Source organism: Callithrix jacchus, chromosome 8 (genome assembly GCF_049354715.1).
Source record: "Callithrix jacchus isolate 240 chromosome 8, calJac240_pri, whole genome shotgun sequence".
Taxonomy (NCBI): domain Eukaryota; kingdom Metazoa; phylum Chordata; class Mammalia; order Primates; family Cebidae; genus Callithrix; species Callithrix jacchus.
In genome coordinates, this window is record NC_133509.1 from 86,706,256 (window position 1) to 86,778,344 (window position 72,089).

At 39.6% G+C, this 72,089-nt stretch overlaps 1 long non-coding RNA gene and 1 pseudogene across 2 annotated transcripts; one reads left to right on the top strand and one right to left on the bottom strand.

The window, feature by feature from the left end:
- Window positions 1–21,571: 21,571 nt before the first annotated feature.
- Window positions 21,572–23,902, bottom strand: LOC144577563 (regulator of nonsense transcripts 3A pseudogene; annotated as a pseudogene). The gene has a single exon (XR_013521720.1). The product of XR_013521720.1 is annotated as a regulator of nonsense transcripts 3A pseudogene (transcript).
- A 1,152-nt stretch (window positions 23,903–25,054) lies between these two features.
- Window positions 25,055–36,288, top strand: LOC144577513 (uncharacterized). Its single transcript, XR_013521651.1, has 3 exons — window positions 25,055–25,194; window positions 27,404–27,503; window positions 36,092–36,288. It is a non-coding gene; the product is annotated as an uncharacterized LOC144577513 (long non-coding RNA).
- The last annotated feature ends 35,801 nt before the right edge of the window (window positions 36,289–72,089 follow it).

The following is a 72,089-nucleotide window of genomic DNA, read 5'->3' on the forward strand; positions in this document are numbered from 1 at the left end:
TTGCAGCTTTCTTAATAAGTCACATCATCTCTAGTCCCCAGGATGGGCATCCACTGACATCAAGACTTCTAATGACATGTGCCCCCATTCTTCCTAGCTCATTCCCACTCAACAATCAGATCCCATCTTCAGTGTCTTTGGCTGCCTGAGACAGGGCCAACAAACCCCGTACTTTACACTCATCCCTCTATATTGCAAACCCTTGTTGGTCTGTATCCCCCAAACTGTAAGTGCTGTGAGGGGAAGAACTTTGTGGCTTTCCTCTTGTATCCTGAGCATCTAGCCCAGTGTCTGCACATTCAGGTCAACATAGAAACCTTACAGTGTTCTAGGATTCAGCATTGACTGTGAACTCTTAGATCACTTACATACACATTCTCCTCTGAGAAATTCTTATGCTTCAAGTCATAGCTCAATGCTTCTCCCTCCTTGAAGCCTTCTTTCTCTGCTCTACCCATTCCCACTAATTCCCGGTCCTTCCTCCGTGGCCATTGCCCATCTTTTGAACTGATGGTATCACATATCTAACTCTGGCTTGCAAAATATTTGCTTCATTTTATGTGCATCTTCTTCACTGGAGTTCAAGCAATTTGAAGGCAAACGCCACCCTCAAGCCTAATCTTTCTTTGTTTATGTTGCATTGAAGTCACTATAAAATATGCATTTATTTTACAGGGGCCTGGGGTAGGCAGGTTAGATATGTAAGGTGTAATATAAGTTACCACTTCTCACCTTGAAAACCAGCAGAAGGAAAGGATGCCCTCTCTCACCACTCCTATTCAACATACTATTGGAAGTACTGGTCAGGGCAATCAGGCAAGAGAAAGAAATAAATGGCATTAAAATAGGAAGACAGGAAGTCACAATCAGGCAAGAGAAAGAAATAAATGGCATTCAAATAGGAAGACAGGAAGTCAAACTATCCCTGTTTGCAGATTACATGATCCTGTATCTAGAAAACCCCATAGTCTCAGCCCAAAGCTCCTTAAGCTAATAAACAACTTTAGCAAAGTCTCAGGATACAAAATCAGTATGCAAAAATCACTAACATTTCTATACATCAACAAGAGCCAAAGCAAGAATGCAATCCATTCACAATTGCCACAAAAAAACATAAAATACCTAGAAATACAGCTAACCAGAGAGGTGAAAGATCTTTACAACAAGAACTACAAAACACTGCTCAAAAAAATCAGAGATGACACAAACTAATGGACAAATATTTCATACTTATGGATAGGAAGAATCAGTATCATTAAAATGGCCATATTGTCCAAGAAATTTATAGATTTAATGCTATTCCTATTAAACTACCATTGACATTCTTCACAGAATTAGAAAAAAACTATCTAAAAATTCATATAGAACCCAAAAGGAGTCTGAATAGCCAAGGCATTCCTAAGCAAAAAGAACAAAGCTGGAAGCCTCATGTTACCTGACCTCAAACTATACTATGAGGCTACAGTAACCAAAACAGCATGGTACTACTACAAAAACAGACACACAGACCATGGAACAGAATAGAGAACGAAATAATCTGTACAACAAACCCCCATGACACAAGCTTACCTATATAACAAATCTGCACATGTACCTGCAAACTTAAAATAAAAGTTAAATTTTATAAGCTGGGCGTGGTGACATGTGCCTGTAATCCCAGCTACTCGGGATTACTAGCATGATACTAGTACAAAAACAGACATATAGACCATGGAACAGAATAGAGAACCCAGAAATAAGTTCATACATTTACAACTATCTAATCTTCCACAAACCTGAGAAAAACAAGCATTGGGGAAAGGATTCCCTATTTAATAAATGGTGCTGGGATATAATAATAAACTGGCTGGCCATTTGCAGAAAATTGAAACTGGACCCCTTCCTTACCCCATACACAAAAACTAACTCAAGATGGATTCAAGACTTAAATGTAAAACCCCAAACTATAAAAACCCTGGAAGACAACCTAGGCAATACCATCCTGGACATAGGAACAGGCAAAGATTTCATGATGAAAACACCAAAAGCAATTGCAACAAGAGCAACAATTGACAAATGGAATCTAATCAAACAAAAAAGCTTCTGCACAGCAAAGGAAGCCATCAACAAAGTAAACAAACAACCTACAGAATGGGAGAAAATATTTGAAAACTATGCATATGACAAAGGTCTAATATCCAGTATCTACAAGGAACTTAAACGAATTTACACACACACACACACACACACAAAACCCCATTAAAAATGGGCAAATGACATGAACAGACACTTTTCAAAAGGAGACATATGTGCAGCCAACAAGCATATTTTAAAAGCTCAACATCACTGATCTTTAGAGAAATCCAAGTCAAAACCATTAATAGCTATATCAGTCAGGATAGCTATTAATTAAAAGTCAAAAAATAACAGATGCTGGCAAGGTCACGGAGAAAAAGGAATGCTTATACACTGTTGATGGGAGTGTAAATTAGTTCAACCATTGTACAAGACAGTGTGGTGATTCTTCAAGTACCTAAAAACAGAAATATCATTTGACCCAGCAATCCCATTACTAGGTTTATACTCAAAGAAATATAAATTGTTCTATTATAAAGACAAATGCATGCATATGTTTATTGCAGCATTAATCACAAAAGTAAAGACATAGAATCAACCCAAATGCCCATCAGTGATAGAATGGATAAAGAAAATGTGATATATATACACACCATGGAATACTATGCAGCCCTAAAAAAGAATGAGTCAATGTCATTTACAGTAATATGGATAGAACTGGAGGCCACTATCATTAGCAAACTACCTCAGGAGCAGAAAACCAAATACTACATGTCTTACTTTGTACGTGGGAACTAACTAATAACACATGGACACACAGAAGGAAACAAAACACACTGGAGCCTATCAGAGGGTGGAGAGTGGGAGGACAGAGAGGATCAGGAAAAATAACTAATGGGTGAGGCTTAATACCTGGGCAATGAAATAATCTGTACAACAAACCCCCATGACACAAGCTTACTTATATAACAAATCTGCACATGTACCACAAACTTAAAATAAAAGTTAAATCTTATAAGCTGGGCATGGTGACAAGTGCCTGTAATCCAAGCTACTTGGGAGACTGAGGCAGAATTGCTCAAACCTGGGAAATGGAGGTTGCAGTGAGCCAAGAGCACCCCATTGCACTCCAGCTTGGGCAACAGAGTGAGACTCTGTCTCAAAAAAAAGTTAAATTTTAAAAAAGATACAAAATGAGATGATGGAAATAAATTTAAGTAGATGAATAATTAATAAATAAAAATAAATAAATAAAATAAAGTCGGGTTCTCACTCTGTTGCCCAGGCTGGAGTGCACTGGTGCAGTCGTGGCTTACTGGACCTCAAACTCGAGGAATTAAGCTATCCTTCCACCTCAGCCTCCTGAGTCATTGGGAATACATGCATAAGCCTCTGGGCCCCACCAAAACATCACTTCTAATAGTGATTCTCAGAAAGAATTTGATCCACGAAAGACGTTTAAAGTGAATTTTGCTAAATTAATCTATTCACTGACTTTCATCATAATGTCAAAGACAAATTCACGTGGAAAACATTTTTACCTCATGTTGGAGAGGAAGGTTGGTATAGTAGAAAACTCATCATTTTATAATCAGACAAATGAGCTTGAATTCCACTTTTGTTCCTGTTACCTTGAACAAATGATTTAACTTAATAATTGTTACCAAGCTGGCAGAGAGATTAGGGATAGGAGGAATATTTTTTCTTTGTAAGCAATGAGCAGACAAAAATATCCTGTGAGTAATAAAATATGAAAATGAGATATACCCAGAAGCTAGGGATAGAGTCAAATAACAGTTACAACTAAGTCAGGAGGATTTTTTCAATTATGAAGATGGGAACTGAACTCAAATAGGTTAAGCAAAAAAAAAAAACCCAAAACAAAAAAAGAACAATTACATCACATGTTAAAGACCTCCAGGACTGTTGGATGTGGGTTCCTGACATGTCAAACCCAAGGAGTAGGAAGTCAGCACCTGCTTGAGGAAACAGATAAGACATGTTGTTTTTCCTTACCCCTTCCCAGAGCTGGCAATGCAGTAAACTGGAGGTAAGATTTAGGGGAAAACTCCCATCACTGGGGCCACTCGTATCTCTAGTATCTTCTTCACCCCACTTGAAATGCTATCCTCCAGTGGCTTATTTGGGTTAGCAAGGAGAATAGAGAAGCAGGAGTAAGCTGCATGTTGGAGTGTGTGTTGAGTCGAACACTCCTTCTTTACAAAGATCCTCAAGCTTTTTGTGCCCTGGGCCCCACTGAAAACCTGGTCAAGCCTACGGATCCCTTCCCTGCATCATATTTTTAAATGCATTTTTAAAAACAGAGACTACAATGCAAACAGATGATATTCAAATTGCTATCAAAATAATTTAAAAATTGTCATACAATATAGGTGCTTCTTTATAACTTATAGCTACCATCATTTTAAAGTAACAATGAGGGTTTATGATCATTCAAGATGTCCGTAATGACTATAATGTGCTATGACTATAATGTGCTATGAGAATATCTGTATTTCCTGTGGTGACAGCATCTCAGGGGTTGCTATAATTCCTGGAGTGTGTTATCTGTGCTCATACTGGGATGTTTAATTTCAATTTGAGGTTAGTGAAAAGAAGCAATTTTTTTCTTTCCAAATTCAAGGACCTTTTGAATTCTTCTCTCCAAAGAGTCCACCAACCTACATAAGACAAAATTAGTAACAAAAATAAACAACAACAATCCCTCGTTTTAAAACCTCAAATTCAGATTTTATGACAAAAATCTAATGTTAAGAAAATGGAACCTGGTGTGTTTGGCACATCCATGGAAAGGGATGGAGAAAGAACTCTCAGACAGTGGTTCTCACATTTTAGAATGCCTATGAAACATTCTACAGAAAGTTTGTTAAGAAGGAATGGTGTTCTTACAAACATTTTAATTCAGCTGATTTGGTGATCAGGTCTGGAATTCCACTCAAGGGCCTGTGGCTAGTTAATGGCTCTGCTAGCGTCTGAACTCAAATCAATCTGACTCCAGAACCTGGGATCTTAACCATGACACTCTCCTTCCATGTGGAGGTGGAAGCAGGGCCAGGAAGGATACTACAAAGGAAATCAGAGTTATGGGATGTTGAAAAAATTGTGCAAGATACAGCTAATGTCAGAGCCAGACTTTGAGTCTGGAATGCTGGGCTCTAAGCCCAATGCTGTACCACCAGACAGGTAGATAAAGGAAGACTAAAAACTGACAACTTAACAGCCTAGTGTGTAGCTTACCTGGCCCTCTCTTCTATCACCACCCCTCAAAAGGTCAAACAGTTGTCTTTTGACTATCAGGCAAGTGGCCCTGCCATTCCTGGCCCCATTTGCTTTGCCTGATTAGAAAACAGCCAGTCATATGGAATCACAAGAGAGCCAGCATAGCCAAGACCATCCTAAGCAAAAAAAAAAAAAAACCAAAGCCAGAGGCATCACACTGCTGGAATTCAAACTATACTACAAGGCTACAGTAATCAAAACAGCATGGTACTGTTACCAAAACAGAGACATAGACCAATGGAATAGAACAGAGGCCCCAGAAGCAACACCGCACATCTACAACCATCTGATCTTTGACAAACCTGACAAAAACAAGCAATGGGGAAAGGACTCCCTGTTTAATAAATGGTGTTGGGAAAACTGGCTAGCCATGTGCAGAAAGCAGAAACTGGACCCCTTCCTGACACCTTACACTAAAATTAACTCCAGATGGATTAAATATTTAAACACAAAACCTAACACCATAAAAACACTAGAAGAATACGTAGGCAAAACCATCCAGGACATAGGCATCGGAAAGGACTTCATGACTAAAACACCAAAAGCAATGGTAATAAAAGCCAAGATAGACAAATGGGATCTAACTAAAATTCAGAGCTTCTGTATAGCAAAAGAAACCATCACTAAAGTGAACCAATCACCAACAGAATGGGAAAAAATTTTTGCAGTTTACCCATCTGACAAAGGGCTAATATCCAGAATCTACAAAGAACTAAAACAGATTTACAAGAAAAAAACAAACAACCCCATTCAAAAGTGGGCGAAGGATATGAACAGACACTTTTCAAAAGAAGACCTCTATGAGGCCAACAAACATATGAAAAAATGCTCATCATCACTGGTCATTAGAGAAATGCAAATCAAAACCACATTGAGATCCCATCTCACGCCAGTTAGAATGGTGATCATTAAAAAGTCTGGAGACAACAGATGCTTGAGAGGATGTGGAGAAATAGGAATACTCCTACACTGTTGGTGGGAGTGTAAATTAGTTCAACCATTGTGGAAGACAGTGTGGCAATTTCTCAAGGATCTAGAAATAGAAATTCCATTTGACCCAGCAATCTCATTACTAGGTATATACCCAAAGAACTATAAATCGTTCTACTATAAAGACACATGCACATGTATGTTCATTGCACCCCTGTGTACAATAGCAAAGACCTGGAACCAACCCAAATGCCCATTGATGATAGACTGGACAAAGAAAATGTGGTACATATACACCATGGAATACTATGCAGCCATAAAAAATTCGTGTCCTTTGTAGGGACTTGTATGAATCTGGAAGCCATCATTCTCAGCAAACTGACATAAGAGCAGAAAACCAAACACCACATGTTTTCACTCATAGGTGGGTGTTGAACAATGAGAACATTTGGACTCAGGGAGAGGAGCATCACACACTGGGGGAAGTTGGGGGAGTAGTGGAGGGACAGCAGGGGGTGGGGCGGGCGGGGAGGGATAACATGGGGAGAAATGATGGATATACTATACACCTAAAGTAAAATTTTTTTAAAAATCACATCATGGAAAATGGGGTATCAGTTTCTCAAGTATTTATAACTTGTATTATAAACAATCCAATTATACTCTAGTTGTTTTTAAATGTACAATTAAATCAGTATTTACTATAAAAAAGAAAAGAAAAGAAAAAACAGCCATTGAGTCACTATGCCAAATACTATGGATCTGTTTGTACTCATTACTGGCCCCATCAGGAAATACAGCACATGTCACACATCTAGAAACATCTAGGTTTTGCAGAGCCTTATACATTCCATCTGCTGATCCTATCCTTTGATGTGAAAGCTCAAATCTCAGTAGAGTGGTTTTTCTTAGAGAGCATTCCTATTGCTTTGCAGGGCACACTGTAAGACACAATTATTAGGCTGCAACAGAAACTGAACCATATTCTTCCTGAAATTTCCAAGGCAAGGAACTCAGAGGCTACCACATTGGGAAGTTTGACAGGTGCCATCAGTCAACTCCAGTCTCATTTCATTTCTAAGACCGTATAAGAGCTGAGAGACCAATGCTTAACTTTCCCCTCATCTCTCCACTCCATATCTTGGGAATTCAGCTGCTGGCCATCCCTTACATGACTTATATCAGGAGTTGATGATAATCTTTCAGAAATGTCATTCTAAATTTTAATTTATTTATACCCTTGTGGAAATAAAAAGGAAGGTGCCAATTTTCTGCTAAAGGGTAGATGAGCTCAAATTAATAATAGGATACAAAAAGATTTTCCACTCTCTCCAAGGTCCTGTGAAGCCTGTGAGGAGAGGAAGCAGTCTAGGAAATGTGCCTCCTAAACTTCTCAGTTATAAAAGTAAGGATCTATCAATGGCCTGAGGAATGGAAGGAGAACTGAGCTCCCAGCATCCAAGATGAATGATGAAATTGTCCTCTGATATATTGGTCCTTTGACCAAGTGTAAGACATGGCTATTGCTAGAAGATCTCCACTTAAAAGAATGCATCTTCTGTCCCCCCTTGTATAATTATGCCAGCATTGACTTGACTTGTTGTTTCCATTGTTGTTTCGGCCTTACATTTTTTTTAACTTTTATTTTAGGTTCAGGGGTACATGTGCATATTTGTTATATAGGTAAACTGCATATCACAGGGGTTTGATGTATAGTTTATTTCACCACCCCAGTAATAAGGTAATAAGCATAGTATCTGATAAATACTTTTTCAATCCTCTCCCCCCTCCCCTAACACCTTCAAGTAGGCCCCACTGTCCATCGTTCCCTTCTTTGTGTCCATGTGTACCCAATGTTTAGCTCCCATTTACAAGAGAGAACATGTGGTATTTGAGTTTCTGTTCGTGAAATAGTTTGCTTTGAATTATGGCTTCCAGCTCCATTCATGTTGCTCCAAAGGACATGATCTCATTCATTTTTATGGCTGCATTGTTTTCCCTGGTGTCTATGTACCATATTTTCTTTATCCAGTCTACTATTGGTGGACATTAAGGTTGATTCCATGTCTTTGCTATTGCGAATAGTGCTGCGATGAATGTACACATGCATGTGTCTTTATGGCAGAATAATTTATATTCCTCTGGGGATATACTCAAAATGGGATTGGTGAGTCTAATAACACTTCTATTTTAAGTTCTTTAAGAAATTGCCATACTGCTTTCCACAATGGCTGAGATAATTTACATTCCCACCAGCAACGTATAAGCATTACCTTTTCTCTGCAACCTTGCCAGCATGTTAGTTTTTGACTTTTTAATAGTAGTCATTCTGACTGGTGTGAGATGGTATCTCCTTGTGATTTTGATTTGCATATCTCTAATGATTACTTATGTTGAGCATTTTTCATATGCTTGTTGGACACATTTGTCTTCTTTTGAAAAGTGTTCATGTCCTTTGCCCACTTTTTAGTGAGGTTTTTTTTTTCTTGTACATTTGTTTAAGTTCCTTATAGGTGCTGGATATTAGATCTTCGCCATATGCACAGTTTGCAAATATTTCCCCATTCTGTAGGTTGTCTGTTTACTCTGTTGAGAGTTTCCTTTCATAGAAAGAAGATATTTAATTAGGTAATTAGGTTCCTTTTGGCAATTTTTGCTTTTGGCATCTTCATCATGACATCTTTGCCCATTCATATGTCCAGAATGGTATTTTCTAGGTTATCTTCCAGAGTTTTTATAGTTTATAGTTGTAGGTTTTACATTTAAGTCTTTAATCCATCTTTAGTTGCTTTTCATATGTGGGGTAAGGAAGAGGTCCAGTTTCAATTCTGCATATAGCTAGCCAATTTTCCCAGCATCATTTATGGAATAGAGGGTCTATTTTCTATTGCTTGTTTTTGTTGACTTTGTTGAAGATTAGTTGGTTGTAGGTGTGTGGCTTTATTTCAAGACTCTGATTTCTTTGAACACTGTTTTGTAATTCTTGTTGTAGAGATCTTTTATGTCCTGGTATTTTATTCTTTTTGTGGTTAGTGTGAATAGGATTGTGTTCCTGATTTGGCTCTCATTTGGATGTTGTTCGTGTATAGAAATGCTTTTCTTCTAAATTGGTTTAAGTTCCTTGTAGACTCTGGGTATCAGACATTTGTCAAATGGATAGACTGCAAACATTTTCTCCCGTTCTGTAGGTTATCTGTTCACTCTTATGATGGTTTCTTTTGCTGCATAGAAGCTCTTTAGTTAGATGCTATTTGTCCATTTTTGCTTTTGTTGTGATTGCTTTTGGCATTTTCATCATGAAATCTTTGGCCATGTCTATGTACTGAATGGGTAGTTTTTATAGTTTTGGGTTTTATATTTGAGACTTGAATCCATCTTGAGTTAATTTTTGCATAGGTATAATGAAGGGGTTCAGTTTCAGTTTTCTGCATATGGCTAGCTAGTTCTCCCAGCATCATTTATAAATAGGGAATCTTTTGTCCGTTACTTGTTTTTGTCAGGATTGTCAAAGATCAGATGGTTGTAGGTGGGCAATCTTTTTTCTGAGTTATCTATTCTGTCTCATTGATCTATATGCATATTTTATACCAGTACCATGCTGTTTTGGTTACTGTAGCATAATCTGAAGTCAGGTAGCATGATGGCTCCAGCTGTGTTATTTTTGCTTAGGATTGTCTTGGCTATTCAGGTTCTCTTTGGTTTCATATGTGTTTTAAAATAGATTTTTGTAATTCTGTGAAAAATGTCAATGGTAATTTAATGGAAATAGCATTGAATAGATAAATTACTTTGGGCAGTAAGGCCATTTTAATAATACTAATTCTTGCTGTCCACGAGCATGGAATTTCCATTTGTATAAAGTGTCAGGAAGGGGTCCAGTTTCAATTTTCTGCATATGGCTAGCCAGTTCTCTCTGATTTACATCCTCTTTAATTTCTTTCAGCAGTGGCTTATAGTTCTCCTTGAAGAAGTCCTTCACTTCCCTTGTTAGCTGTATAACTAGGTACCTTATCCTTTTTATTTTAGCAATTGTAAATGGAAATTCATTTGTGATTTGGCTCTCTGCTTGCCTGTTGTTGGTGTATAGAAACACTAGCAATTTTTGCACATTGGTTTTGTATCCTGAGGCTTTGCAGCTTAAGAAGCTTTTGGGCTGAGATGATGGGGTTTTCTAGATATAGGATCATGTTATCTGCAAACAGGGACAGTTTGACTTTCCCTCTTCCTATTTAAATACACTTTATTTTTTCTCCTGCCTGAATGTCTTGGCCAGAACTCCCAATACTATGTTGAATAGGAGTGGTAAGAGAGGGCATCCTTTTCTTGAGCCAGTTTTCAAGGGGAATACTTCTAGCTTTTGCCCATTCAGTATGATATTGGCTGTGGTTTTGTCAAAAATGACTGGTATTATTTTGAGGTATATTCCTTTGATACCTAGTTTACTGAGAATTTTTAACATGAAGGGATGTTGAATTTTATTGGAGGCCTTTTCTGCATCTATTGAGATAATCATGTTTTTGTCTTTAGCACTGTTTAGGTGATGAATCACATTTATCGATTTGCATATATTGAACCAACCTTGCATCCTGGGGATGAAGCCAACTTGACTGTGGTAGATAAGCTTTTTGATGTGCTGCTGGATTTGGTTTGCCAGTATTTTACTGAGGATTTTGGCACTGATATTCATCAGGGATTTTGACCTGAAGTTTTATTTTGTTGTTGTTGTTGTATCTCTTCCAGGACATGAAAAGTTACCTCTCAAAAGAAGATATATATGTGAACAAACATATGAAAAAAAAGCTCAACATCTCTGATCATTAAAGAAATGCAAAACAAAACCACAATGAGATAGCATCTCGCACCAGTCAGAATGGTGATTATTAAAAAGTCAAGAAACAACAGATGCTGGCAAGGTTGTAGAGAAAAAGGAACACTTGCACACTGTTGATGAGAGTGTAAATTAGTTCAGCCGTTGTGGAAGACTGTGTGGTGATTCCTCAAAGACCTAGAGGCAGAAGTACCATTTAACCCAATAATACCAATACTGGGTATATACCCAAAGGGATACAAATCATTCTATTATAAAGATTCATGCATGCATATGCTCATTGCAGCATTAGTCACAATAACAAAGACATGGAATCAATACAAATGCCCATCAATGATAGACTGGATAAAGAAAATATGATACATATACACCATGGAATACTATACAGCCATAAAAAGGAATGAGATCATGTCTTTTGCAGGGACATGGATGAAACTGGAAGCCATTATGCTCAGCAAACTAACACAGGAACAAAAAACCAAGCAACATAATGTTTTCACTTATAAGTGGGAGCTGAATGATGAGAACACATGGACACATGGCGGGGAAACAACACACACTGGAGCCTGTCAGGGGGTATTGGGCGAAGGACAGCATCAGAAAGAGAAGCTAATAGATACTGGGCTTCATACCTACATGATAAGATGATCTGTGCAGCAAACCACCAGGCACACATTTACTTATGTAACAAACCTGTACATCCTGCACACATACCCCTGAACTTAAAATAAAAGTTGAATTAAAAAAAATGAATGCTATTGATTTTTGTATCCTGAAACTTCGCTGAAGCTGTTTATCAGACCAAGGAGTGTCTGGGCACAGACTATGGGGTTTTCTAGGTAGAAAATTATACTGTTGTCTGCAAACAGAGACAGTTTAGGTCAGGACTAAACTATCTCTGGCCAGGACTTCCAGGACTATGTTGAATAGGGATGGTGAGAATGAGCATCCTTGTCTTGTTACAGTTCTCAAGGGGAATGCTTCCAGGTTTTGCCCATTCAGTATGTTGTTGGCTATGGGTTTGTTCTAATGACTCTTGTCATTTTGAGGTATGTTCCTTCAATGCCTATTTTGTTGAGGGTTTTAGAACTGAAGGTTTTTTTTTTTTTTTGACAGAGTCTTGGCACTGTCACCCAGATTGGAGTGCAGTGGTGTAATTCTCAGCTCACTGTGAAGTCCACCTCCTGGCTTTTATGAAAAGCCCTTTCTGCATCTATTGAGATGATCACATGGTTTTTGTTTTTAGTTCTGTTTATGTGGTCAATAAATAACACTTATTGATTTGTTTATGTGTAATCAACCTTGCATCCCAGGGATAAAGCACATTTGATTATAGCGAATTTGTATTTTGATGTGTTACCTGATTCAGTTTGCTAGTATTTTGTTGAGAATTTTTGCAAGTCTGCTCATCAATAATATTGGCCTGAAAGTTTTCTTTTCATTATTTTGTTTGTCAGGTTTTGGTATCAGGATGATGTTGGCCTCATAGAATGAGTTAGGGAGAATTCCCTCCTCCTCAACTTTTGGGAATAGTTTCCATAGTAATAGTACAAGCTCTTCTTTATACATTGGGTAGAATTCAGCTGTGATTCTGTTTGGTCCTGTGCTTTTTCTGGTTGGTAGGCTTTTTATTGATGATTCAATTTTGGGAACTTGTTATTGGTCTGCTAAGGGATTCAATTTCTTCTGGTTCAGTCTTAGGAGGTTGTATCCTTCCAGGAATTTATCCATTTCTTTTAGGCTTTCTAGTTTATGTGCCTAGAGGTGTTGTCCATAGTAGTTTCTGAGGGAAACAACTATGCATTTCTGTGGGACTAATAGTATGGTCCCATATACAATAGAAATACATTGTATTTCTGTGGGACCAATAGTAATGTCCCTTTTGTCATCATTTCTGATTGTGCTTATTTGGATCTTCTCTCTTTCTTTGTTACTTTAGCTAGCAGTCTCTCAATCTTACTTACTCTTTTTTTTTGAGACAGAGTCTTGCTCTGTCACCAGGCTGGAGTGCAGTGGCACAATCTCGGCTCACCGCAACCTCCGCCTCTTGGGTTCAAGCAATACTCCTGCCTTAGCCTCCTGAGTAGCTGGGACTGCATGAGTGCACCACCGTGCCCAGCTAATTTTTGTATTTTTAGTAGAGACAGGGTTCCACCATGTTGGCCAGGATTGTCTCGATCTCTCGACCTTGTGATCAGCCTGCCTCGGCCTCCCAAAGTGCTGGGATTACAGGCACGAGCCACCGCACCCGGCCCTACTTATTCTTTTAAAGCACCAACCCCTGGATTCATTGGTCTTTTGTATAGCTTTTCATATCTCAGTTTTCTTCAGTTCGGTTCTGATTTTGGTTATGTCTTATCTTCTGCTAGCTTTGAGGTTGGTGTGCTCTTGTTTCCGTAGTTGTTCTAGCTGTGATTTTTAGGTTAACTTGAGATCTTTCTAATCTTTTGGTGTGGGTGTTTAGTGCTACTAACTTCCCCCTTAACACTGTTTTAGCTGTGTCTCAGAGATTCTGGTATGTTGCATGGTTTTCTCATTAGTTTGAAATAATTTCTTGATTTCTGTCTTAATTTCATTGTTTACTCAAAAGTCATTCAGGAGTAGGTTGTTATTCATGTAATTGTATTTCTTAGATTTCTTGGATTGGGTTCCAACTTTCTCCTGAATGTCAATGATCTTCATTCCTATCCATATTCTGATATCTATTTCTGACATTGCAGCCATTTCAGGCTGGTTAAGAAACATTGCTGGGGAACTAGTGCAGTCATTTGGAGGTAAGAAGATACTCTGGCTTTTTGAGTTGCCAGATTTCTTGTGCTAGTTTTTCTCATCCATGTGGGTTGATGTTCCCAGTCTTTGAAGTTTCTGTCCTTTGATAGTTTTTTTTTTTATTGCTTTTATTTTCTTTGATGGCTTTGGGGGTTTGATTGTGGTTTAAGTTGGGTTCAGTCTACTGGCTTCAATTCTAGTGTGCTCATGGGTCTTGAAGGAGCCCAGAGGCCTCCTCTGGTTACTGTCTCCATACCTAGTTTTTGTTCGTGTTGTTGTTGGGTATTCTGTTCCATGGGGCTCCCTTAGGCAGGGGTCGCAGTTGTCACACAGGCCATATGATTGCTGAGTTGGCCCTAATTCGCTTCCCAGAGGAACACTGGGTTACACCTGCTGGCAGAGTTCCAAGTGCTTCCCAGAGGAATACTGGGTTACACCTGCTGGCAGAGTTCAGGCAGAAGTGGGACCACTGAGCTGGAAGCACTAGCAGGTATGGGCTATCTGGCTATGAGAGGTCAGGGTGGGTGGAATTGTCCAGTCTGTCCTCTGGGTGTCTCCCGGATCAATAGGAGGCTGCATCTGCTGGCTGAGTTTAGACAGAAGCAGAGCCACCAGTCCAGAAGCTCTAGCAGTCATTGCCCATCTGGCTACCAGTGGCAGGGGTGAGAGGGGTCACCTGTCCTGCCATCCGGGTGCTTTCTGGGACAAGTGGCTGTGGCTCCTGGCCAATTTCAGGCAGAAGCAGGACCACTATGCTGGAAGCTGGTAATGAGCCCCATCTAGTGAGAGGAAGTGGAACAATCTTACTGCTCCTAGGTACCAGGACTATGGCCTCTATTGGAGCTACAGCACCAGTGCTGGTCTGCTCAGGGGCCCAAGGCAGGCAGAGGTTCCCTTAGATTCAAGAGTTGCCCCTGCAAAATGTCCAAGTGGCTCTCTGCCTCCATCTAGAAGTGCAATGGAAAGGGGGGGGCGGGGCCAGAAGAATTCTCCCTTTTCCAGTCTTACAGTGGTCTCTGTGGAGTGTAAATCCCCTAGGGGGCTTTCACTCACTCACCCTTTCCCGTGTTGGAGCAGTTTTCCTGGCTCTGCACTGAGCCCAGATAGGCTGGTGCCTGGCTTTGCTTTTCTCTGTTATCTGTGTTCCCCTGCTGCCTTAATGTATCCCAATGTGGTTTTTCAGAGGATCAGTCTGCAGGGTCAGTGTTCACAAGCTCTTCAGTGTCTACTAGCTCTTTTGTTTACTTTTGAAACGAACAGTGCACATGAGCAGCTTCTAGTCCACCAACTGTGCCCCTTCACCAGAGACTTTTTTTTTTTTTAATACTAAAGGTTTTTCTCCAAGCTCCTTCCTTCAAGGGCTAAGCTCTCCTAGCTCTTGTATCATATAAATTTCAAATATCATATATTGAACTGTTATTAGTAACACCAAGATTATCTCTTCACCCTTCTCAGCTGTCCCTCTACTTCCTTTCAACATCAGACTCTGAAAGAATTAGTCCATACTTGCTGCCTCTCACCACTTCCTCACTTATTTCCTCAAAATCTGGCTCTACAACCATCACACACACAAAATTTCTCCCTGAAGGAACAACCTTTTCCAGTCTTCCACAACCCATGCCTCTGATTTCTGCCATGTCTGTCATGTCTGACTCTTTCTTAAGGTTCTTAGGTTCCCACACTCAGCCCTACCGGTTTAAATCCTACTCTCTAACTGCCGCTTACCTCCTCTGGTGGCTCCTCCTCCCTCTGTTGCCTGAGGGAGAAAATGTAGCATTTCTTCCTGCCTCCTTTGTTTCTCTTTTGATGATCTCTGTCTCTGAGGCCACAGCTTCTGGTTTTGAGGGCTTGGCAAGAACAGTATCAATTAGGCAGTTTCCTTTAAAATTTAAACATGCAACAATCATACCCCAACAGTTACATTCCTGGCCATTTTTCACAGAGAAATGAAGACTTAGTTCACACAATAACCTGTATATAAATGTTTATAGAAGCTCTATTGCCAAGAAAAATTGGCAACAACCTAAATAAGGTGGGATTTGGGGATCGAAGAGAATGGAAAGACTGGGGAGTCTCTATGAGTGGAGAGGGATGTTGGTGAAGAGCTTGTCCAAGAATGGGGAGAGGAGTTGTATGAGGTGTGTGGTCCCTCCTTCTCCACTCCCTCTTCCCTGTATGCATTTATCCCTGATGTGGGAGGGAATGAGGATGTGCTAAGGCTAGGAAGAGTCTGAAGAAGAAACGGAAGAAAGAAGAAAAGATAGGCAGGCAACTTCCAGTTCCATCAAGGGGGCAACCATGGAGGAGGACAGCTGCTCCTAAACTCGGAGGGAAAGCACGAAAATTCTTGCATTTTGCTTTTAATATTGTAATATTTGGATTATTTAATTTTTTAAAAGCCAAAGAAGTTTTAAAATACTAATGAAATACTAACAAGCTAATTTTCAAAAGTATTCCTTTGCCACAATAAATTTACTATTATGAGATAAAGACTAATATATTCACTTAGACATTTTTTAGGAGTCTGGATGAAAAGTACACATTGCATAATTACAGACATGGCTGTAAAGAGGGCAATATTTACTATTCACCCAACTTTATTTTATATTGAACCAACACATTTTTTTTTCTGAAAAGCTCAACTAACCAACGTATGTTATCTCTTTTATGCGGATGATGTGTAAACATAGACAATGTCAAGTTTTATATATCAGTAAACCAAAAAGTATTTGAGACAGGTCGCAATCAATTAAGAAGTTTACTTTGCCAAGGTTAAGGACATCCCCAGAAGAAAAGAACATCAAATCACAGAAACAACCTGTGGTCTGCACCTTTCTCCAAAGATGGTTTTGAGGGCTTCAGTATTTGAAGGGGAAAAGCAGGCTGAAGGTGAAAGATGGAGTGTATGGTCATCCACATGTTGCAAGATAAAAGGAGCAGGCAGGAGAAGAGTCACCTATGTATTCATCTCACACTCAGTAAATCAGCACTTTGCATAAGATAAGGTGAGTATAGAGTACCTACCTGTGGATATATTTAATCTTTTATCTGTAGCTATCTGCTTAGGAACAAAACAAAAGGCAGCTGCTTGCATGGCTCAGCTTTCAGTTTAATCTTTTCCCTTTTGCACAGTAAATTGGAATCCTGAGTTTTAATTTTCCTTTCATAGATACCTAGACAGGTCAAGGGGCTTGCTTAAACTTACTGAGTGCTGAGCAGAGGTGTAATTCAAACTGCCAAGTGTCTGTGATGCTTAAATTGTGCTTTGCATTTCACTGCTATGCCTGAATGGAAGATTCTGAGAGCCAAATTAAATTTCGAAGTATTTTAACTCTTAGTTTCCACAAACAAATCAAAATACCAGTGTAAATCTAACTATAGGGAAAGACAGAAATATCATTACATAATGGACCAGATTAAGAATAGGCAGTCGCATACACATTAAAAAAACCTGAGAAGTTATTAGCAGACACATGTAATATGGCTTGTGCTCAGCTACCCTCCACATTTTCTGGCCTGCCTTTTGTGTTATACCAGGTTCATTTGCTGCTTGGCTAGCTCACTTGAGCCTAAGTGGCTCATAACCATGGGACATCTGTAGAGAATATTAAAGATGCTCACTGGCCTATTTCTGAATTTGTTTTCTAGCCAGGTAGAGCATACCTATAGAAAATATTTTCCTTTGTTGAACATATATTTGATATAATATTGTCCTTTTGATAGAGGCAGAAGGCAGCCAAATGCCTAGGCAGATAAGGACATGTCCGCAGTGAAACCCCACCTTCAAGCCAAAGACAGTCCTGGGTAAATTCTCGGAATACATGGAGAACCTGTCTTCTCATCTGGAGCACTTTACTCTGATCAATCCCCACCCTTCACCTATTTTACATATACCTATCCTTTCCTAATTGGTTTTCCACACTGTCGTGCTCACCTTTGATTGGTGTCTTCCCCTTAACCTTTTTTACATACTCATAAACCAATCAGCACACACTCCCTATTTCAAGGCCATAAAAGCCCCAGACTCAGCCATATCAGGGAACTTTTCCTGCCTTAGGGTAGGGGAACCACTCCCACATCCCCTTCCTGCTGAAAGCTGTTTCATCATTCAGTGAAACTTCTCACCTTGCATACTCTTTGATTGTCAGCATCCTCATTCTTGGATGCTAGAAGAGAACTCAGGAACCAGTGCACAAGCCAGACTCGACTGGGGTGGGCCAAATGTGTGGGCTGTCTCCTGAAGCAGGTAGCATGGCCAAGCGAAGCCCAGGCATGGTGTCACCGACTGGGGGTCCCTGGCTTGCAAAGTGACCAAAAGAAACATTTTACATCATTTTATTAAGCTTTTAATTTTTTTTTCATATTTCATGATGTTCATTTATTTTAAGAACTACTTGGCATTTTTCTAAAAAACAAAAATAGCACAATTTTCTGCCTTAAGAATTAAAATGATTAACTTTGGACATTTTCTGTGATTTACATTTGACCTTGGTAAGTCCCAAAATTCCTTGATAAATAAACTTTCTTTTCTCAAGACAGGGTCTTACTCTGTTACCTAGGCTGAAGTGCCATGGTGCAATCATAGCTCACTTCAGCCTCCAACACCTGGGCTAGCGCGATTCCTTAATAGCTTTGACCAAAGCTGGCTAATTGTTAAATTTTTTGTAGAGACAGGGTCTCACTATGTAGCTCAGGCTGATTTTGAACTCCTGGCTTCAAGCGGTACCTGCCCCCCGCCCCCGCTCCAGCCTCCCAATGTGCTGGGATTACAGAAGTAAGCCACCATGCCTGGCCATAAATTAAACTTTTTAAGATAAAAGTCACTTTTACACTGCAAAAGGACTGTTTAGAGATGTCTCTGAAGCACCGACTCTGCTGAGGAGCATGTCTGAGAAGTGATTTTGTTTATTAATTTGTTTTCGAAAATTCACTTTATAATGTTCGGAGCGCTTTAAGTTTTTGGTATTTCCATGAATTCTCCTTCAGTAGTTGAATTGATTCAAATCTGGATTTTGTAACCACATTAAAAATTTTATTTATTAGGAAATTTCTGAGTTGAACATAAAGCTATGTTTCTTGAGGCAAATTCTAAGTAAGAATAATAATTTTTTACAGAGAGCTTGTGTTTTCAAAATTGTAGATTGATTTAATACCCTGTTTCAGTTTCTGTATCAAATGTCAGATAGAATAAATCTTTAATGTAATGAGTAACCTCTAGACTGAGAAAATAGCAAATTGAATGTTGAGTCAATAAGCAGGAAACTTTGATTTTGATATTATACTTTTATTCATTTGGAAGCAAAAAAGCCATTTTTAAATGAAACGTATTTGCACACATTAAGGGAAAATGTGAGATGTAATGCAGATTGTTGAAGCTAAGACGTGCACATGCATATTTTCATTACCTGTGTTTATGTTTTGGTTGCAACTATCTAAAGTTGTTATGTCTTTGGGTATTAAGAAGGCTTTGCATCTGATGCTGTGCATGCTCACGTATCAAACATTTGTGCAAAATAAGGCTTCACTTTCCACTTGAAAATTCTACCAGGGTCAAGGTGTTAAAAGAGTTCCAACCTAGATCTTGTTACCCAGGAAATAGGGAAGAAATGCAGAACATCTTAAAAAGATAATATTTTTTGGAGAATATGTCTCACTGTTAATTAATATGAGTTTCTAAAAAACATAAATTTTAATCCTTTAGTGAATTAATATCATACGCTGGACATCATGCTAAGTGTCTGTTTAGATTTACTAATTTCCTACTTCTTATTTCAGCAATGGCTTTAGTGCCACTAATTAATGTATACTTTATGAGATCTCACTCCACTTATTCTGTGATATCTGCTGGTCTCTAATTTCTTTCCAAATGACCAAATATATACAGGCATATTTTGTTTATTGTGTTTCACAGATACTGCATTTTTTTTTTTTTTTTTTTTGAGACGGAGTTTCGCTCTTGTTACCCAGGCTGGAGTGCAATGGCAGCGATTTCAGCTCACTGCAGTCTCCACCTCCTGGGTTCAGGCAATTCTCCTGCCTCAGCCTCCTAGATACTGCATTTTTTACAAATTGAAGGTCTGTGGCAATTATGCATCAAGCAAGTCTATTGGGGCCATTTTTTCCAACAATATGTGCTGACTTTGTAAGTCTGTGTCACATATTGGTAATTCTCACAACATTTCAAACTTTTTCATTTTTATTATCTCTGTTATGGTGATCTGTGATCAGTTATCTTTGATTTACTATTGTAGATGTGTTGGGGCTCCATAAACTGCGCCTGAACTTCAATCATAAATGTGTGTGATGTGACTTCCCCACTGACTAACCATTCCCCATCTCTCCCTCCCAGCCTCCCTATTCCCTGAAACAAAAGAATATTGCAGTTAGGTCAATTAATAACCCCACAATGACCTCTAAGTATTCACGTGAAAGGGAGAGTTGCACCCTGATTAGTCAGCAGTCGTCAACATGGAGGCAAAACCCTCCACTAGCAAAGATTATGACTCACTGAAGGCTCAGGTGATTGTTAGCATTTGTTAGCAGTAAAATATTTTAAATTAGGGTATGGTCATTGGTTTAAAATATAATGCTATTGCACACTTAATAGACTACAGTATAGTGTCAACATAATTTTTACATGCACTCAGAAAGCAAAAATTTCATGTGACTCATTTTCTGCAATATTTGCTTTATTGTGGTGGTCTAGAACTGTACCCACAATATCTCAGATATTCCTGTAGCATAATCAAGTATACAGCAAACACTTTTCTTAACCATTAATTTCATCCAGCAGCACCTAATACCAAGACGCTGTCCAAATCATCTTCTTTTTTTCCATTTAAAAATGGAAAATGGGCCGGGCATGGTGGTGCACACCTACAATCCCAGCACTTTGGGAAGCTGAGGTGGGTGGATCACGAGGTCAGGAGATCAAAACCATTCTGGCTAACATGGTGAAACCCCATCTCTACTAAAAATACAAAAAATTAGCTAGGTGTGGTGGCACACACCTGTAGTCCCAGTTACTTAGGAGGCTGAGGCAGGAGAATCACTTGAACCTGGGAGGTGGAGGTTGTAGTGAGCCAAGATGGCACTACTGCCCTCCAGCCTGGGCAACACAGTGAGACTTCGTCTAAAAAAAAAGTGGAAAATGAAGTCATAATTTTTATACTATCTCTGTCTGCAATTGCTATTGCAATTGTGTTATTGATCACTTTTGTTTCTCTTTGTGTAGTCTACAGGAGAAGATCCAAGATCATCCAAGAAATGGTTCACCAAGATAGAGAAAAGACCTGGAGGCAACAATTCAACCCATTGAAATGAGATCAACTAGCACTGTCAATATCAGTTCTCACTAAAAGGAGTCAGAACTCTTTGGATAAATGTCAGATTCCAGGTCTGAGGCAGAAAAGGACAAGAAACTGGAATATCTTATCACATTGGAAAGAGGGTAAACAATCAAAGAATATTAGAGACAAGTTGAAGTGTCCTACTGATTAAAAGTGGCCCAATTTGAGCACCAAAAATAATTTGAGCAAGATTTGAAAAGCATCGTGTTGGAATCCATAAGTCTACAATAATCTGTCTATCTATATGTATGTATATATATGTGTGTATATATACAAAGTTATGATATATGGCAAATAGTTATGATTGGGGAATGGCTTACATGTTTTGGAGAAAGTTTTTTTTTTTTTTTTTACTTCTTTAAAAAAATTATTTAATAAATGGTTAAAATCATAGTGCGAAAAATACATTAACATTTAACAACTTCACTGAAAGGAAGAAACTATAGGATGCATAGCTTCAGAAAGCTATTTTAAGTTATTTACAAATAAAGTATCTAACATTCATCTATGTGCTGTACCCACTTTATCCCTCCCGAACAAAATTTCTGTTATTTGGGCAAATCCTTAAACCATGGTTTAAACCATAATGGTTACAAACCACAAATGTGTCCATCCAAGACTGTGAAACCACGTTCATCCAGCCAGTGGCAAAACTGTTGAAATGGCAATAGGTGAAGCTGTTGGGTTTTATACAATGTGAAGTCTGATATATATTCCTACCAGAAGGACTAAAACACAGCACAGGTGTGGCTGACTCACAAAGGTTGTAACAAACAAGAACTGTTGGCCGGGCGCAGTGGCTCATGCCTATAATCCCAGCAGTTTGGGAGGCCGAGGTGGGTGGATCACGAGGTCAAAACCATCCTGGTCAACATGGTGAAACCCCGTCTCTACTAAAAATACAAAAATCAGCTGGGCACGGTGGCGCATGACCTAGGAGGCTGAGACGGGAGAATTGCCTGAACCCAGGAGGCGGAGGTTGCGGTGAGCCGAGATCACGCCATTGCACTCCAGCCTGGGTAACAAGAACGAAACTCCGTCTCAAAATAAACAAACAAGAACTGCTCTTTCCTCGACACCACGGCTCAGAAGCCAGCGGGAAGCACCATGAGGCTGACAGCTCCTCTGCTTACAGACACACGAAACCCAAAGTGGACGTTGTTCTCACGGCACTGACCCTGCTTCAGGGCTCATACTGATTCAATACTAATTTTCTCCCCTATTTTACACATACTTTTCTACTGTCCAGTGAAAATCATTTGTGATTTGGCTGAACACCAAATACTAGTTTATACCAGAAATGGTAAAATCCACGAGAATTCTGCTCAATTTAAGACAAGATCACTACTTTCTTTAGAATGGCTTCTGTGTGTTTCTACGTCACCCTCTTTATTTTCAGCTTCCAGTTTCCTGGTAAGGAGTAAGTGCTCCCTTCCGGCAACACTTGGAGTCATGTACACGTTTCTGGGATGCCTTCACTCGTTCATGGAGGCCAGGTGCACACTGTGACTCACTCTGCCTCTTCCCTCTTCTCAGGACCAGTCCCCGAAGCTTCTGCCTTGCAGTTCCTCCCGCTTCCACCACACTCTCGAGCTCGGAAGCGAACTCCTGGATCATACAGCTGCAAGGTGGGCCGGTCCTTGTTTGCCAGTCGCTCCTTTCTGGGTGCCCGACTGTCATCACACCTCTGTGCTCTTCCGAGTCTCTCCACGGCCCCCCCTGGGGCCACACTGTCCTGGCTCCCCTTCTTCCCAGGTCCTTTCCCCCACCTCTGCTCATCTTCACTCCTGCTGGAAAGCCGGTCAGGCTCGTGGTAAGCTCTGTGCCTTCTGCCATCATCCACATGGGGTCTTTGTGCTTTAAGTTCTTTTTCTTGAGATCTCTCCACATCCCTGTGCTCTTTGTCACTGCCACTGCGTGACATCTCCTGGGGCTCCTCCAGCGAGCCTTCCGCGGGCCTGACTTTTATGACTGTGCCGGGGGTGCAGGATTCCTGCTTGCCACCTCCAGGATCAATCTCCTCTCCTCTTTCTTTTGGATTCTCTGTGGTTGGTTCCTCTCCCTTTTCTGGTTTCTTAAGAAGCTTAATCCTTACTTCTTTCTCTGCAGTTTTCTTCTGTTTATCTGTCTCCCTTTTTTTGCATCTTTCTTCTTCTCTTCTTCTTTTCTCTTCTTCCCGCAAGCGTTTCTTTTCTAACTCTCTCCTCCTCCGTTCTTCTCGCTTCTCTACCCGAATTCTCTGCTTTTCTAATTTTCTATTTTTAATATATTCCAAAAGAGGTGTGGTTCTTCTAGCAATGAGCTCTCTTGTCTTCGCCTCCATTTCCCCCAGGAGAATCTCAGGGTTGGTGCTGGTCTTCTCTTCCTCCACACAGTATGTTTCTAAAAACTTCTTATATTCTGGATCGTCTTCGATGCTTCCAGTCTTGGCATCTTTCTTTTTCAGCTTCTTTTTGGCTATCTTCTGGAATGGAGCAAACTCTACCACTGCAGGATATTCTAGGCCTTTGCTGTCAAGGAAGACATATCCATCAAAACGATCTCTAAAAAGAAGGATGTCATCAGGATTCCTAAAATTAATGTATGCTCTTGAATAGAGATGAGGATAAAGGCTCAGGTCGGCGGCGAAGAACTCGAAGTAGTCGTGAGCGGGCAGGGGGTGCAGCTGCTCCTCCAGCTGTTCTTTGGTGAGGCCCGGCGGCAGGCGGCGGATGACCACCTGCGGGAAGCGAGCGGCCGTTCCCACCGCGGCAGGATCGGGACTTGGCACCCTGGTTGCACCGCGTACCGCGCTGGGGGCCCGGGCCCCGCCTGGAGAAAGTTTTGTAAGAGAGTTAGCATTTGCACTCTATCAACTAACTCATTTGAGGCTGGCTTCAACGGGCAGCCTTAAAATTGACGATTACCATGGAAATTGTTAGAACACTAACTCATTAATATGAAGTGATAAATAAAAGGATAGACGCAAGCATTTATTAAATCTTTCCTTTATGACTAAATTTCAGTAATATATGCAGAAAGAATTAATTTAAAATGATTAAAATATTACCCATTAATAACTCCTAATTAAAACGTTACCCATTTATAACCCCTAATGAAATAATGAATATTACCAGCTGGTTTGGAACACTATGATGAATAAATCAGCCTAAGAACTCTCAGATCTACGAATCAATCTTAACTCTAAAGACAGAGACAATGCATTATGTGCTTCCTACTGCCGCGCAACCATCTATGAACCTAAATCACAAATCCAGAATGTGGCCGATTTTACAGGACAAATGACCTGCAGGGGGCACTGTTACAGATTAAAAGAAATTTTAGGAATTCTTAACAAAATGCAGTGTGAACCTTGTTTGGATCTTGATACTTCAACCAACTATAAAAAGACACTCATGAGACAACTTGGAAATTTGAAGAGCTGATGTTAAGTCTAATAGATATCGAGGAAATTAAGAATATGTTTTCATATATTTAGTTTTAGGAAAAATGGCATTGTGGTTATATTAAATAAGAGATCGCTTGCCTCAACTGAAACGTATACTGATGTCTTAATGAAATAAATTATATATCTGGGTTTTGCTTAAAAAAATCTCGTGGAGTGTGAGACGTGTAAAGTCAGTTGTTATACTGCTGTCTCTATTTTTTGTGTAAGTTTGAATATTTCCATAAGAAAAAGTTTCAAAGGTGCCAAAATATCACCCAATTCACTTGTTCTTTTGAAAAATACTAGGGTGTGCACCAGTGCGGACCAGTTGCTGGGCACCCCAACAATTATGACTCTTAACATAGTCACAGAGATGGCGAGACTAACATCAAGGGGAGTACTGTTCCCACCAGGGGAACACATTGAACATCACCACCGACTTAGGGTCAAATTAAGAAACTTTCACAAATAGTGGAGGAAAACCTGAAGAAAGCAGGACAGCCAGTCATGGTAATTAGGATGACGGTCATCACAAAGTGAGTATTTCTGGAGTTGGGACAGAAGCAAAAGAAAGTCTCACACATTGGGCATATATTCTTTCCTTCCCTTAGTGATCGCTGGCCTTAGTATTTTCTGTAATAATTTAGGAAATAAAATAACAATGTTTCAGCCATCAAAACCTGAATACAAATAAAGAATGGTCCCCTAAGTTAAGAACATTCATCTGGAGAGACTGTGTTGTGATAGAGGCTGAGGTGCTGCGCAACAATTCCTATGGAATTATTATTGATTATTGGTCCCTTAGCAATGATTGCACTGGTCAGTTCTCTTGTAGTAATATGGAATTCAGATGGCAGATAAAGAACTACGATTATTTAGAATTTATACATACTGAGATCAACAACTCTACTGTCTGGAGGGATGGGGGACGAGTAGGACCATGACCAAAAATAGGATGGCCAATGTAAGAGCTGAATAAAAAGAACGTTGAACAATACCTATGGCCCTGAAACTGATAAAAGTCTGGGAAGGAAAATATAATAGAAAATCAGCCCTAATTCTTATTCATTAGAAATTTATAAGAAATAAAAGCTCTTTAGATTCAGAGGTGTGTTAAACCCCCCATATCTTTTGGTGGTGGGAGAATTATAGGTTAATCTTAGTAACTCTAAAAAGTATAATAAGACTGAACATAATCGGGAGATAGTAAAACAGCACCTGGAAAAACTTTAGACAGCAAGCAAGGAGGAGGGGGGCCCATAAGGCCCTCGGCGCCCCCTCTTCAGCAGGAAGTAGTTACAGAAGAATGACCTCCACCCTATTTCCCAAAAGATTTATCAGTCCCAACCCCTTAAGGAAGAAATGGAAGAGTAGGCGTTAGTCAGACTTCGAGGTGCTTGAGGGAGCTGCTGATAGATTGGCAGCCTAAAAATTTGGATGAAAGCACGTGGAGGATCTATGATTGCTATTTTAATTGTGTTATTGATCAGTTTTGTTTCTCTTTGTGTACTCTACAGGAGCAGATCCAAGATCATCCAAGATAGAGCTGTGCTTGCTCACCTAGCTTTGTTGAAACGAAGGGGGAAGATGTTGAGAAACATTAATTTTGCCCTGCCCCCATGGCTCCTTTGTGGAGAATATCTTTTAGTTTGTAATTAGTGGTAGGCAGGTAGCAGCTGCCTACTTGGTACATTCTTGAGTTATGTGTATATGTAGAACCCCTGTGTATTAATAAGAATCACCTGTCAAAGCAAATAAATGGATGGATGAGAATCTTGTTGGAGCCTTCAGCTTGGAGAGCTGTCAGCCCCACAGGCTGTCAGGCTGTTGGTCCCAGGATAGATCCACTCTGTTGTGCTATCTGGGTGTCTCAAATACCTTCAATGCCACGTGGGTGGGGGACTCCCTACCAAGCTGGTTCTCAGTAATATGACATTCTGAAAAAGGCAAAACAGTAAAAGGACAACTGATTGCCAAGTATTAAGAGCAGGTTGGTAGGGAGGGATGAATAGGCATAGCACAGGGGATTCACAGGGCAGTAAAATTATGCTGTATTATACTGTAGTTGTGAATATGCATCATCTATTTGTCAAAACCTATAGAATGTACAACACAGAGTGAATCCTAATATAAACTACTAGGTTTAGTTAAAAATAATGTGTCAACATTGTACCAGCAATTGTGACAAATGTATCACACTAACGAACGATGTTAACAATAGTGGAAACTGTCTGCAGGGGAAGTGGGGATATGTGGGAATGCTCTGTTCCTTCCATTTGATTTTTCTGTAAACCTAAAACTGTTATAAAACATAAAGCTGATTAACATTATTTTTTTAAAAAACAAGAACTCAGTGTTTTTTGGGACAATATCAAGTAGCGTAGCATATGTGTATTGAGATTCCAGGATAGGGTAAGGCCAAAAAAATATTTGAAAAGATAATGCCCATCATTTTTTAAATGGAAAATAACACATGGGTTCATGAAGTTTAACAAACACCAAGAAGGATAATCACAAAGAATCACTACATCAAGGCACATTGTATACATTGCTAAAAACCATTGATTAAGAAAAATCTTTAAAACAACCAGAGAGAAAGATATGTTATATATAGGGGAATATAAGACAATGAAATGGCATCTTTAACCGGGAAGGACTTTTAATCTCCACCAACCTGTAAGTGCATAGCCAGTGAATATGTCCTACAAAAATTAAGGTAAAATAGAGACATTTTCTTACCAGCAGATCTGCACTGCAGGAAAGGTTGAAAGAAGTTAAAGATGAGAGAAGACGATACCAGATGGAAACTGGGATTGACAGAAAGGAACAAAGAGTACTGGACATGGTAATACATAAGATGGGAAGTCTATTTTCAATTCTAAAGTCATAATATCTTTTAAAAAGTCCAAATGTAGATGTTTTAGGCAGTCAATAAGTCAATGGCCACCATTATTAGCTTTCTAATTTTGTTTTTCTTTAAAAAAGTATGGCATTCATTAGATTATATATGGAAAAAACTGGTTATTAAATATTAATATATGGCATTTAACTCATAAAATCTTTATTATACCATGCTTCTCTTTTTCTGATTTCTTTGGCTAACTTATTAGAATATTATGTTAAAGTTAGCAGAAATATGTTTATGTTCATGCTTAATATTTTTATAGCAATTTGTTCTCTTTTTATAATATTAGCCTTTGAATTTACCTATGATATCATTCTTCTTTCCCTAGCCAACCTGCTGATTTCACTCTTTCTCATATGTACTTTTAAACCAATTATTAAAAATAGGATTTAAGAATAGTATTAAAGAAAATCTGGAAAGAAAATATTTCTACCCAATTTCTTTCTGCAATTTGAGTTTCTGCAAATATTTTATTGTTGTGATAACACTGTGTAGTTTTGTATCCCACTTTAAAATCTAATACTATACTGTAAATAGTTTTTATTTTTATATATCTGCACAATATCACTATAGCTTCTATTCTTTTTTTAAAAAAATCATTCTATTGCCTGTGATTAAGAGCTTTGTTTCAGTTTGGACATTTTGGCTGGAGGATAGGTGGCTTCAATGAATCACTCTGTGTTCATAAGTTTTTTGTTTCATTTATTCTTGTATAATTTGTCTGTTTCTGACCTAAAGCTGGTTCTTATCTCATTTGTAACTGTATAGTCATTAACTTCGTGGAAGTTTATTTTTTCAGCTATTCTCTTGTTTCAACTATTCCCTTTTCTGCCTGTCACATCCCACCTCCAAAATGTGTAATCTCATTCGTCCTGTAGGGTCCAATTCAAATCTTACCTTCTTTATTTAACTATACCTGAACATCTCCTCTAAACCTCTGTGGCACGGGATAAATAGTAGATGTTTAATAAATATATGTGTGTGTGTGTCCGTGTGTGTTTTGACTTGAACAATAGGAAGTGTGCTCACTTAAAATTATATTAAATCTGAAACCAGTCATTTATAACTCAATACAAATTAATTTACCAACATTATCTTTCTCCTATCAGATATATTTTTCATCAATTGTAAGAATCTGAAAATAACATTGTATTTTACAATTTCTGATTGTGGCCATCATCATATAGCAATATGATGCACTTTAAAACTTGCAGATAGGGTTTAAGTGTCTTGAAAAACAATTCTGGGGAAAGCAGTAAGCACTCTTTTAAGATGCAGTACATTAGCAGTCCTCTTGATACTGGATAATGCTGTGTGGTAAAATATAATAATTGGTGAGTGAAAAGTGATTTCAAAGAGTTGGACTCTAAATGTGAAGGCTTGGGAAAATCTTAATCATTTAACCAATTTAGATAGTTTATATTTTCCCCTTTTATGTATGCACAAGTATGTTATACATAAAAAGATTAGGCCAGGTGCAGTGACTCATGCCTATAATCCCAGCACTTTGGGAGGCCAAGGCGGTAGGATCTCTTGAGCTCAGGAGTTTAAGACCAGCCTGGGCAACACAGTGAAACCCTGTCTGTAAAAAAATTTTTAAAAATTAGCTAGCATGCCCATAATCCTAGCACTTTGGGAGGTCAAGGCAGGCAGATTGCTTAAGCTGAAGAGTTTGAGATAGCCTGGACAACACAGTGAAACCCTGTCTCTACAAAAAAATACAAAAATTAGCCAGGCATGGTGGAACAAACCTGTAGTCCCAGCTACTTGGGAAGATGAGGCAGAGGATCACTTGAGTCCAGGAGGCTGAGGCAGCAGTGAGCCAAGATCATCCCACTGCACTCCAGCCTGAGTGACAAAGTGAGACCCTGTCTCAAAAAAAAATTAGCTGAGTATGGTGGCACATGACTATAGTTCCAGCTACTTGGATAGCTTTAGCCCATGAGGTCAAGGCTATAATGAGCTGTGTTCGCACCACTGCACTCCATCCTGGCTGACTAACACCCTGTCTCAAAATATACATGTACATATATACATACATATTATATAATTTTTGTTATCTCTGTTAAAAATGTCCATGAACTGCTGGGGTTTTTAAAATCAAAGATTCTATCAGTAACAAATATTTCCATCAATGTATAATTATATTTTTAATACACTATTGGTTTGGGAAAATTTTTAAGAGCTTTTTGAAAAATCTAAATAAATTATATTGACTAGTTCTTCTTTGTCTACATTTCTAATTAACCCCTCCAAAAAGGCTAATAGAATTTTACTAAAGCTTCACATTATAAATAATGGAATACAAAGTTGCACCAAGATAACAAAACAAAAATTCCACTTAAGCATTCAGAAGCCCTACCCAAAATATTATCATTCATTTACAACCACTATATTATGTCCCTTGCATCTGACCATAAATTCACAACATGAAAATTATGACTTTCAGGTAAGGGATATGAAATAGGTGAGGGAGAGCTCTGTGAATAATTACATCATAGATGAATAGCATATGTATGTTTATATATGTATGTATGTTAAAAGGACACATGACATGTGTATCTTATACACACAGTAAAATGTATGTGTATATATGTATAAGACATGTATTTCGTACATATATAATGTACATGTGTGTGCGTGTGCATGTATGTGTATACATATGATGATTATGATGAGTTCACTAGGGAAGGGATAGAGGCAAAGAAGGGGATAGGGAAAGAGAGATCTGAGAGTATTCAGGGGAGAGAAGGAAATATGTGCAATTATGTGGAAAGAAGAAATGAAGCTGGTCCCACATGAACCTCAAAATTCAACATGTCTGAAAACTTGACTCATCATCTACTCCTACTGTGGGATGGATGGAAAGGAGAATAAATTTTGGAAATACATTTAGACAACAAAATCACCAGGACTTAGAAGAGAATGTGGCAGTGGCAAGAGCACTAGCTATGGAATCACACCTGACCTTGAACCCCAGCTCTGCCTCTAACCAGCTAAGTGATCATGGGCAACTTAACCTCTTGGAGCCTCCATTTTCTTATCTGTAAGATGGGTGCAGTAATAACAGCTATCTCACTTGGCTGCTGGAAATAAGAGTCCTTACTAGACCCCACTGAGCAACCCTTCCCTGTGAACCCAGTCTCTTCACCTCTCTAGGCTCCTTGCCCCAGCAAGAGCCTCATGCTTCACCTAGACTTAGACTTCTCCCAACCTTTTTTGTTTTTTTTTTAAGGCTTCCTATGAGATTTGACACTTTCTAGCCTATGTCTGTCTTTGTTTTATCACCCATTACTTCATCTTGGATCCTTGATGGCAAATGCTTGTCAGCACTCTTCTCCAAATAATTTTCATGGAGCACAATCTCCATAAAGTGTCAGTGGAATAGGATTACCTAAGAAAAAGTTCCCCTAGGGCCAAAAAATTAGATTAATTATGGGTTAAAGAATATTAAGCAAGGTTATTGTACTAGGGGATTTCTCAGAGGTGCTAATGTGCCTTATAAGTCTCCAAGACTGGTAGATAATGTACAGTTTTACACAAACTGAACTCACCATATGACTTTTTTCACTGAAGAATTATATGACACCAGTATTCCTCAAAACACATTTTATTAGAAGGGAGACAATGGTTCAAACAGTTACTATATTCATTATATGCTCCACTCCCTGTCTTTTGGGAAATCCTACTCTGGGGCTTCTGTCTCTCCCCAACTACCTCCACACAATAGTTCACTGGCCATCGTTGGCTGAGTTAAAAGAAGTTATCCCACAGAAATACAAACTACCATCAGAGAATACAATAAACACTTCTATCCAAGTAAACCAGTAAGTCTAGAAAAAATGGATAAATTCCCAGACACTTACACCCTTCTAAGACTAAATCAAGAAAAAGTTGAATCCCTGAATAGACCAATAACAAGGTCTGAAATTGAGGCAGCAATTAATAGCCTACCAATCAAAAAAAGTCCAGGACCAGATGGGTTCACAGCTGAATTCTACTATAGGCACAAAGGGAGCTGGTACCATTACTTTTGAAACTATTCCAAACAATACAAAAAGAAGTAATCCTCCCTAACTCATTTTATAAGACAAACATCTTCGTGATACCAAAACATGGCAGAGACACAACTAAAAAAGAAAATTTCAGGCCAATATCCATGTTGAACATTGATGTGAAGATCATCAATAAAATTCAAGCAAACCAAATCCAACAGCACATCAAAAATCTTATCCATTACCATCAAATCGGCTTCATGCCCAGGACGCAAGGCTGGTTCAACATATGCAACTCAACAAATGTAATCCATCACATAAACAGAACCAAAGACAAAAACCACATGATTAATAGATGCAGAGATAGCCTTCAACAAAATTCAACAGCCCTTTATGCTAAAAACTCTCAATAAACTAGGTATCAATGGAACGTATCTCAAAATAATAAGAGTTATTTATGACAAACCCACAGCCAATATCATACTGAATGGGCAAAAACTGGAAGCATTCCCTTTGAAAACCAGCACAAGACAAGAATGCCCTCTCTCACCACTGCTATTCAACATAGTATTGGAAGTTCTGGCCAGGGCAATCAGGCAAGAAAAAGAAATAAAGTGTATTCAATTAGGAAAAGAGGAAGTCAAATTGTCTCTATTTGAAGGCGACATTATTATATATTTAGAAGACACCATCATCATCTCAGCCCAAAATCTCCTTAAGTTGATAAGCAACTTGAGGAAAGTCTCAGGACACAAAATCAACGTGCAAAAATCATAAGCATTCCTATACGCTAATAACAAACAGAGAGACAAATCATGAGTGAATTCCCATTCACAAATGCTACAAAGAGAATAAAATGCGTAGGAATACAACTAACAAGGGAAGTGAAGGATCTCTTCAAGGTGAACTACAAAGCACTGCTTAAGGAAATAAGAGAGGACACAAACAGATGGAGAAACATTCCATGCTCATGGTTAGGAAGAATCAATACTGTGAAAATGGCCATACTGCCCAAAGTAATTTATAGATTTAATGCTATCCCCATCAAGCTACCATTGACTTTCTTCACAAAATTGGAAAAACCCACCTTCAGTTTACATGGCACCCAAAAAGAGCCAGAATAGCCAAGACAATCCTAGGCAAAAAAAAAAAAAAAAAGAACAAAGCTGGAGGCATCATGCCACCTGACTTCATACTATACTACAAGGCTACAGTAACCAAAACAGCATGGTACTGGTACCAAAACAGAGATACAGACAAAGGGAACAGAACAGAGGCCTCAGAAGTAACACCACATATCTACAACCATCTGATCTTTGACAAACCTGACAAAAACAAGCAGTGGGGAAAGGATTCCCTATTTAATAAGTGGTGTTCAGAAAACTGGCTAGCTACATGCAGAAAGCTGAAACTGGATCCATTTCTTACACCTTACACACAATTTAACTCCAGATGGATTAAGGATTTAAATATAAGACCTAACACCATAAAAACTCTAGAAGAAAACCTAGGCAATACCATTTAGGACACAGGCACGGGCAAGGACTTCATGAGTAAAACCACCAAAAGCAATGGCAACAAAAGCCAGAATAGACAAATGGGATCTAATTAAATGAAAGAGCTATTGCACAGCAAAAGAAACTATCACTAGAGTGAACTAGCAACCAACAGAATGGGAAAACATTTTTGTAATCTACACATCTGACTAAGGGCTAAAACCAAGAATCTACGTAAAACTTAAACAAATTTACAAGAAAAAAATAAAACCATCAAAAACTGGGCAAAGGATATAAACAGTCACTTCTCAAAAGAAGACATTTATGCAGCCAACAAACATGAAAAAGTTCATTGTCACTGGTCATTAGAGAAATGCAAAACAAAACCACATTGAGATACCATCTCATGCCAGTTAGAATAGTGATCATTAAAAAATCAGGAGACAACAGATGATGGGGAGGACCTGGAGAAATAGGAATGCTTTTACACTGTTGGTGGGAGTATAAATTAGTTCGACCATCGTGGAAGACAGTGTGGCCATTCCTCAAGGATTTAGAACTAGAAATACCATTTGACCCAGCAATCCCATTACTGGGTATATACCCAAAGGATTAGAAATCATTCTATTATAAAGACATATGCACACATATGTTTACTGTGGCACTGTTTACAATAGCAAAGACTTGGAACCAACGCAAATACCCATCAATGGTAGACTAGAAAAAGAAAACGTAGCACATATATACCATGGAATACTATGCAGCCATTAAAAAAGGATGAGTTCAAATAATATATGATGCATCTAGTGTAGTGGCTGGGGTTGGGATGAGTCACGGAAGCCAGAAGGGAAAATTAGGTGCTCCTTAAAGAAATAAGAAGTAAGGAAAGTCTAACACAGTGGACATCATTGCATGAATGTCAGAAAAAGTGGGGTCTGTAGGGTCATGTGAATTCAGACTTGAACTCTTCCAGCTTACACCCACCAAAGAGCCAATGGATCCTGAGAAGGAAAAGGCAGAATGATACAGAAGGGGAGGACCCAGCTACTGTTCTCTGACATTTGATCTCTTTTAGAAAGAGGTCTTAGTTGCAAACAACTTAAAAGAAGTGATTGGTTTAAGTAGAAAAATAGTTCATGAAAAGAGTTTAAGATTCTCTAAAGTCTGAAGAAACAGGATCTGGAGGCAACCTCACTGGGAACCATGCCCAAAATCACACTGCAGATGCTACCACCCATAGACACTGCTGCTTGCATCACTGAGACTATTGACATTGGACGATACAGCCTTCCCCAGTCTTGCCAGTATGGATTCCATTTCTTTAGATTTCTAGCTCTGGCATCTGATTGACTGATCCCAAGTTCCATATCTGTTCCACAGCTACTTAGTAGGAAGTACGGACTCAGATAGGGACTCTTCCAGCTTACACCCACCAGCTGACCAGAGAGTCTTTTTCTAGTCTACCATTGATGGGTATTTGCGTTGGTTCCAAGTCTTTGCTATTGTAAACAGTGCCACAGTAAACATATGTGTGCATGTGTCTTTATAATAGAATGATTTCTAATCCTTTGGGTATATACCCAGTAATGGGATTGCTGGGTCAAATGGTATTTCTAGTTCTAAATCCTTGAGGAATGGCCACACTGTCTTCCACGATGTTTGAACTAATTTATACTTCCACCAACAGTGTAAAAGAGTCAGATAGGGACTCTCTGGCCCAAATACTAAAAGAATGCTGGCAGCCAACAGAGACTGCCCTGAGTTCACACATCAGCTATCTACTAGAAAGGGAAAGAATTTTCCAACTGGCCAATGAGCCTCAGTTAATCAGAGACAGAAAAAATTGGAACCCAAGCAGTTTGGCTCTCAAAGCTGCACTTTTACATAGTAGAGAATTCTACCAAGATGAGCAATCTTAACCTAAAACTAACAAATTTGTGAGACTTAGACACATTTAACTCATACACAATTTAAATTTAAATCTGGATGCATTTTAGTCCTTTATCATAGATTATACACAAGAAAATCGGAATTATCGTTATTATTTTCCTAGCTCTGGAAATAGCTGTTTCATTGTTAAAGAAGAAATGGATTCCAATATGTAGCATTGCTTATAATAGCAAAAAACATTTGAAAACTCAATATGCATCATGAAGGAAATGGATACATAAAATGCAGTATGCTATATGATGGAATACTACACTACTAAAGAGGAGCAAATTTTATCAGCATAAATCAATATAGCTGCAACTAAAAAATGTTTTCCATGACAAAGGCAAGTTGCTCAACAAAATGCAAGTTATAGCATATTTCCATCTATTTTTAAGACACACAAAACAATTATAGTGTTTATGGTAAAAAACTATTCTTTGCTTGGCCAAACTTCAGTCTCCTGAGACTTCTCATAAGCCCATCTGTGCACTTCCTTACAAATTTCAGTTTTAGCAAAGAATCTTGCTAAGTCAGTTTAGCAAGAATGCCCACCCTTGATATCTAACCATGCTCAATGTCTGACCAAGTTCATCCTCCACTATCTCCCAGGTGATGTCTGATCATTCTGGCCCATCCTCAGCAAGAATCCTATTAGGTCACTTTAGACAGAATCCCCCTTTTACCCCTGCTGTTTTCTCTTAGTAATTTTTCATCCACTGATCCCCACCCTGCTCCTTGGCTATAAATTACCACTTGCCCATGCTGAATTCAAAGTCGAGCCCAATCTCTCTTCCCCACTGCAAAATCCCATTGCTGTGGTCCCAATGCCTATCATGATGGTCCGGTATAGTCTTTCTTACCATTCTTTCAAGTATTATTTAATATTTTTTCTTTAATAATAGGTAGATAGATGTATCGGCAAATTACCAAAGGAAAAAAAAAACACGAACTAGAAGAATACACATGAAATTCATGATAGTGGATGTGCTTGGGAGGGAAGGAGATGTATATGGACTGAGAAGGGGCACACAGTTGTTTTTAATACTTAATTTTTTACTAAAAATATTTGAAACAAGTGAAATGAAATAACATTTGTTTATTCTAGATGGAACATATATAAAATTTTTCCCAAATGAAAGAAGGAAGAAATAAGGAGAAGGAATATAGAAAAGGAAAAAAAGAAGGAGAAGAAATGGATTTCAATTTTCACATAGGTAACAGATTTGGTTTGTTCAAAGGAAATTTTTCCCAGATGTCCTGCCTGTAACTCCTTTAAGTTCTTGCCCCCAGCGCAGCCACACAGTTCCCACCTAAGCAGAAACTCCAGCCCAAATCATAGCTTTGATTTTGAACCACAAAAATTCTTCCTGCTTTTGGATCTCCATTTCTTTCCTGTTCACTCTTGACTTTGGTCCATGCTACTTTTTCCTGAGAGCCTGTCATTTCCTGGCTTCCACCTGGATCTTCTTTATGAAATCCTGTTTTTCCCCTTGCTTGTGCCATCTCTGTCACTTCTGCCCAGTCCCCACTCCAACCCTACCTTTTATCTACCTAAGTAGGGTTGTCCATCATTCTCTTACCAGACTGTTTTTGGGCCTGATGTGAGTGGGAACCAGGTAGTAATCCAGGAAGTGAGACTGAGCTGGGGTACAGTTTTCCTGACACTTCCCTTTGGAGCTCCCAGTCAGTTGGGGGTTCTGGCTTTCAATTAAAAATTTCCAACACTGAGAAAAATCCATTTTAGAAAAATCTAATTATGGCATATGTAGAATTAGGACAAGTTGTGTATTTGCAAACAGAGGAGGTTGTTAAATACTATGAAAGACAGGGAAATATAAAACACCAGCTAATTTACAATTTTCCTTTTTCAATGAAAATATGCCTGTATTGACACTGACATTAGCACAACAGTACCAAGCCAAAAAAAAAAAAAAAAAAGAGTTTTTCTGCATTTGTTATAATTGACTGCAATTTAAAGAACAACATAGATTAAATAGGATTTTATGAGTTAGGTTGAAACATTAGTCACTCTCTTTAAATTATTTCATGGACTGGGCGTGGTGGCTCATACCTGTAGTACTAGCACTTTCAGAGGTCAAGATAGGAGAATCACTTGAATCCAGGAGTTCAAGACCAGCCTTGGTAACATAGCAAGACTCCCTCTATACAAAAAAAAATTTAAATTAGCCAAGTGTGGTGGCATGTGCCTGTGATCCCAGTTACTTGGGAGGCTGAGGTGGGAGGATCTCTTGAGCCCAGAAATTGGAAGCTGCAGTGAGCCATGTTAGTGCCACTGCACTCCAGCCTGGACAACAGAGTAAGTTCCTATTTCACAAGATAGTCATTGTTATTATTTTGTGGGGAGTTTATTTTTAAATTCCGAAGAAGTAAATCGCCAACTAATTTCTGAAGATATTTTAAATTCCCATCCTATGCTAGACAGAAAAGAAAACATACAGTACAGTCCCACTTCTCAAGAAACTTATTTCTGTGCCAAAAAAAAAAAAAACACAAAGTGGAAATATTTTTCTATTAATTTTTGAAATGAGATCATTTGACTGCTTTGGACATTTTAAATGAAGGTTTCCCAGATTTAATCATTTTTTGAAGCAGCCAATGTGTAATGAGGGCATGAATAAGGGGTAAATGAAAAATATAAAGTATGCTCCCAGCCAAAGTAACTACATTTAAAAGTTATTGCTTTCAGACATACAATAATATAGATGTCAAATATAATAAAAATGAACCTTAAAAATAAAATATGATAGATACTACTGATGCTCTCGTTACCCTCTTAGATCCCATTTCCCCATCTCCATCTTCAAAATCCATTTTAGATAGATTTAGACCATCCAGAATTTGGTGTTCATCATTCCCATGCATATTTCTACAATTCTGTAACATATATGTTTCCATAGGGTACTGCTTTGATGGTTTTAAACTTTACACAGATAGTATTATACTGCATATTTTCTCCTGAAACTTTCTTTTTCTCTTTCACATATTGTACAATTCAGCCACGTTGATATATTCATTGTACTGTTGTATATTACTACTTCTATTGCTGCTGTTGCTGTTGTTACCACTGATAATGGATTTCACCTTCTGCTTGACACTGTTGTAGTCATTTTACAGTATTGTACACTATTAGTATTTTATCATGTTACCCTCAAAAAATCCTTTTATCAGATAGGTACTATTGTGATCCTCATCATCAAGTGAAGAAAAATTTGGAGTTTAAGCTCAAGATCCCATGACAAATCAGTATGAAGGCATCACAATTAATTTATGTATTCTACGAACATCAATCTGATTTCCAGGTATTCATCACTATGAATGATGAATGCTGCCGTGAACATCCTGTATATGGCTCCCTGTGCACCTGTGTAAGAATTTCTAGGAATTGCAGCATTACAGGAAATCCACATTCTCAACTTGACCAAATTTTTCCAAATTGTTCTAAGTGATTATTCTAATTACACCTGCCCCAACCCACTCCTCCCCACAGTGTTAATTCATAAGGACCCACTACTGGGATTTTCAGACTTAAACTTTTACCAACATGACAGACACAAAACGCTACCTTACTGCTGGTTTGCATTTCCTGGATTTCTGCCTTTGTTTGTTTGTGCTGCTAATACTTAAGAAAGAGTAATTTATAGAGAACCAAAATTTATTTTCTCGTAGTTCTAAAGGCTGGAAAGTCTAAGATCAAGGTGCCAGCAGTTTTGATTAGCTGCTGAGAAACACTCTCTACTCCCAACGTGGCCCTTGTTGCTACTTTCTCCAGAGTGGAGGAATACCATGTCCTCAACATGGTGGAAGACAGAAGAGCAAGTCCGGCAAGACCTTTTATAAGGGTCTCTAATTCCATTCACAAGGAGAGGCACCCTACTCACCTAATCACCTCTTAAAGGCCCCACTGCTTAATACCATCACATTGGTCAGTGAGTTTCAACACTTCAATTTTGGAGGGGACACATTCAAACCAGAGCAATTATTCTTGAGTTTAAGCTCTTATTCCGCCACGAATTGCCTGTCCACATCCTTTGCAACTTGGTTTTTCTTCTTTTTAGGAATCCTACACATATTAAATACTAATTCTTTGTCCCTTTGTGCACTGTAAACACCTTCATCCAGTTTGTGATTTACCATGTCCCCCATCCTGTCTTTTATAATACAGAATTATTTTTTTAAAATCTGATCAAATTTACCAATATTTCCTTCATAGTTTGGGCTTATTTTGTCTTTTTAAAAAACGTATTTTAATGCTCTGACATAAATTCTTTTAAATGTTCCTCCTATCAGCTAAAGGGCAGGGCACAGTGGCTCATGCAAATAATCCCTGCACTTTGGAAAGTTCAAGACCAAGCCTGAGGAATATATAGTGAGACCCTTGTCTCTACAAAAATAAAAAAATAAAATAAAAAACTAGCCAGCTTTGATGGTATCAGCCTAAGACCCCTCGCTCTTAAAAAAAGAAAAGAAAAAAGAAAGGAAGAAGGCCAAGTGCGGTGGCTCACACCTGTAATCCCAGCACTTTGGGAGGCCAAGGCAGGCAGATCACCTGAGGTGAGTTCCAGACCAGCCTGGACAACATGGTGAGGCCTTGTCTCTATTTAAAAAATACAAAAATTAGCCAGGTGTGGTGGCATGCACCTGTAGTTCCAGCTACTCAGGAGGCTGGGGCAAGAGAGTTGCTTGAACTCAGGAGGTGGAGGTTGCAGTGAGTGGAGATTATGCCACTGTACTTTAATCTGGGTAACAGAGTAAGAGAAAAGAAGGGAAGGGGAGAGAAGGGAAGGGGAGGGGGAAGAAAGAAAGGGAAGGGGAGGGGAGGGGAGGGGGGAGGGGGAGGGGAGGGGAGGGGAGGGAAAGGGAAGAAGGGGAAGGAAGGGAAGGGAAGGGAGGAAGGAGAAGGGAGGAAGAGAAAGGAAGAAAGAAAGGGAAACATTTTGCTTTGGACATCAATTTCTAATTCATGTAGAGTCAATTTCTGTGTATGGTAAGATGTGAAACTCTAGTTTTATTTTTTCTCCTTGTGGTTTACATTTTTCTATTTATCAGTATTCCACCCTCCTCTCACTGATCTGTATTGCCTTCTCATTTCTTTCTTTTTTTTTTAACTGAGACAGGGTCTCACTCTATCACCAAGCTGGAGTGCAGTGGCATGATCATGGTTCACTGCAGTCTTGACCTTCTGAGCTCGAGCGATCTTCCCACCTCAGCCTCTTGAGTAACTGGTCTCACAGGTGCATGCCACCATGCTTGGCTAATTGTTGTATTTTTGGTAGAGATAGTGTTTTGCCACGTTGCCCAGTCTGGTCTTGACCTCCTGGGCTTAAGCAATCTTCTCCCTTCCGCCTCCGAAAGTGTTGAGATTACAGGTGTGCCTGGCCTTCTTCCATTTCTTGAGCAGGTTATCATATGTGCATGCGCCTATTCCTGGACTCTACTCTGTCCCATTGGTCCCTTTGTCTACCCCTGCACTTACACCACACTGTTTAATTACTTAACTTGACTATCAGTTTTCTTATCTAATATGGCATGTCTCCCTGCTTTTTCATCTTCAGCATTACTCCTGGCTCTTTTTTGGCCCTTTGATCTTCCACGTGAGTTTTAGAGTCAGATCGTTAAATTCCACAGAAAATCTTTTATTGTCTCAACATTTATTAATTCAAGGTTTACCACATTAATGCTATTAATTAGTTTGGCAAAAATTGACCTTTTTATATTCCATGGGTATCTGTTTCTGATCAGGCTGTCAGTCCTGGCCCCTTACATACCAGGCTCTATATTCCTCTTTCAGCTACAGAGTCTTGCTCAAACTTTCCCTTTCTGTTGTTTATTTTCTTTTCTCCTTTTTTTGAGACAGAGTCTCGCTCTGTGGCCCAGGCTGGAATGCACAGAATGCAGTGGCGAGATCTCGGCTCACTGCAACCTCTGTCTCCTGGTTTCAAGATTCTTCTGCCTTAGCCTTCACAGTAACTAGGACTACAGCTGTGTACTCCCACACCTGGCTGATTTTTGTATTTTTATTAGAGATGGGGTTTCACCATGTTGGTTATGCTGGTCTCAAACTCCTGACCTCAAATGATCTGTCTGCCTCGGCCTCCCAAAGTGCCCTTTATTTCTTTACGTATTTACAGCTCCATATACTTCTACCTTTCTCTGGGTCCTCCAGGAATAGGTTTGGAGGAAGAAGCCAGCAGCCCATGCTACTCTCCTACTTGTCAAGAACCGGAAGTGCCTTGTTTGTGTTTTAATTTTGAGAGCCCAGAGGCCCCAGAGAATGCCATTTATGTCACTCCAGGGAGAGATGCATGATAATATCAAAGCTGTTTCCCCTCCCCTCAAAAAAGATGAGAATTCAACAATGGCTAGAAAAGGAGATGTAAAAAGGATGTGAGCTGAGAGGCTGAGTTTATGAGAAGAGTCCCGCACTCAGACACTTCCTCTTTAGGCTTAGCCCAAAGTTGTGGGGTTGACGGATCTTTCTGATGAATTTGGGGGGCCTCCAGAACACAGGAGCTTTGTGCCTCCCTTCCCAGCTGTGGCCTTGAGGAAATGAAGAAAAGGCCCCACAGAAGCTCCAAGTCTAGTCTGACTCAGCAATACCCCAGCACTGCTGAGTGTGTTGCCCATGCAAGTGGACCGGACAGTAGCTCCACAGAGGCCCACACTGGCCAGGTGGCACAGGAGAGCTTCTGGAATTGTCCTTTGCTCTGACAAAGGACACAGGAAAGGCTGCAAATGTAAAGGGTCTAGGATTAGGACAAAGGGGGAGCAAAGCTGGTGAACTGGCTGACTATAAGCTGTGGTGGAGCTGAAGATGTCAGCAAGGGACATGGTGGACACAGTGCATGGTCAAGCTCAAGAGAGGAGGTGCAGGGGCAGAGGCCAGCCCCCAGCCCTTGCACAGGCCTTCCTCCCTGGTGTCAGAACACTTCCCAGGAAACTCAGGCCTCCTCCAAGGAGAAGGAAAGGAAAAGAGGAAGTAGGAAAATTGCCAAATGCACAGAGTAATGAGATAAAAGTATTTTTAAACCTAAAGATACTGCATTTTATCAAATTAGCAACTTTAAGTTTCCTACCATTAGCAAAGACTAAACGGAGTCCAGTTTTAATGCTATAATGAGCCCCCCCACCTTTGTGCACATGTAAACTGAAAGAGTGAAGAAAGAGTGAATTTCATACCTGTGACAACTTTCACTTTTATCTTACTGGTTTAAACATTTTTACCATTGAAACGTTCTCATTTTAACAGTTTTGTTCAGTCTATTATTTCATTGGTCACCAACTTATTTCCTTTTTAAGCTTTTCCACTATATTCTCCTTGCATTTTATTATTATTAGAGCTACACATATTTTCAGAGAGTAGTAAATACCATTATAGATCTGTAAGGCAATTTCTTTGACCCACCAATTCTGTATTTTTAAAAAGAAAGTAGTGTAAAAATATATAAAATGGAAGCTAAACCAGGCAACTCAAGATAGATCTGTATAGCAAACTAGCAAATAAAATAATTGAACTTATCTTTTTATAGCCAAACTTAGATATCCAACATCAAATTTAATGTATAGCAGAAGCATCTGTTATCTGAAAGTTACAGAGATCTCCAGCTGCAGTGCCTGCTGACTTCAGTGCTTTGCTGGTGCAGAGAGAGTAACCTTTCGAGAAGTCAACACATTTTGGAGTTTGGGAACCTTGGAACTTTGGAACTGGGTGAGTGTGCTGGAGTGTACCCAACTACCATCTGCCTCCTTTGGGGTGTCACTGGGGCTCTGCTCTATTTAGACTTGGCCACTGGTGACACCATTTGAGCCCTTTATGCATTTATATTTATTTGTATTTGTGGCACCCTTAGGGCTTTGCTCAGGTCAGACTTATTAGCCTGGGAGGCCAGCAAGGGATTTTGAACTGTACTCAGTCTCTTAACTGGTGATTTGTTTGGAGGTGTGTGAAGGCCTTCGTATGTGGGCCCTAATCTCTCATAATGATATGTGATGCATATCACAGAAAGCAGAATTTGTTTTAATTGAAAATTTGTATGTTACAGTCTTTTACTTTTGTTTACAAGGTCAGCGAAGTCCATCAGCTGGTTAGTCATAACAGGTTGGTGACCGACAACAACCTAATATGGGAAACATAGTTGAGAACGTTGAGTGCATAAACCCTGTTTTCTACAGCATACATCCCAACACAAGAGCTATATTTATTTCTCAACAGTCCTTCAAACTATGGATACGGACTTTCAACATTGAAGGAAAGCTCTTGGCCCTCCTTAGTAAATAGACTTAGATTATAACTGGGCCACTTAGCTTCAAAATGCATTTTAAAACAGTTTTTTGCCTTTCTCTTGGGGTTTCAAGATATAACCTTGAAGCAAACTGCAGAAGTCTTTTCTCTTAACCTTAGACGCCACGTTCTTCCCTTTCCCACCAACTTCACTTCACATTTATCTAACTGTGTATTGGTATCTAATTATGTGCCTTCTTAGAACTTGCAGGAGCTAATCTTGAGACACACAGGCCAAGCCTGGAGACCCATCTGCAAAATTGCAGAAACTACTTCGAGGCAGCTAATTAACAGCTCAGCCATTGTTGAGATGACGGCAGCCCACAAGCCAGGTGGACTGGGACCCAAGATGGCGACTTGAACATGACACTCTGACACTGTACTCAGCCTAATTCTTGCACGCCTTCCTTATCAAGTTTTTCCTTTTTAAACCCCTGCCACAAAATTGAAGTGATTTCTTTGGATGGGAATCTGGCCAATTCCACTTTACTAGTTTCAGTTAATAAAGTCACTTTCTTTCTGCCAACTCAAGAGTTAATGGGACTCTGCAAGCAGTGAGCATCCATGCATTCAGTTACAATTTTGGTAGCCATTACAGGAAGCACTGTGGGCTCCCATGGCCTGAGCCTGCCGGTCTAGTTTCTGTTGAGCAGGGCACAGGGCCACCTGTGACTACAGCCACTACAAGCGGTTACTGTGTCCCCTTGGATGGAACATTAGGGAGTTCCCCTGCAGCTGCTGAGATGCTTTTGACTTGAGGATCTTCTTTCTCTTCCTGCTGTGGTGCCTGCTGCCTTCAATGCTTTGCTGGTGCAAAGAGAGTAACCTTTAGAGAAGTCAACACATTTTGGAATTTGGGAACCTTGGAACCTTGGCACTGGGTGAGTCCGTTGGAGTGCACCTGACCACTCTCTGCCTCCTTCAGGGTGTCTCTAGGGCTCTGCTCTATTTAGACTTGGCTGCTGGTGACAGCATTTGATCCCTTTATGCATTTTCATTCATTTGTATTTGTGGCACCCTTAGGGCTTTGCTCAGTTCAGACTTATTAGCCTGGGAGGCTGGCAAGGGATTTTGAACTGTATTCAGTCTCTTAACTGGTGATTTGTTTGGAGATGTGTGAATGTGTGGCCTTTGTATGTGGGCCCTGATCTCATACCCCCACTGCCCCACCCCTCCCCTCTCTCTCCCTTTCTACCAACATCATCCTCCTTATTACCTCAGAAGCCACCTACAGCCTTATTCCTCTCAGCCAAAAGCATCTTTAGCTCCCCCTGGTTGGAAACACTCCACCTTGACTGGTGACTTGCAGAGGTGGGTGGGATTTGTCCCCCACCTTGTAGATCTGGGGTGCTGAGGCTCTTCGTGACCGCTCACTGTGCAGTGGTTGGGAGGCTCCTAAGCCTCCCTTCTTTCCTGTCTCTTTCCCCTTTCCTTCTATAAAATCTGACCTTTCTCCTCTCTATTCCTGTCTTTCCTTTTTGTCTTTTCCTACTCAATCCAGGGGTCCAGCATGGCAGAGGAAAAGCAGTTTCCAACATTCTGGCCCCTGATTTTGTTATCCTCTTTGGGATTCCAAGTGGTTAAATATTATGGCCCATTTTATGCACATTTTAAACTGATGGCCAAATTATGACAAGAAAAATGCAGAGCTCAAATGGTTAACTTGCTCTACAGAGTTAAGTAGAGTCTTCAAACGGTCTCTATCTTCTTCTCTTCTTTTCTGCCTGCTTTAAATCTGCTGTTACTAAGATGCTGGTGCTGACTTAATACTGACTAGCCATGTGCAGAAAGCAGAAACTGGACCCCTTCCTGACACCTTACACTAAAATTAAAGACTTAAACGTAAGACCTAGCACCATAAAAACCCTAGAAGAAAACCTATGCAAAACCATTCAGGACATAGGCATAGGCAAGGACTTCATGACTAAAACATCAAAAGCATTGGCAACAAAATCCAAAACAGACAAATGAAACCTAATTAAACTCCACAACTTCTGCACAGCAAAAGAAACAATCATTAGAGTGAATCGGCAACCAACAGAATGGGAAAAAATTTTTGCAATCTACCCATCTGACAAAGGGCTAATATCCAGAAGCTACAAAGAACTAAGACAGATTTACAAGAAAAAAAAATAAGCCCATTCAAAAGCGGGCAAAGGATATGAACAGACTTTACAAAAGAAAACATATATGAGGCCAACAAACATGAAAAAATGCTCATCATTACTGGTCATTAGAGAAATCCAAATCAAAACGACATTGAGATACCATCTCATGCCAGTTAGAATGGTGATCATTAAAAAATCTGGAGACAACAGATGCTTGAGAGGATGTGGAAAAATAGGAACACTTTTACACTGTTGGTGGGAGTATAAATTAGTTCAACCTCTGTGGACAATAGTGTGGCAATTCCTCAAGGATCTAGAAATAGCAATTCCATTTGATCTGGCAATCCCATTACTGGGTATATACCCAAAGGACTATAAATCGTTCTATCATAAGGACATATGCACACGAATGTTCATTGCAGCACTATTTACAATAGCAAAGACCTGGAACCAATCCAAATGCCCATCGATGATAGACTGGACAGAAAATGTGGCATATATACACCATGGAATACTATGCAGCCATAAAAAATGATGAGTTTGTGTCTTTTGTAGGGACATGGATGAACCTGGAAACCATCATTCTCAGCAAACTGACACAGGAACAGAAAATCAAACACCGTATGTTCTCACTCATAGGCAGGTGTAGAACAATGAGAACATATGGACACAGAGAGGGGAGCATCACACACTGGGGTCTGTGGGGTGGGGAGTTGGGGAGGGATAACATGGGGAGAAATGCCAGATATAGGTGACGGGGAGGAAGGCCACAAACCACATTGCCTATGTATGTATGTACCTATGCAACAATATGCATGTTCTTCACATGTACCCCCAAACCTAAAACACAATAAAATACATATTTTTAAAAAACTCATTATTTAGGGTCTAACTAGAATATAAACATTGAAAACTCATTTGAAACTGAAGGAAAAAAACTGCCGTAGAGACTGCTTTACACTGAATTTTGGTTCACAGCTTTCCTTGGATTACCTATCAGGGCAAACAAATTTTAGCCATAGGAAAAGGTTCCAATTTTGTCAGAAAAATAACTTGGAGCCAGCAATTCCCACAAAAACCTGGAGAATTAGTTCAGGCCATGATGTGAAGCAGGGTGTGGGAAGCGGGGAGAGTCGGACACACCGCACCATACCTTGCCCAAATTCTTGGATTTTAGGTACAACTGATTGGCATTAGCATTAAAACAGAGTTCATAAGACTGATCAAACAGAACCTGAAAAGATAAATAACCCATTTTAAACAGGACGTAGGACAACACCAGGCAAGGGTTAAGTCACTTACTCCTACACTTAAAGAGTAAAATATGTCTTAGATGCCTCAAGATTTTAATTTTTCTCTAGCAGCCAAACAATCCTTGGCCTGAAGATAAGCTGACTGACTCCTGGCCTCTGTTCCACCAGCCATAACTACAGCTGTAATTAGATGCGAGACTAATGCCAGTAACTTTTCCTGATAAAAGACTACAGACCATGGGCTAGTTTACAGAAACCACACACTTACATGCCTTTATGTCCTATAAAGACCTTTTGGCATATAAGGCCTAAATGTAATATATTTAAATGTGAATTCTCCACCTCAAAATAAACATGGCTCATACATATTTATTTGTTTAATACACATGTGCCAGGACCATCTTTGTAAATATTTGTAGCTCCTTCTACAACCCGTTAAGTATGTATATTTAGCCAACCTGTCATCATATGCCCACAAGAAATCTGGGCTCAATTGGTAGTGGGGACCATGCACTATAACTAAGACAAAATGCTGTATATATTTCCTGTATAACTCTGCAAGCATATCCTCAGCCCTACAAGACACATAGGCAAACTAGTGTTGTAACTAATTCCACAATGTCTTTAAATCACATGGCTTCAGATATCCTAACTGTGGCCCAGGGCAACACTTGGGCACTAACTAAGGCTGTGTAATATAGATAGATATATAGATATACACCAGAATCTTCTCACAATATAACCCAAACTATCCAGGCCTTAAATACCCATATTTCTATTGGATATTATATATACTATAGATGCTCTCTCTCAAGACCCTGTGACAGCATGGTTTAGTTAACTTCCTAACACATGGAAGACTCTCCTATACAATATAATTGACCTTCTGCTCACTGCTGTCTTTGATTGCTATGGATTTTATTGCTGCTGTACACTTTATACGGGAATGCAGGACAAGCTTTCCCAAAAACTCCTATGTCCTCACACCATAATGCTCCAACAAATCCCTACTATGAGTCCAGGGAATCAAGAATATTTTCAGCTCCTGGTCAGCACATTCCATTCCAATACTCCCTAACTATACCCATCTCAGCAGGAATTAGCCGCTTTTCATAGAAATGGAATGAAATCTGACAGTGGGGAATTCTAACTGAGTAGCTTAGCTTCAAACAATTTTTTAAAATCTTTTTTGCCTTTCTCTTGCGTTTCAAGACAGAACCGTGAAGCAAACTGCAGAAGCCTTTTTCCCTAGTCTTAAAGTAGACTCCACGTCCCTCTCCTTCCCGCCATAGACACTCCCTTCACATTTATTTAACTGTGTATTGGTATCTAATTATGTACCTTCTTAGAAGTTCCGGGGGTAATCTTGAGACACACCCCAGGCCAAGGCTGGAGACCCAGTGGCAAAATTCCAGAGACTACTTCAAGCTGGGTAATCAACAACTCGGCCGTTGCTGAGATGTCTCCAGCCCATGATCCAGGTGGACTGGGACCCAAATAGCCACCTGAACCAGACACACAGATAATTATACTCAGCCCAGTTCTTGCATGTCTTCCTTATCAAGTTTTCCCCTTTTAAATCTCTGCCTCCCCCCACCCCAAAATCAAAGCTTTGAACAGGAATCCGGTCACTTCCCCTTTCCTAGTTTCCATTAATAGTCACTTTCTTTCTACCAGAGATCACTCTTGTTAACTGGACTCTGTAAGTAGTGAGCATTTGCACCTGTGTCTGGTTTCAAGCTGAAGCTGCAACTTATGATAAAAAACAGAGTAATTATAGATTTAAGTTACATTTTATGGCAAATCATATTGTAAATATTTACTCACCATCTGCCTTGCCCATCTAAACAAAGGCTAAATGTTAACCAGCATTTTCAGTGCTTTCAACTCACAAAGACACTTGTATCAACAGCTTCCTGGAGTTTTCCTACAAGTTCCTGTTTAAAAACAATTTGCAGCTGGCGCAGTGGCTCACACCTGTAATCCCAGCACTTTGGGAGGCTGAGGCGAGTGGATCATGGCGTCAGGAGATCAAGACCATACTGGCTAACACGGTGAAATCCCATCTCTACTAAAAACACAAAACATTAGCCAGGTGTGGTGACATGTATCTGTAGTCCCAGCTACTAAGGAAGCTGAGGCAGGAGAATCACTTGAACCTGGGAGGCAGAGGTTGCAGTGAGCAGAGATTGTGCTATTGCACTTTAGCCTGGGCAACAGAGTGAGACTGTCTCCAAAAAAAAAAAAAAACAAAACCCCACCAATTTGCACTCTATGTTAAGAATAATTTTAATCAAGGCTGAATCAAAGATATTGGGGCATACAATAATTTATTTCCATATATACAGTCTTAAAACAGTTTACCCATACAATACCAATTTCATTAGTTGTATCTCTAAATCAAAAGAGATTACACAAAATTGTGTATCTGCTATACTTTTTATTATATGTATTTAATGTTATAGTTAAGAATACCTAAACATTGATATTGCAATTCTGTTTTTTCCTTGGGAATCTGAAATTTGAATATAAACCAAAGGAGATACAGAGTACCAAAATGAGGAGAATACAAACCCAAGAGTGCTGAATTTGAATCCAAAGTATCAATATGAATCCAGGGGTACTTTATCTTCATTTTATAAATATAGTGTTCCAAAAGTTTTAGGACAATATTAAGTTTTAAAATTTCAGGAAAACAAATGTTAGGAATTTATAAAACACATCCTTCAAAACAGCAGTCCCCAACCTTTTTGGCACCAGGGACCAGTTTCATGGAAGACAATTTTTCCATGGATGGGGAGTGCAGAGGGATGGTTTCAGGATGCAACTATTTCACCTCAGACTCAGGTAATCAGGCACAGTTCACAATAGGGGTCACACTCCAATGAGAATCTAATGCTGCCGCTGATCTGACAGGAGAAGAGTCCATGGCCTGGGGGTTGGAGACCCTTGCTTCAAAAGTTTAAGTTCTTAAATTTGTTATACTTATTTAATTTGTGAATTTTGAATAATTTGCATTCTCAATTAGAAGGATTACTCATGAGAGAATAAAGTACCGCCTGTGGCCTATCAAGGGGTTTGAACCTGAGTTGGCTCAATCCTCTAAACCCAGCTGCCAGGGAAGGGAAATACCAGAGGATAGAGGAACAGGTTAAGCCCCACTGTGAGCGTGCAATCGCAAAATCCAGACTGAGAAGCTACATGTCAAAGGGCCTGGGTTCCTCAACAGATAAACTGTCAGGAAAAGAAAGGGACAGAGGGGAAATCTGTGGATTATGAGTTTAAAAGAAGTAAGCTTCAAAAATTAGCAAGTCTAAGTTACAGTAGCTAGGGATTCTGGTATGTGGGAAGCAACAGAGGCAATGGAAAGCAAGATGTTACACACAAGTAGACACATCATTTCTGCTAACATTCTACTGACCCAAACTAGGTCACATGGCTACGTCTGTCCAGCTCCAGCTAAGGCCTGCGAATGTCTCTAAGTAGGCAGCCACCTGCCTTGCTAAAATGTAGGGATGCATATCTGGGTAATTAAAAAACAGACAAGGAAGTATTACTATGAAAACCAGGATAGTGGTTACTGATGTTGGGGGTTATCAATGTTGCTTTTGAGATTCATCCATGTTGTGTTATGTATCAGTATCTATTGTTATTGGACAGGGCACATGAGGGGTTTCTTGGGTGACTAGAAAGCTCTATGTCTTGATCTGCATTTTGTTTACAAGGATATTTATTCTTATAATAATTTATTAGATCATGTGTTTGTTTTGTATGACCTATGCATTTATTTTATAACAAAATGAAAAGAGTATTAGAATTAAAATAAAAGAGGAAAAATACTTACATATAAAGAGATGTATAGCATCTGTTTTATATGTTGTATTCTCACCGATTGTTGACTTTACTATCTTTTTAGCTTTGGGTTTTTCTTTTTAAAATTTACATGCAAATTTATTCTTTTCCATTTAGAATTCTATGAGTTTTGACAAATGCCTAGTGTTGTGTAACCATGGCCAGAATCAAGATACCAAACAGTTCCACTCCCCCAAAACTTCCTGTGTTGTGCTTTGCAGCCATCGTCCTTCCCTGTGGTCCCTGGCAACTATTCATCTTTCTATTCTTATAATTTTTTTTCATAATATCCTATAATTAGAATAATACAGTGGATAGCCCTTTGAATCTGGCTTTCTTCACTAGCATAACGCTTTTAGGATTCATCCATGTTGTAGCATGTAACAATAATCCATTCCTCTTTATTGATGTTATGTATTTTATCCTACTTTCATTGCTGAGTAAAATTTATATTTATTCACCAGTTGACTTTGGCTTATTTCCAGTTTGGGGCAATTATTAGTAAACTAAATATTCACATTGAGCTTTTCATATAAACAAACATGTTTTCATTTGAGTACATTTTAGTATTTTTTTTTAAATTGTGTTTTTGTTGGTGAAGGATATGAACAGATGTTTCTCAAAAGAAGACATTTATGCAGCCAAAAAACATATGAAAAAAAGCTCATCATCACTGATCATTAGAGAAATGCAACTCAAAACCACATGGAGATACCATCTCACACCAGTTAGAATGGCGATCATTAAAAAGTCAGGAAACAACAGATGATGGAGAGGATGTGGAGAAATAGGAACACTCTCACACTGTTGGTGGGACTGTAAATTAGTTCAACCACTTTGGAAGACAGTGTGGTGATTCCTCAGGTATCTAGAACCAGAAATACCATTTGACCCAGCAATAACATTACTGGATATGTACCCAAAGGATTATAAATTTTTCTATTATAAAGACACATGCACATGTATGTTTATTGCAGCATTGTTTACAATAGTAAAGACTTGAAACCAACCCAAATGCCCATCGATAATAGACTGGACAAAGAAAATATGGCACACATACACTGTGGTATACTATGCAGCCATAAAAAAGGATGAGTTCATGTGCTTTGCAGGGACATGGATGAAGCTGGAAACCATCATTCTCAGCAAACTAACACAAGAACACGAAACCAAACACCACATATTCTCGCTCATAAGTGGGAGTTGAACAATGAGAACACATGGACACAGGGAGAAGAACATCACACACCAGGGCCTGTTGTGGGGTGAGTGGTGGGGGGCAAGGGGAGGGGTAGCATTAGGAGAAATATCTAATGTAGATGATGGGTTGATGGGTGTGGCAAACCACCATGGCACATGTGTACCTATATAACAAACCTGCATGTGCTATACATGTATCCCAGAACTTAATTTTTTTTTAATTGTGCTTTTTGAAAAATTGCGTTATCCTTAAATTTCTGTCCTTTTGCTTATCAAGTACAATCAAGGAAACTCAGACATAAAGAAGATAGCCAGAAGGATAGTTCATGCCCTAGAGACAGGAAAGTTCATTCATTTTCTCTTTGACTGTCTTGTGGCACGCAATTTAAACTCCTCATAATTGACCCCTGATTTCCTTTAAAATTAACTCCCCTGTCTTTTTGAGAAATAGAAATTTCTAAGACACATATTTTATAATCAAGGCTTGGCTAGAAACTATGGTGGAATCCAGAGGATCTAAGTCTCAATTATTAGTTTACTGAAGAATTGCAAGAATGTTGACCCTGTGGACAGCTGCTTTAAGGAAACAACACTGAGCTAGTCTTTTTATCTTATTCAGTAAGGGCAACAATCTCCTTTTGCCAAATAGATGCATATTCTGTAAGTTGTTTTCTTATATTTTTTTCTATATAGTTATAATGGTAAGGGTTCTTTTTAAATTCTGACTTTAAGTAATTAGTATAGTCTTAAGTAACCCTTACTCTTGTATCTAAACTATATTTGATCATTGATTATGAAAATATTAAATTTACTGATTATGTGCTTATTAGAGAAAATGAGATTCATTAGAATATTATTTTTGTAGCATATTAAACTCAAATAAGCTGCTATTAAAAAGTGACCCAAATACATAGTGACTCAAAAAAGAGAGAAGTTTATTTCTCTCTCAAGTAATAGTCCAGAGAAACGGAGTAATCTAGGCAAGTAAGAGCTTCCATGCCTTGGAGTCATTCAGGGAACCATGTTCCTCTTGTTAGATAGAGTGAACCCCAAGTTCCTCTTCAAAGAATCGGTGTGTCAGTATGTTCAGCTCTCTTATTCTTTAATTCTCCATTTTAAAATTTAACTTCCTTGTAGTTTCAGTAAACAACTTTTCCCAGCAGTTCTTACCTTTCAAAGGTAAGAAAAAAAAACCGTTTTTTTCTTTATGGTCAGACATTAAAATCGGATAAATATGTCTCCAGTTTTATTAAAATTGAGTTTAACATGAATAGCACACTAACATAAAGGTGAAATTTAGTTTATCTGGCATAAACTCATACAGGAAGCACTGTCAAGTACAAAATGGTATTTGGCTTTCTTTGGTCTAAAAACTAATAAAAATAGGTGCTAAAGAGAATTCAGAAGGAAAATAGATATTGCTAGACCAGAGAGAAATGTTATCTAAATCCCTTAGGAGGGGAATCTGCTTCCAACTGCATCAAGGGACCCATTGGGGGCCCCAAGCCATGTGTATGCAATCATCAGAGTTTACGGGTGCATAGGGATTTATACCTTGGCCAAACTGGTTACAGACAGTTGCTTAGTATGTAAGAAAACTAATAAACAAACTGTTAACAAAAATTAGCCCTCGGGGGAAGGAATCCAGGCTTAAGGCCATTCCAAAGTATCCAGATTAATTACACAAAGATGCCTCCAATTGGTCTTTTAAAGTATTTATTGATGCAGATACTAGGACTCATTTTACCGTACATGTCATCGGGAAATTAGCCCAGGTACTGGATATGACATGGAAATATTGTACTCCCTGCCACCCACCTTTATCAGGGAAAGTAGGAAGGTCTATTACCCTGTGGAGTCCAAACTGCTCCCCTGAAAAGACACTCTACTACATTTCAAACAAACAGACAAACAAAAAATCAGTTTCTCAAAAATTATATAGTTGGTTTATCTTTCACTTCCCTTCCCTCAGAACTAAAGGTCTTTTAGCACAGGTGCCACTCCTAGAATCTCCACACACCAACATCAGTCTGAGAACCATTTCCTTGTCGAAAGTTGGAGAGAAGGAAAAGCTCAAACTGACCTGTGAAGGATCTTACCTAGTGTTCCTAACTACTGAAACCACAGTCCAGACAGCAGAAAAAGGATGGACCCATCACACCTTAGTCAAGAAAGTGCCACCCCCTCCAGAGTTACTGACCATAGTCTCAGAGGAAAACCCTACCAATCTGAGGCTAAGAGAAACTTAACTCTCTTTCATCTATTCTATTACTGCTTCTTCTTTACTTGCTCTATTGCTGACCACCTAGTTATTAATGTAACCAAGTCAATTTCACCTCCAACGATTACATTTGATGCTTGCCATGTTATATACCCAGTTATACTCTGACTTGCCAAGTCAGAGGCAACTCTCCACTTCAGAAAAGTATCGTTATCCTTCCTAACTCTCCTCAGACAAAAAAATAAAATAAAATAAAAAATTTTAAATCTGTTAACTGGAATAAGTTAGTGTGAGAAGAGTTTGACAAAGACTCCAGTATAAACTGGAAATCTTGTCCTGCTAGAACAGAACTTCTCTGCCAAAGTTGGTCTAATGCTCTATAAAATACCAAAGAGTAAGGATGGACCCGCCCCAAGTAGTACTTGCAGTTTCTTAAAACCAAATATTCATTTTACTAAAGGAGTTACCCTTCCCCATTGTCAGACAGATTGCCATCTCTGCTCCCCAGAGTTCTTCCCCTTCATTAAGCCATTTCTATTATACAGGAGAAGTCTCAGGGAAGGACTCCATAGAATCCTTTGAAATGCACTTCATTGCCTCCTCACCTCCTGTACCCGCTTCTCCCTCTCCTAAGTTTTCCGTTAACCAAATCTTCTTTCATTATTTATCCAAGGATAAAACCAAAGTAGTTGTAGAGGTTAAAGATTTAAAACAAACCACAGCAATTGAAACAGGGTATCAGGAGGCAAATGCTTGGCGGGCATGGATTAGATTCTGTTCTGACACTAAACAAGAATGACTTTACGCTTGTGTGACAGGCAGGCCAGAAACCCAGAATGTCCCCTTTCTACTTGGGTGGTCCTCTAACGGGCATGAGCTGTAGGGTAGCTCTCTTCCAGAACCCCATAGCCTGGGGTGATGAGTCATGCAAGACTCTTTCATTGCTGATCCCTGAGGTTAAGAGCCCTGCAGGTCAGCCCCTAAGGGCCATCCAGCTTCCAGCCCCTGATGTTAACTGCACCTTAAACCTTTCATGGCAGGGGGAAAAGTTGGAATTCCTTGAAGACTTAACAGAGTGCAGTGAAACCAAGCCTTTTCAAGAGCTTACCAATCTGTATGCCCTTGTTCATGACCAAGCAGACGGGTGGTGGTATTGAAGGGGACTATTGCTGGATACTCTGCCAAGTAATTAGAGCAGCACTTATGCTCTAGTCCAGTTGGCCATCCCTTTTCACCCTAGCATTCCATCAACACGATAAAAAAAAGCAAAAGAAAAATAGTAGATAAAAAGAAGTGCTTCACTTGGGTCCTTTAACCCCTATGTTTATATAAACACTGTTAGAGCTGCCAAATAAATTTAAAGCCTGAGATCAAATAGTTGCAGGATTTAAGTCAATATTTTCAGAGGTGACAATTAATAAATTACATCTATTATGATCAGCAGCAGTTTATTAATTACACCTGGGATGCTGTCGGAGGGATGGCAGAACAACTAAGCCAACACATGATAAGAAATTTAGAAGAGAAAATAAACTGTAAAATTAAGATGGGGGATTGTTAAATGTAGGGAACTCCCAAGTTTCTCTTCAAAGAATCAGTATGTCATTATGTTCAGCTCTCTTATTTTTTTAATTCTCCATTTAAAAAAGTTTAACTTCCTTGTAATTTCAGTAAACAACCTTTTCCACCAGTTCTAATCAGTAGTTCACATCTGTTCCCCTGGTACCCTGCTCCATCCTGACTCATCCCAGTCACCTGCCCTGGTCACCTGCTTTGACCTGAGTTACCTCTGGTCACCTGCTCTGACCTGTACCGTAACCATCCTTCCTGCCAAACTACCCATCCTGCCATTCTGGCTTGTTACCCATGCTCTCTTTAAAATAGCCAATCAGAATTAGCTTAGACTGTGTGATTTAATATTAGCCAATAGGGGAATGACAAAGCAGTAGGGGCTACCTGCATCAGGAATAAGAACCCCTTCCTCTCCCTTGTCCAGCCCTTGTCCAGGTGTGCGCTCACCATTGCTCCTTCTGTAAGATGCACCCTTCTATGGAAGTAAATTGCCTTGCTGAGGAAATTTATATTCGAGTGCGACTTCTTTTTGCAGCACCAAAAATTTACATAGTTGTTCCATAGTCACCTAGAACAGGAGTCAGCAAACTTTTTCTGTAAAGGGCCAGCCAGTTCAGGCTCTGTGCACTCTATGTTCTTCATTGCAACTTCTCAGATCTGCCACTGTAGCATAAAAGCAGCCATAGAAAATATATTAATTAATATATGTGGCTTCATTCCAATAGAACTGTATTTATGAAAACAGATGGCAGGACAGACTTGACCCATAGGTCATAGTTTACTGATGTCCTAGGGTGTAGTCTTCATGGCTGAAGCTCTGTTCATATGCTGGTATGGGAGAAGCAATAGAGGCAATGGAAAGCAAGAAATTATTCACAAGTAGACACATCATTTCTGCTAACATTCTATTGACCAAAACGAGGTCACATGGCTACATCTGTCCAGCTCCAGCTGAGGCCTGTGAATGTCTCTAGCTAGGCAGCCATATGCCTTGCTAAAATGTTGGGGTTTGATTATCAAAAGAATAGAGAGTGGATATTGGTGAACAATTATTTGTCTCTGCCACTCCCTTAAAAATGGAATATACAAACTAGCACTGTGATTTCTAACTTACAATGTACAGATTCTCTGAATTATTCTGGAACTTAAATTGGTGCTTGTTTTCACTTGTTATTTGGAAAGTATCTAGAACCTCTCATTATTTTCTTTATTTTCTCCCTGATAGCATCAGGAAAGTCAGAATCTCAATCAAGCCAGGGTCTAAACAGAAACTAAGACTTGAAAAAGTAGTTTGCATTGAGAGGGGAAAGGAAATATGCAGAGATAAGAGACTACCAGAAAGGGACGCAGAAGGGAGGAGAAGATTGTGCCCTGAGGACTTTCCATTCCCATGAGACCTGGGGTGCTTCCTGCTTTGCATTCTGTGCAAATCCCTTTAACTCCTTTTTTACTTAAGCATCCTGAGGTGCATTTCTGTGCCTTGCAAACAATCTTTAGGAAGTATATAGCAAACTGTTCTAACATATTTGATCCCAAGTAGAAACAGTTTTATTTCCAGCAGGATTACAGAAACATTACCTTATTTTGCCTGAAAGTGTCCCCCAAGGACCCCCGTTTATGATGAAAGCTAATTGGTTTGGATTATATCAAATAGGGCATTTTATGACTAAGTAAAAACTATTTTTGTTGTGATATTTATAGTATTATGGTTACATTTTCTTTCTTGTACAGCACTTTTCTTGGAGTTAATTGCCTATTTTTTTTCATTTTCCTTTTTTTTTCCATGTACCCATTAATTCATTGATCATTAAACCCTTCAGCAGGACTCAATTGTGAATCATTTCTTTGCTTCTTGAGACATTTTTCCCTGCAGCTTTTGTCATCCTGCTCCTTTCCAGCATAGTTGCCCTGGAGGATTTCTGGGTATTCTTCCTCCATCATTCTGGAAATTCCATTACTGTTTTCTTGTGCCAGATTGCCTCTTTCTGGTATCCCATGCTTTCTTTTTGCTTTTCAATCCCTTGCATTTTTGAGACATCCTCTACTATCTTCTTGCAAAAGGTGCTTGGCAGGTAAAGTTTTTGAAAAATTGGGTGTCTAAGACTTTTTGTTCTGCACACTTTCTTGATCAATAGTTTGGGCAGTATTTCCCTGAATGTTGAAGTCATTGCTTCATTTGAACCTCTTGAACCTGGGAGACAGAGGTTGCAGTGAATTGAGATCATGCCATTTCACTCCAGCCTGGGCAACAAGAGCAAAACTCAAAAAACAAAAAACAAGATGACACTGTTGAGCCACTAATCTAATCCTGGAATCACTTACCTTTAAACTTCTTATTGAATGTATTACTTACATGTTTTTAGGTCAAGCAACTGTTAATAGACTATACTGTTACTTGCAGCTGAAGGCATTCTAATTAATACATACTTCTAAATGGAAAGCTGTCAACTGCTTATCACTTGGACTGTGTCACTTGGAATCCAAGCATCCTGGCTCTTAGAAAATAAATTTAATGCCCAGCCACAAAGGAAAAAAAAATGTTAACACAAAAAAAGATATGGAATTGGTGATTTTAATCTCAGAGGAACCATATGTGAGCTTCCAAACTTATATAGTAAGAAACTATCTTCTTCTTTTTATCTTGATTCATATTCTTCCCACCAAAGTGTACCCAGATGGTTTATAGGTCCAGTCTCAATTACACCATCTGTTGATTGGTAAATTAAACAAGATAAGGCCAAAGTACTGAGAATATTAAGTAGATGTTAGGTAAATTGTAGTTATCATCATATACTTTTGTGCTTGATAATCAGCCAGGTTTTTTTTTTTTTTTTTTTTTTTAAGACAAAGTCTCCCTCTGTCACCCTGGCTGGAATGCAGTGGCATGATCTCAACTCACTGCAACCTCCATGTCCTGAGTTCAAGCAATTCTCCTGACTTAGCCTCCTGAGTAGCTGGGATTACAGGCACCACCACACCTGGCTAATTTTTGTATTTTTAGTAGAGATGAGATTTCACCACATTGGTGAGGCTGGTCTCAAACTCCTGACCTCAAGTGATCTGCCCACCTCAATAATCAGCTAGAATTTTTTTTTGGCAAATTAAAGGCCATGATTAATAATAGTATCACTAAAGTCCCACCTGGAGCCAAACTGGTGATAAAACAATTTCTACATATGCTTATCCTCTCTGGGAGGATTAATAATTTCACCCAATATTGAAAAAGTCAATCTGTGAGAAAGGTCTGGGAAAACTTCATACTATTCCAGTTAGGGACCCATGCTATAAATTAATAATAGAAATTTTGCTTAATATGAATTTAAAGACAGGCATTTTCTATAATGTCGAAGCAAAGCATCTCCCTCTAATTCTGATTCTTAGACAGACCAGGGTCAGCACCTGTTTACACCCTTTAACCAAACTCTCCCTAGACTAAGACAGAACAAGAGGGCTCTGAACTCCATAAAATGCTGTGTTACTGATGATTTAATGCTCTTCAACAAAGGCCTTTTGAGAGAGGTTCTCTCAATATTTTATACCAATAGACTTTGACAGACTGAAATCAATACTGTTTGTCCTTCCTTAGGCAAATAAGAGCCTTGTCCTTGTAATTCCAGGGCGGATAAAAACTATTAAAAGGAAATCATCCTTCCATAATAGAACTTGGCAAGTATGCCCACAAAACAGCAACCAGAGAACATACTGCTCTCTGCCATCCACAGAAGCCTAACTGGGTTCTTATTTTACAGAGCAGCAAAGAACACTTGGTCATTGTTTCATGAGCGGTGACCAGGAAAAGCTGTATCAGCACATTTTAGAGTACCACATCTGTCAGTCATGCCAAAATAGTAAGTAGCTCCTGTGGCTGTCTGTCCAGTGCCTAGAATACAGCCTGGCTCAGGACAGCACATAATATTTTTTTGAATACTTTTTTTAAACTTAGAGAAAGCAGGGTGCTATACCCCAGCGGTCATCCAGAAAGGTGAACTCTAAGACCACAAGCCTTATTTTAAGGCAAATAGAATTTTACTATACTATTTCAAACTGCTTTGTTTAAAAATTATTTTATTCTGTCCTATCCCCCAAGAAGAAGGACTTTTATTTAACTTTATTCATCTATTTTGTATGTTTTCATTTTCTGCAAATTAATTTTGTACAGCCACTGGAAAAGTAAACATTGTAGTTCATTTATTGGTCATTTGCCTTATAAAATGTAGCAAACTCTTTCGACTTAATTTTTCTATTGAATTAGCACGTTTGATGTACCCAACAGAACTGAAATTCAATCCATACTGTATTTGGTATTTTAAATCCAAAGCATTTAAAAACCTCCCATATTCTAGGAAAAGCATGGACCAAACAGAAAAGCTGTAGAAAGAGAGCCACTTAGCCAAGGCCAGAGGATAGAGTCCTTCCCAACCCATCTCTCAGAGTGAACATCACAAGCTGATGTTTCCATCCTTTCAAGGCTGTTTTGACAATGAGACTTCATTGCATTTCAAGGATCAGTTTCACAATATAAGGGCATATGGTCCCTGCTTAGTTGGGGAGACCACTTTTGCAAGAAAAATAACCTGATACAGTGGCAGGAATCACCCCTTGTTTGACTGAGTTCCTGGCCCTCCTCCAGGATCCCTGAACAGGTGCAGAAGTGGAGCAAGGCAGGGAGTGACGAGGGGGCCTACTGCCACATACGGGCCTGGGTTGTGCTATTTTACTCACATTAACAGTGCTCGTACAAACCCCATGGCTTTGCTGATTGTGTTCTCGTAACCAAGCCCAGCATTTGTAGTGTTAACTCTGCAGCAGGATGTGAACAACTCAACCTTTCTCCCTTTGCTATCTTAGAAATCTTTTGGTTCATCCTTGTGTGGATTTAAATATTTTTCTCAGCCCTCAGGGAACTTAATTTTCCCAGGCTTTTAGGAATGGTCAAGTGTTTATGTGCTAAAAACTAGGGCTCCTTCGGAGCCATCTTTTCTAAGGGAATGGTAGCGTAAGTGTTCCATTTGCTTCCCTACCCCCTTGTAGTTAGGCAAGGCCAAGTGATTTGCTTTTGCTCGTGAAATGTGAGCAGAATTGATGTGTCACTTCTGGAAGAAGCCTGCATTTGCAGGTACTCAAACTTCAGCCACTCTTCTCTGTCTTGGTCATCAGGACAGCATGTACTGAGAAAAGCCTCTCCCAGCCTGTGATCCTAATGTCACTGTGATGAGCAGAGCCCTCCTGCCAATCCATGTTAGACACAGAATGAGCAAGATAGAAACCTTTGTTACTTTAAATCACTGACATTAAAAACAAAACAAAATAAAACAACCTCTATTAGGGCCGGGTGCAGTGGCTCACCTCTTTGTAATCCCAGCACTTTGGGATGCCAAGGCACGCGGACCACAAGGTCAGGAGTTCGAGACCAGCCTGACCAACATGGTAAAACCTCATCTCTACTAAAAACACAAAAATTAGCTGGGCATGGTGACAGGCACCTGTAGTCTCCCAGCTACTCGGGAGGCTGAGGCAAAAGAATCACTTGAATCTGGGACGCAGAAGTTGCAGTGAACCGAGATCACGCCACTACACAGAGCAAGACTTTGTCTCAAAAAAGAAAAAAAAAACTCTATCATAAACTAATTCATTCTAATAGAGGGGTATTAAGGGTACATTAAGGGCTACTGTGTATTTGGAGGAGCAAGTAGAATTAGGGCTTTTGTGAATGAAGGAGTAAAGAGAGAAGTGGTGGCGTCAAGGGGAGCACATTCAAGAGTGGGTCCAAGGGTTCTGGAATGGGCAGCTGGGCTCTGTCTCTGCAAGTGACTGCAAGTGACTTCCTCTGTCCCTGCAGGTGACTGTCTCTGGTAGTCAGTGGCCAAAGAATGCTAAGGCCAAAAGCAGGATGCTTGCAAGGGAATTATTCATGGGCCCAAGAACTGAGTAGAACCAGAGAACTGACCTAGTCCAAGAAGCCGATGCCAAAGAAGCTTCTGGGTTCAGGGGAATGATCACTGCTAACATTTCTAGGTGCTGGACACAGTCACAGGAAGGTGGATTCATGATCTGCATTAATCTGGGTCTCTAAGAAGCAGATGCTATAAGGAGATTAAGATAAGCAAGGGATTTGTTAGCACAACACCAATGAGGAAACATGGGGAGGGAGCCAGAGCCTAAGGAGGCAGGCAGAACAATCAGATTACAGTGAGTTCTGAGGCCTCTGAAGGTGAGAGGGAAGGAAGGCAGGGAGGGAAGCCGTGCAGCTCTAGGAAAGTTTCAGCATGACTGATGACTGATGAGTCCTTAAGCCAAAAATCACCCTTTAGAGGAATCCTATGTTTCTCACGTCTTAGTATCCTCGCCACAGTTACGATAGGCTGAACTAAGGCCCTGGAAAGCATAGCCGGGGGTTCATGTTGTGGTGAATTTCAGACAGCAGCACTGAGACCCTCAGTTAACAATGCTCCTATGGTAAGAGATCTGAGAGGAGAATTTCCAAAGCCACCACACAGCTGCCACACCATCCTTTATACCACTTACAAAAGTCTAATAGGAAGAAGATTATTATGCATAACATGTAGAAGATCACCTTGGTGCTAATAATTCTACCATATATTTGTTTCAAGGTTACCCTGGGCTTTCACACATCTTACCTCCATTACAAGGGTGGGAATCCTGAAGCTCCCTAGGGCACCTAACCACGCAGAGGGGAGTGGAGCCAAGCACTTGGCCCTTTCACAGTCCACTGAATAATAGAAACACCTGCTGACAGCCAGTGCTCCCAGCATGTTTGTCATGTCTTTAAATGAAAATTAATCTCAGGCCACTTGCTTAACAGACTGCTCAGAAAGAAAAGACACTTCAAGAAGGCTCCTATTCTGTTTGTTCTGTGAGTAGAGGTAGAACTTACAGGATGAGAACAAATCAAACATGAAACCAAGGGGTTAATTTGATAAGGTCAGCCTGCCCTGCTTGCTTTTGGTCAATTGCGTTTCGGTTTTTTCTCCCCCTTTTCCATGAAGCTGAAGGCCACAGTAGCTGAAGGCCTCACTGCTAAATGCCAAAACTTTTTTTTTTTTAACTCTGTCACCAGGACTGGAGTGCAATGACAATCATAGCTCACTGCAGCCCTGAAATCCTAGGCTCGAGCAATCCTCAGCCTTCTAACTGGCTGGGACCACAGATGTGCACCACTGTGCCCAGCGAACTTTTTAAAGTTATTTTTTTATAGAGATGAGGTCTCACTATGTTGCCAAGGCTGGTCTCAAACTCCTGGCCTCAAGCAATTCTCCCACCACAGCCTCCCAAAATGCTGGGATTGCAGGTGTGAGCCATCGCATGCGGCCTGAACACTGAAACTTAACCTTCACTGGCTACTTTACAGATAATCAATATATATGTCACCATGATAATGGTCGCTTCAGTTGTTGTTCAGGAACTTGAGCCAGCTCCTGTCCAGTTCAAACCAGTTGAGATCACTCACCCTTCAACTAGGTATGCCCAAGAGGTGGCCTTTGGTATCAGAGATCCAAAAACTCCAACCTCAGATCATGCCAACACCACCGTTGTCTGTACATATCTCCTATGAAATGCCATCAACCCCAGGTACACTTGTGCAGAATTAATCCGTTACTTCATTTCTTCCCACTGCCAATCTCATTTCCCCGAGACTTAGATCGCCTCACTTCCCTAACCCATCAATATCCCTAAGCCTTATCTTTGGGGAGGTGAATTTGAGAGCTGTTATCCTGCCTCCTTGCTTGGTGCCCTTGTGAATAAATCTATTCTCTTTTGCAAAACCTGTGGCACAGATATTGATTTACTGCACACAGGCAGAATGGACCTGGCCAGTGGTAAAGTTTCTATCTACCAGGAAACTCTTTAAGAGGGGAGTATCCAATCTCTCTGGCAGTGAGAGATTGGGCTAGAATCTATCACTGCCAGAGCAGCCCAGAATGGCTGCAGGATTGGGGCGGAGAGGCTTCTGGGCTGAAATATCTTCCCTGTAAATGGAGAGAAGGGCTGGGTTAGAGAGGCAAATTCTGCAGGAAACCCCTCCCAAAGCCATAAAACCTTTCTCATCCTTTCAACAGGCTTGTTTATGTGGGACTAGACCAGCATATACTTTTATTTAAGATTAATGGAGGTTTTCTTCTTTCCAAAAAGAAAGACCTAAAAATGGTGAAACAGGAATTACCCAGACCATGGGGAAAATTCAAATCATAGTTCCATTCCATGAATTGGCACAGCTCAGGGGGAAAGACGAAGATACATACTTTGTGCGAAGTTTCAGCGTGAAAGAGACCAGGCAGCCCAATAAATGAGCTATGGCAAGTGAAATAAAAATAAATATGAAAGCTTCAAGTACCAAGAAGAAAGGAATATAATGTCAATTCAAGGATTGTTGATTATATGGAAACCACCTGAAAGCATTTATATTTTCATTGGTTATCAGAAAAACGCCCAAGAACAAAGGCCTTTTAAATTATGAAATTATCTCCCAGAGGAATGAAATGTGAAGTATTTCCATTTCTGTAGCACACTTCATCCAGCTTCCTTTTAGAGTAAGATAGAAACAAATTGCACTTAAGAGTTCTCCATGTTTGCTTCCAACAAGAGGAAAATGTTCTGGGTCCATTAGGCAGCACCGAAACTGACATTTATTTTATACTTAAGAATCACTTATTTAGGAGTAGGAAATTGCTTTCCTTTCTTAGTGAAAGCAATTGCCCTGGGTAGTCAAAGAGGAAACAGCAGGATATTGGGCTGGAAAAGGGTGCCTAAGTTTTAGTCCTGATGACCACAACTAGGTGATGTTGGGCAGGTCACGCAACCACCCTGTTTCCTTATTTATAAAATGAGAAGGATATTAATGGTTTAAAGTGTTTTCTGCTCCTCCAATTGGCCTGGGGAGCTTGAATAAATATGGATGACGGGGACCTTCCCCAGAGCTACTGAATCAGAATTTCTGGGAATCTAGATTTTTTAAAGATCTCCCTGGTGAAATTACCAAGTAGTCATTCTGCAGATCAGTATTTTTGGAACAACTAGACAAGATGTTCAATTCCCCCCACCCCCAGTTCGGAAATTCTATGATGGGAGGAGGTAGGAAGAGAGAGTCAGGGAGAGGCCATTCTTCTGTGCATGGAGCAGCTATGCACACCTATGTTAGAAACACACACCTGTGTTAGAACCTTGGCCAGGTGCGGTGGCTCATGCCTATAATCCCAGCACTTTGAGAGGCCGAGGCAGGTGGATCGCTTAACGACAGTAGTTCAAGACCAGCCTGGTCACCATGACGAAACCTGGTCTCTAATAAAAAATACAAAAGTTAGCTGGGCTTTATGGCACTCACTTGCAATCCCAGCTACTTGGGAGGTTGAGGCAGGAGAATCGCTTGAACCCGGGAGGCAGAGGTTGCAATTAGCCAAGATCGCACTACAGCCCCAGCCTGGGCAACAGAGTGAGACTCTGTCCAAAAAAAGAAAAAAAAAAAAGAAAAAAAGAAAAAAAAGAAATGCAGAACCTTGTACCATACTTCAGAAAACCTACTGAGTTAGAATCTATTTTAACAAGATCCCCATGTGGTTCATAAGCATTTTAGAGTTAGAGAGCCCTACTCTATTCCACATAATCAGGAGTGTGCCTGTGTACCTGCAGGCCAACCAGTCATTTTCCTACCCAATCTCTGTGGCTTGGCCTACCCAGGAATATAACACAAAGGAAACATTCCCAGGTTTCCCGGGAATTTCAGGTGACATCACTTACTGGCTGCCTTTCTCCTCAAAGCATGAGAATTTGAGACATCACCAACTTACTATAAGTCTCTTATCAAACATGGCTTAAGTTCTCATGAAGGTGAAAGAGTGAGGCCAAAGGGAGAGAGCTAGGCCATGCGTGTGTGTGTGTGTGTGTGTGTGTGTGTGTGAGAGAGAGAGAGAGAGAGAGAGATCGAGAGAGATATTATCCCATCTTTTAACCAGGCAAAATTTTTCCAGAGGAATTCCGGAGGTGAGGCTGACAGTGTCAGGGCAAAGAAAATTTTAAATTGTGTTTGACTATTGTTATTTGATTGGGGTAGAGGAGAATAAAAAATACATTGCAACTCAAACTTTCTCAGGTACTTGCCATCCTTACCCACATCCTGTCTTGAGAGCTCATTACCAAAAAAAGAGAAAAAAAAAAAAACACCCCCCACATGGAAATATAATTATTTTTGCTTCTGGAGAAGAGAGAGGGATCCAATTTACAAAAAGCCCCTACAGTTGGTCACTTTCTCACAGAAAGCACTGCTGATCTACTTCCCAGTTTACATAACTTCAGTGCTTTGCACAAAGCAGGAGGTGGTCAAGAAATATGTACTAAATAAGTTCATTTGATACCTGTCTTCATAGCACTTATAACAATGATGTCTATCTCCTCTGCCAGAGAGAAAGTTTCATCTAGTTTCTTGTCCAGTATACCCTCAGCATCTGTCGTGTGGCTCACAGTTGGCTCCCAACAAATACTTGATGGATGAATAACTAAATAGATACTTCCTCTGTATCTCACAAAACGTCCAGTACACCACTGATTCGAGAAAACATTTGATTGATATTTATTCAAAGCAATAATGTTTCTGGAAATGAAAACTTTTCTGGAAACAGCATTATTTCCCTTTTCAGCTCAGTGAGTGATATTTTGCCATTTTCTCAAGTGTAAAGCAGCATCAGCAAAGTGTATTACTATGGGAAGAATGTTAAAAAATTAGTGAGAATGTGAATTAAAAAAACAACAACCATGGAGAGAAAGAAACCACAGAGCATAAATGATAATGGTCAGTGAAGGGCCATTTCCTGCTGCTCCCCGTCCCATGATATATGTGCAAAAATAAACAAGGGGGAAAAACCATATTTTAATATAGAATGTGAAAAAATAATGACTCAGTAGTATGATTCAAACATAAGGCAAGAGGAACTGATTAAAACAAAAGGAAAAGAAGCTTTTTATTGGTGAACATTATTGTACAAAACTGTACATTAAGCAAGGCTGCCTGATGAGGATGGCAGTACATTGATTCCGGCATGCGGGAAGTCCCAAAAAAGTAGGTTAGCCTGCATTAAAGGTTAACATTCATGCAAGGATAAAAATCCCTCAATCGACTGTGTTTTGTTCCCCTCCCCTCAACAGGGCAAGGGTCAAGCATGGGGTGAAGGTGGGGGAAGCCAGACATCACAAGAGATAATCCCAAAATAGGGTTTAATGCTTTTCTTGGGAAGCATTCTTCATTCCCTAGTCAGACTCAGTTTGAATAAGACAAACCAGAAAACTTTTTGTCTGACTGGAACTAATTTTCCAATTTAAACCTATGGCCTAATTTGGTTCTCAGTAGCAATGAAAATAATAAGTTAATTTCTTCTTCATGAGGAAATCAAGCTAATCCAAATTACAACTAAACCATTCAACGTTTCTTTATTGAATCCATTTTCTGTAACCCTTTTGTAAATTTCTGAATTAAGTTTACATCCTGAATCCTAAAATTCTAAATTCTAAATCATAAAATACCAAACATATTTAAATGTTTGTTTAATGACTTGGGAAAGAAGAGTAAGGAAAAGCATTACAGCATGCACAATTTAAAATTATGTACAAAATGTCAGAGTCCACAGAGGGGATTCTGCATTCGGAAAATGTTCCAACTAACAATGTTAACCCTTTGCTTCTCATATATATTGCAAATGTTTTTCTTGGTTTAACTTCCTAAACTTTCATTACACATTAAAATATTTTCTCAAACTGCAAAAATTAAAGCAGTATACTCCTGGCACAGGTATAGATGAACAGGTCATCTATGAACAGAATAGAGTCCAAAAACACCCGTTTATACTTTTACTACTAATCAATCATAGTGGTGCCCAACACCGTGAAACTGGTCAGTGCTCCTGGATGCCAATGCCACACTTAAACTGTCTCCATGAACCCCCACCAAGGCAGGAAGAGGCAGAGCTACTCAAACCCAGACCTCTCAGACCCCTAAATCTACACTCTATAAAAATATGCTAGAGCCTTCAGTTGTATCAGCAGTATTTAATATAATTACAGAAGGAATATTGAAACAATTAGCTAAAAATGGGAGGAAAAGTAAAGTTAGATTATTCTCTTGTATCACTAAACCTTTTTTAAGTGTACTAAAATCTGAAATGTAAAAAAAAAATTAAGTATTATATTAAATAAAGAACAGTTTTATAATCTTAAAGAAGGCCGTTCTTAAAATGATATCAAGGTCAGACACCATAGAGGAAAACTGACCTATTTGACAACTTAGATGAAGCAAGACACTATAAAGAAAGTCATACAAACCTACAGAAACACTGGCAATGTATACGAGAAACAAAGGGTTAACATCCTCAATTAGAAAATGTGCTAACAAATATGAAAAATATCAATATTTCAGTCAAAACTGGGGAAAAGCATGAATAGACATTTCATAAATAATGAAAATAAATTGCCAAGAAATATATAAAAATATGTCCACTTTCACTTATTAGTGTTATGAACCATAGAAAATACCCAGAGCTAGTGAGAAAGTGTGTGCAGGAACAGTCATTCATGTACACTGCTGGTAGATGCATAAATTGATACAAAGAAAGACACATTTCCTTATCCAGGAAATAAAGGAGGTAGATTAATCTCTAAGATTCTTTCAAGACCTAAACTTCTAAGGATCTATGTTTCTCTGAGTTGAGTCAATGATGTATGAAAGGATATGGCAATCAACAAAGTATGTTTTTGTAGAAATAAGATATGTTTTCCTCTCCAGTGATTTAAATCTATTTTGAGAATTTATATGATTTATATTGTAAACCTTATTGCACCCAACACTAATACCAACACAAACATGTACCAAGGCAAGCATATGGAAGCACCTAGGGTTTTAGAGTTGTTTTAGTCCATTCTCACACTGTTATAAAGAACTTCCCAAGGCCTGGTAATTTATAAAGGAAAGAGGTTCAATTGACTTATAGTTCTATATGGCTGGGGAAGACACAGGAAACTTACAATCATGTGGAAGGTGAAGGGGAGGCAGGCACCTTCTTCACAGAGTGGCAAGAGACCGAATGAACGCAGGAGGAACTACCAAACACTTAGAAAACCTTCCAATTTTGTGAGAATGCACTCACTATCACGAGAACAGCATGGGAGAAATTGCCCTTGTGATCCAGTTACCTCCACCTGGTCTCTCCCTTGACAAATGAGGATTATGGAGATTGTAATTCAAGATGAGATTTAGGTGGGGACACAAAGCCTAACCCTATCAAGAGTCAACTAGGAATTGACTGTACAGAGGAAACCATAAAGTCAACAGACAGTGACAACACAGTGTGAACAACTAGACTGGAGCTAAGCACAGGCTGTGAGGGCACATGAGACGGGCATTCAATCCAGGCTTGGGGATAAGGAGTGTCAGAAAGATTCTCCACAGGCAACACCATGTGCAAAGGGGGACAGGATAGGGAGTCCTAGGATTTACTGGGTTCACTGAGGCTAAAGAAGAGGACAGTTAGGAGCCGAGAGGGGAAAGAAAGGTTTTATATGTCATCTTAAGAAGCTTGGATGTCATTCTTACAGTAAATGTAAACCATCACAGGAATTTAAGTAGGAAATGACCAAATCAGATTTGCATTTGAGAAAAATCTCTCTAGGAGATTCCCATTTCCAAGAAGACCATACAACTGAGAGAGTCAGAAAAGGTTTCACATAAAAAACACGAAATGGATAAAAGTTTTAAAAATTAGTTCAAAACCATAATTGATACCACAGAAAAAAAAAGTGAAATCCTGGGATACCAAACACAGAGGAAGCTGAAAATCAGAAAGGTAAGTGCTTGAGCAGATGCGACACTGTCTGAAGGAGAGTAGGAAGTTTTGTCCTCCTTCAAGAACTTGAACTTAACTGACACCCGATGAAGCTTGCGCTTTGGAGGAGCAGAGAGTTAGAGCTAAGACTCTGAAGAGTGACCCCTTTCATATTTCATCCCTTTTCACCTCCTCCAGGACGTCACTCCAGAGGTGCTTCCATCTCATGCTTATATCATCAATTTGTCTCTCCTACTGGATCATTCCTGACAGCAGGCTAATAAGCTGTTTTCTCTCCCATCTCAAGATTCCTGTCTTTGATCTCAGTTCCCTAGACCCCATTAGTCAGCTCTTCTTTGCAATGAAACTCCTCAAAAATTTGCCTATACTTAGCATCTCCATTTTCCGTCTATTGTCAAGTTTGCCAGTGAGCTTCACAATACTATTGGCTAAACTGCAGACCTTAGTCATATCTCACCCACTGTTCCATTCATTTTCTTTTTTTGTTTCAGAATTTAATCCAGGTCCCATATTGCATTTACTTGTTATTTTTTCTTAGTGTTCTCCAGTGTGTGACAGTTCCTTAGTCTTTACTTGTCTTTCATGACCTTGGCACTGAGCTCTGCGCAGTATATGTCAAGTAAGACTTGAAAGTTTTAGGTAAAATGTTGAATGTGTATGCGTCTGGAACATATAAGCATATTTGAGGGGTATTGCATCTGGAGTAGGGTAGAAACCATGGGTATGGATGGGCCATGTAGGAAGGATATAGAGAACAAAATGAGAAGAGACAAGTTGCTAGAATGGAATACTGAAGAAGAGAAGCTGAGAAAGGGTGGCCAGAAAAGCAGGAAAAAAGCTATTGAAAAAACCTATCTTGACAGAATCCGGGAGATGAGAGAACATTAATAAAATAATTGGCAACAGTGACAAATATTAGCAAAGGAAAAAGTCCTCCCTGTTAAAGCCATATAGGCAAATAATCAAGAGCAATCTATTATCTTTGCATATGGTAACTTCAAGACGTAGGATTTTACCCTGACAAATCCATTCCTTGTTTGTACACTCATTGTTACAGTATGGACATTTGTTTCCTTCAAATATTGTGTTGAAATGTGATCCCCAGTATTGCCGGTGGGGCCTAATGGGAGGTGTTTGGGTCATAGGGTCAGAGTGCTCATGAATGGTTTGATGCCATCCTCTTGGAAATTAGTGCCAGAAGAATGAGCAAGTCTATGAGACTTTACTGGAGAAGAAATCACCTTTGGCTTGAGTGACCTAAGAGGGCTTCATGGAAAATGTGGCATTTAAATGTGGTCTTAAGTGAAGAGGTCAAGCGCAGTGGCTCATGCCTGCAATCCCAGCACTTTGAGAGGCCAAGGCAGAGGACTGTTTGAGCCCAGGAGTTTAAGAACAGCCTAGGCAACATTAGTGAGACTGACCCCATCTCTACACAAGGAATTTTAAAAATTAGCTGGAAACAGTGGCATGTGCCGGTGGTTCCAGCTACTTGGGAGACTGAGGTGGGAGGATTGCTTGAGTTCAGTATTTTGAGGCCACAGCAAGCTGTGATCACACCACTGTACTTGAGCCAGGGTGACAGAGCAAGAACCTGTCTCAACAACAACAACAAAAAAAAAAAAAAAGAAAGAAAAAGGAAAATATAGAGGACTACAATAAGTGAGGTAAATGAGGATAAAGGATGGAAGAGTTATGGAAGGGCAATGGTGTGAGCAAGAGCAGCAGGGCAGGAAAGCACAGAGAAAGTCCAGGAAGTGATGTGTAGGTGTACTTGGTGGGAAACAATATATCAGAGACAAAAAGAGGGAGCTAACTCTGAGCTCTTACTACAAGCCTGACAGCCGACAAAGTGCTTTGTGTTCATTCATCATGCCATTGAATCCTCACAGAACCCAAAGGGCAGATACCATTCCATTTCCACTTAACAGGTGAGGAAACCAAGGTAAAGCAGGATAAAGTGACTTGTCTAACAAGGACCAGATAGTAGATGGTTGAGCCAGGATTTGAACACAATAGGTGATTTCAGAGCTGTACACCATGCAATGTGGCCAGAGAAGGCAGAGTTACTGAGTGAACCATGGGGACCAGATCCAGGGAAGCACTGAGTAGTCACAGATATGAAGAGAGGAAAGAGTTTCAAAAAGGCAGAGGTTGTTTATAGTCATAAATCTCTGTAAGAATCCCTGGGCCAGGACATAGAAAAGCCTTTGAGGGATGAGTAGTTTGCTATTGGAGAGCACTTTCAGCATAGTGGTGAAGAAGCCCAAACCCAGAGGATTAAACAGGGAGAGAGTGGGAGAATGGGATGAGGTGACCAAAACTCAACTTATCAAGAATAGAGAGGACAGTAGTGAGAAAAGAGGGATAAACTTATGATTCTTTTTTAGGCTAATGATACTTGGGTTTATTTATATGCAGAGGATAATTTAGTGCAAATTGTTAGAGAAAAAAGATAGCTGAAGTGACAAAGTCCCTTTTGAGGTGGGAGGTAAAGTGATCAAAGATGTGAGAAAGCCTCAGAGGACCACAGAGAGGAAGGAAGACAAGGGGAAGGGAAGGGAGGGCCTGTGAAGATGGATTCTGAGGTCATGAGGCACAGGCTGAAGAAGTCTACTTCTGATGATCAAAATGCCCTGTAAAGAAGGAAGCCATTGCCAGTGCTCAGAGTAGTGGTTCAGCTGGAGGTGGAGATGTAAGGATTGTGGTAATGATTCACAACAACCTGTGGAAAGCCAACAAAAGCTGTGCTGGGTCTGG